Genomic DNA, 72,089 nt, shown 5'->3' with positions numbered 1-72,089 from the left:
GCTCTATAAGTTCCTCTCCCTACTGTCTGGCATTTCATCTAAGGAGTCTCTCACTCCCAGGTCTCTGGTGCATTCTGGGGGGTTTTCCCAACCTCCTATTTTTCTGAGGTTGCCTGTTTACATTCTTTCTGCTGGCCCTCAGGGCTTCAGTCCTTTTCCCTCACCGAATACCAGATCAGGTTCCCCTTCCTCCCCCACTCCCCGCATGCTATCCACTTTCCCTCCCAAGTCCCTCCCTACTTCCCCACATGTGATTGCCTTCTTCTCTCTTCCAAGTGAGACTGAGGCAGCCTCACCTGGACACTTCAGTTTCTTGAGCTTTTTGAGTTCTGTGGACTATATCTTGTGTATTCTGTATTATTATAATTTTTGCCTAATATCCCTTACTAGTGAGTACAAACCATGCATGTCTTTTGGGGTCTGAGTTACCTCACTCAGGATGATATTTTCAAGTTCCATCCATTTGCCTGCAAAACTCAGGATGTCCTCATTCTTAATAGCTGTATAGTATTCCATTGTGTAAATAAACCACATTTTCTGTATCTATTCCTCTGTTGAGGGACATCTGGGTTGTTTCCAGTTTCTATCTATTTTAAATATGGCTGCTATGAGCATAGTGGAACACTTGCCCCTGTGGCTTGGTGGCACATCTTTTGGGTATATTCCCAAGAGTGGTATAGCTGGGTCTTCAGGTAGATCTATTTCCAAATTTTTGAGGAACCTCCAGAATGATTTCCAGAGTGGTTGTACCAGTTTGCAATCCCACCATCAATGGAGGAATGTTCCTCTTTCTCCACATCCTCTCCAACATGTGTTGTCACCTGAGGTTTTGATCTTAGCCATTCTGATTGGTGTAAGGTGGAATCTCAGGGTCCTTTAATTTGCATTTCTCTGATCTCTATGGACTTTGAACATTTCTTTAGGTGTTTCTGAGCCATTCTAGATTCCTCAGTTGTGAAATTTTGGTTTAGTTCTATATCTCATTTTTTTTATCAGGTTGTTTGGTTTTTTAGTGATTAACTTCTTGAGATCTTTTATATATTTTGGACATTCACACTCTATCGGATGTGGGGTTAGTGAAGATTTTTTCCCAATATGTAGGTTGCCAATTTGTCTTATCAACTATGTCCTTTGCCTTACAGAAGCTTTCCAGTTTCATGAGGTCCCATTTCAATTCTTGATCTTAGAGCATGAGCCATTGGAGTTCTGTTTAGGAAATTTCCCCCTGTGCCAATGAGTTCAAGGCGCTTTCCCACTTTCTCTTCTACTAGATTCAGTGTATCTGGTTTTATGTTGAGGTCCTTGATCAACTTGGACTTGAGCTTTGTACAAGGTGACAAAATAGGTCTATTTTCATTTTTCTACATTCAGACAGCCAGTTAGACCAGCATCATTTATTGAAGATGCTTTCTTTTTTGATTATATATTTTTGGCGTCTTTGTCGAAAATCAAGTTACTGAAAGTGTGTTGTTTTATTTCTGGGTCTTCAATCTATTCCACTGATTAACATGTCTGTCTCTTTACCAATACCATGCAGGTTTTATCACTATTGCTCTGTAGTACAGCTTTAGGTCAGGCATGGTGATTCCACCAGAGGTTCTTTTATCCTTGAGAAGAGTTTTTGCTATCCTAGGTGTTTTGTTATTCCAGATGAATTTGCAAATTGCCCTTTCTAACTCAGTGAAGAATTGAGTTGGACTTTTGATGGGGATTACATTGAATCTATAGATTGCCTTTGGTAGGATGGGCAATTTTACTATGTTAATTATTGCCAATTCATGAGCATGGGAGGTCTTTCCATTTTCTGAGATCTTCTTCAATTTCTTTCTTAAGAGACTTGAAGTTGTTGTCATACAGATCTTTCACTTGGTTGGTTAGAGTTACCCCAAGACATTTTATACTATTTGTGACTATCATGAAGAGAATTGTTTCGCTAATTTCTTTCTCACCCTGTTTATCCTTTGTATAAAGGAAGACTATTGATTTATTTGAGTTAATTTTATATCCTGCCACTTAGTTGAAGTTGTTAATCAGCTGGAGAAGTTCTCTGGTAGAATTTTTTTGGGTTGCTTATGTATATTATCATATCATCTGCAAATAGTGATATCTTTATTTCTTCTTTACCAATTTGTATCTGCTTGATCTCTTTTCGTTGTCTTATTTTTCTGGGTAACACTATTTTTCATTTTTTTATTAGATATTTTCATTTATATTTCAAATGCTATCCCGAAAGACCCCAATACCCTCCACCCACCCACCCACTCCTGCTTCCTGGGACTGCCATTTCCCTGTACTGGGGCATATGATACTCACAAGACCAAGGGCCTCTCCTCCCATTGATGGCCGACTAGGCCATCCACTGCTACATATGCAACTAGAGACACAGTTTGGGGGGTGGTACTGGTTAGTTCATATTGTTGATCCTCCTATAGGGTTGCAGACCCCTTTAGCTCCTTGGGTACTTTCTCTAGCTCTTTCATTAAGGGCCCTGTGTTCCATCCAATAGATGACTGTGAGCATCCACTTCTGTATTTTCTAGGCACTGGCATAGCCTCACAAGGGATAGCTATATCAGGGTTCTGTCAGCAAAATCTTGCTGGCATATGAAATAGTGTCTGGGTTTGGTGGTTGTATATGGGATGGATCCCCAGGTAGAGCAGTCTCTGGATGGTCCTTTCTTCTGTCTCAGCTCTGAACTTTGTCTCTGTAACTCATTCCATGGGTATTTTGTTCCCCATTCTAAGATGGAACGAAGTATTCTCACTTTTGTCTTCCTTCTTCTTGCCTTTCATGTGTTTTGCAAATTATATCTTGGATATTCTAAGTTTCTAGGCTAATATCTGCTTATCAGTGAGTGCATATCATGTGTGTTCTTTTGTGATTCAGTTACCTCACTCAGTATGATATCCTCCATTTGCCTAAGAATTTCATAAATTCATTGTTTTTAATTGCTGAGTAGTACTTCTAGGTAACACTTCAAGTACTATATTGAATAGATATGGGGAGAGTGGTCATCCTTTTCTTGTCCCCTATTTCAGTGGTGTTGCTTCAAGTATGTCTCCATTTAATTTGATATTGGTTGTTGGTTTGCAGTAAATTGCTTTTATTATGTTTAGGTATGGGCCTTGAATTCCTGATCTCTCTAATACTTTTAACATGAAGGGGTGTTATATTTTGTGGCTTCATAGAATGAGTTAGGTAGTGTTCCTTCTGTTTCTATTTTATGGAATAGTTTGAGGAAAATTGGTATCAGGTCTTCTTTGAAGGTCTGGTAGAATTCTACACTAAATCCATCTGGCCCTGCGCTTTTTTGGTAGCAAGATTTTTGTTGTTGTTTTTTTCAAGACAGGGTTTCTCTGTATAGTCCTGGCTGTCCTGGAACTCACTTTGTAGACCAGGCTGGCCTCGAACTCAGAAATCCGCCTGCCTCTGCCTCCCGAGTGCTGGGATTAAAGGCGTGTGCACCACGCCCGGCTCGATAGCAAGATTTTTAATGACTTCTTTTCTTTCTTTGTCTGATATGGGCCTGTTTAGATAGTTTACTTGCTCTTGATTTAACTTTGGTATGTGGCATCTGTCTAGAAAATCATCCGTTTCATCTAGATTTTCCAGTTTTGTTGAGTATAGGCTTTTACAGTAGGATCTGATGATATTTTTGAATTTCCTCCATTTCTGTTGTTTTGTCATCCTTTTCAATTCTTATTTTAATTTAGATACTTCCTGGTGGCCCTTTAGTTAGTTTGGCTAGGTGTTTATCTATCTTTTTGATACTTTCAAAGGACCATTTTTTTGGTTTTGTTGATTCTTTGTATTGTTTTCTTTGTTTCTATTTGGTTGATTTGAGCCCTGAATTTGACTATTTCCTGCCTTCTACTCCTCTTGGGTGAGTTAGCTCTTTTTGTTCTAGAGCTTTTAGGTGTGCTGTTAAGTTGTTAGTGAAAGATCTCTCCAGTTTCTTTATCAGGGCACTTCGTGTTATGAACTTTCTTCTCTTAGCACTGTTTTCATTGTGTCCCATAGGTTTCCATATGATGTGTCAACATTTTCATAAAATTCCAGGAAGTCTTTAATTTTTCTTTATTTCTTCCTTGACCAAGTTATCACTGAGTAAAGAGTTGTTCAGTTTCCACTGAACAACTTTCTGTATGTGGGCTTTCTGTAGTTTTTGCTGTATGTGGGCTTTCTGTAGTTTTTGCTGTTATGGAATACCAGCCTTCGTCCATAGTGATCTGATAGGATGCATGGTATTATCTTAATCATTTTTTATCTGTTAAGGGTTGCTTTGTGACCAATTATATGGTCGATTTTGGAGAAGGTACCATGTGGTTCTGAGAAGAAGGTGTATTCTTTTGTTTTAGGGTGAAATGTTCTGTAGATTTCTGTTAAATCCATTTGGTTCATAACCTCTTAGTTTCAATGTGCCTCTGTTTAGTTTCTGTTTCAATGACCTGTCCATTGGTGAGAGTGAGGCGTTGAAATCTCCAACTATTATTGTCTGGGGTTCAATGTGTGCTTTGAGTTTTAGTAAAGTTTCTGTTATAAATTTGGCTGCTCCTGCATTTGGGGCATACATGTTCAGATTTGACAATTTCTCTTGGTGGATTTACCCCTTGATGAATATGAAGTTTCCTACTTCATTATGCGTGATAGCTTTTGGTTGAAAGTTTATTTTATTGGATATTAGGATGGCAACTCCTGCTTGTTTCCTGGGACCATTTGCTTGTAAGACCTTTTTCCATTCTTTTACTCTGAGATAATACATGTCTTTGTTGTTAAGGTATGTTTCCTGTATGCAGCAAAATGCTGGATTTTGTTTGCATATCCAGTCTCTTAGCTTATGTCTTTTTATGGGTGAGTTGATTCCATTAATATTGAGAGATATTAAAGAGAGATGACTGTTGGTTTCTGATAAGTTTGTTTTTGTAGGTGGTTTTATGTGCTTGTGGCTCTCTGCTTTTGGCTTTGTTGTGAGGTGCTTAATATCTTGTCCTTTCTTTGGTGTAGGTACTTTCCTAGTGTTGGGGTTTTCCTTCCAGGATCCTCTGTTGGTCTGGGTTGTTAGATAAAAAATGTTTGAATTTGGTTTTGTCCTGGAATATTTTGGTTTCTCCATCTATGTTGATTGAGCGTTTTGCTACGTATCATAGCTTGGCCTGGCATTTGTGTTCTCTTAGAGTCTGCATAATATCTGACCATGTTCTTCTGTCTTTCATAGTATCTGTTGAGAAGTCTGGTGTAATTCTAATAGGTCTACCTTTGTATGCTAGTTGGCCTTTTTTTCCTTGCAGGTTTTAATATTCTTTCTTTGCTCTGTGCATTTAGTGTTTTGATAATTATGTGAAGAGCAGATTTTCTTTTCTGGTCCCATTTATTTGGTGTTCTATAGGCTTTTTGTACCTTTATGTCCATCTCTTTCTTTAGGTTGGGAATGTTTTCTTCTATAATTTTGTTGAAGATATTTTCAGTTTCTTTGAGCTGGGAATCTTCATTCTCCTCTATTCTGATTATTCTTAGATTTGGCCTTTTAATTTTGTCCTGAATTTCCTGGATGGTTTGGGTTATCAGTTTTTTTTTTGAAAATTTTTTGTCAGTTGTGTCAGTCTCTTTTCTACTGTATCTTCTACACTGGAGATTCTCTCTTCTATCCCTTGTATTCTGTTGGTAATACTTACATCTGTAATTCTTGACCTCCTTCCTAGGTTTTCATTTCCAGGTTTGCCTTCATTTGTGTTGTCTTTATTGTTTCTACCCCCACTTTTAGGCCTTGGATCGATTTATTCAATTCCGACACCTGTTTACCTGTGTTTTCCTATATTTCTTTCAGTGAGTTATTGACATCCTCCTTAAAGGAATCTATTATCTTCGTGAGATAGGGCTTTAGGAAAGAAACCTGATTTTCAGGTGTGTTGGTGTATTCAGGGTTTGCTATGGTGGGAAAACTGTGTTCTGATGATACCCATGCATTTTTGCCTTCTGTTACTTATGGTCTTGTGCTTGCCTTTTGCCATCTGGATATCCCTGGTGTTTTGTTGATCTGGGTGAGTGTATGAAATCTGCCTCTTTTGTCCCTGGGTTGCTTCAGGTCTCCTGGTAGGCCTGTGTCCCTGGCTATATCTGACCACCTTTGGGGCCTTCCAGCTGGGGGCTTTTCACAGGGGCAGAGAAGCTGCTGATCTGTTGCTCTGGCTGCAGTAAATCTCCTGGAAGGCCTTCAGACTGTTGGGTCTTCAGTGGAGCAGTCAAGCTGTTGTCCAACTGTGCTTAGTGCAGCCTATCCTCAACTTCTCTGAGAGCAGTGAATACTCAGCTGCTCTCAGTGCAGATGATCCTCAACTTCTCATCTGCTCTGAGCGCAGTGGGTCCTCTAAGATGGATTGGGATATGGAGTCTTCAAGGGAGCAGGCCAACTAGGGGTCTGTCCCAGCAGCAAAGAACAGGTGTAAGGGATGAGAGGGATAGAAGGAAGGTGAGTGGTATTTGGGAGGGTAGGGGTTTTGGTGTGTGATGGGTCCTGAGTCCACCAGGCTCCCAGCAGCAGCTCTGGTACTCCAGGCAGGGTGTGTGTGTTCTTATCAATTGCTCTGAGTGCAGCAAGTCCTCTAGCAAGTCCTCTAGCATGGTCCTCTAGCATAGAGTCTTCACGGGAGCAGACCAACTAGGGGTACACATGAGCAGCAAGGACCAGCCAGAGTTTGCGAGAATTTTATTGAGTATTTTTGCATCCATATTCATATGGGAAATTGGTCTGAAGTTCTTTTTTGGGTCATTGTGTGGTTTAGGTATAAGTGTAATTGTTGCTTCATAGAACAAAGTTGCAGTGATCCTTCTGTTTCTATTTTGTGGAACAGTTTGAAGAGTATTGGTATTAGGTCTTCTTTGAAGGTCTGATAGAATTCTTCACTAAACCCACCTGGTCTTGGCCTTTTTTTGGTTGGGAGACTTTTAATGACTGCTTCTATTTCTTTAGGTGTTTTCAGACTGTTTCAATGTTTATCTGATCCAGATTTAACTTTGGTACCTGGTATCTGTCTTGAAAACTGTCCATTTCATTCAGATTTTCCAGTTTAGTTGAATATAGGTCTTTGGAGTAGGATCTGATGATTTTTTAAAATTTCTTTGGTTTATATTTTTATGTCTCCCTTTTCATTTCTGATTTTGTTAATTTGGATACTGTCTCTGAGCCCTCTGGCTAAGGGATTATGTATCTTGTTGATTTTCTCAAAGAACATTTTCCTGGTTTTGTTGATTCTTTGTATAGTTCTATTTGTTTCTATTTGGTTGATTTTAGCCATGAGTTTGATTATTTCCTGCTGTCTACTCTTCTTGGGTGAATTTACTTTTTTTGATCTAGAGTTTTTAGGTTTTGCTGTCAAGCTGTTAGTGTATGTATGCTCTTATCCAGTTTCTTTTTGGAGGCACTCAGAGCTATGAGTTTTCCACTTAGCACTGCTTTCATTGCGTCCCATAAGTATGGGTATGCTCTGCCTTCATTTTCATTAAATTCTAAAAAGTTTTTAATTTGTTTATTTTTTTCCTTGGCCAAGGAAAAATTTGTTTTTTTAATTAGGTATTTTCTTCATCTACATTTCCAATGCTATCCCAAAGTCCCCCCTATTCTCCCCCTTACTCCCCTACCCACCCACTCCCACTTCTTGGCCCTGGCATTCCCCTGTACTGAGGCATATAAAGTTTGTAAGACCAATGGGCCTCTCTTTCCAATGATGGCTGACTAGGCCATATTCTGATACATATGCAGCTAGAGACATGAGCTCTGGGGGATACTGGTTAGTTCATATTGTTGTTCCACCTATAGGGTTGCAGACACCTTTAGCTCCTTGGGTACTTTCTCTAGCTCCTCCAATGGGGGCCCTGTGATCCATCCAATAGCTGACTGTGAGCATCCACTTCTGTGTTTGCTACACCCCGGAACAGCCTCACAAGAGACAGCTATATCTGGCCAAGTTATTTTTGAGTAGAGTGTTGTTCAGCTTCCACGTGTATGTGTGTTTTCTATTATTTATGTTGTTATTGAAGATCAGCCTTAGTTTGTGGTGATCTGATAGGGTGCATGGGTTTATTTCAATATTTTTGTATCTGCTGAGACCTGTTTGGTGACTGACTATATGGTCAATTTTGGAGAATGTACCTTGAGGTGCTGAGAAGGAGGTATATCCTTTTGTTTTAGGATGAAGTGTTCTATAGATATCTGTTAAACCCATTTGTTTCATAACTTCTGTTAGTTTCACTGTGTCTATGTTTAGCTTCGGTTTCCAGAATCTATCCATTGATGAGAGTGGGGTGTTGAAGTCTCCCACTATTATTGTGTGAGGTGTAATGTGTGCTTTGAGTTTTAGCAAAGTTTCTTTAATGAATGTGGATGCCCTTGCATTTGGAGCATAGATGTTCCGAATTGAGAGTTCATCTTGGAAGCTTTTACCTTTGATGAGCAAGAAGTATCCCTCCTTATCTTTTTTGAAAACTTTAGGTTGAAAGTCAATTTTATTCGATATTAGAATGGCTACTCCAGCTTGTTTCTTGGGACCATTTGTTTGGACAATTGTTTTCCAGCCATTTACTCTAATACAGTGTCTGTCTTTGTCCCTGAGGTGGGTTTCCTGTATGTAGCAAAAAGTTTGGTCCTGTTTACATAACCAGTCTGTTATTCTGTCTTTTTATTGGGGAATTGATTCCATTGATATTAAAAGATATTAAGGAAAAGTCGTTGTTCCTTCCTGTTATTTTCGTTATTAGAGTTGGAATTCTGTTCATGTGACTATCTTCTTTAGGTTTGTTGAAAAAATTACTTTCTTGCTTTTTCTAGAGCTTATTTTTCCTCATTGTGTTGAATATTTCCCTTTATTATCCTTTGAAGGGCTGGATTTGTGAAAAGATATTGTATAAATTTGGTTTTGTCATGGAATACCTTAGTTTCTCCATCTATGGTAATTGAGAGTTTTGCTGGGTATAGTAGCCTGGGCTGGCATTTGTGTTCTCTTAGGGTCTGTATGACATCTGCCCAGGATCTTCTGGCTTTCATAGTCTCTGGTGAGAAGTCAAATGTAATTCTAATAGGTCTGCCTTTATCTGTTACTTGACCCTTTTCCCTTATTGATTTTAATATTCTTTCTTTGTTTTGTGCATTTGGTATTTTGATTATTATGTGACTGGAGGAATTCCTTTTCTGGTCCAGTCTATTTGGAATTCTGTAGGCTTCTTGTGTGTTCATGGGCATCTTTTTCTTTAGGTTTGGGAAGTTTTCTTCTATAATTTTGTTGAAGATATTTCCTGGTCCTTTAAGTTGAAAATCTTCATTCTCATCTACTCCTATTATCTGTAGGTTTGGTCTTCTCATTGTTTCCTGGATTTCTTGGATGTTTGAGTTAGGATCTTTTTGCATTTTGCATTTTCTTTGATTGTTGTGCCCATGTTCTCTATGGAATCTTCTGCACCTGAGATTCTGTTTCCCATCTCTTGTATTCTGTTGCTGATGCTCACATCTATGGTTCATAATTTCTTTCACAGGGTTTCTATCTCAAGAGTTGTCTCCTTTTGGGTTTTCTTCATTGTTTCTACTTCCATTTTTAGATCTTGGATGGTTTTGTTCAGTTCCATCACCTGTTTTGTTTTGTTTTCCTGTAGTTTTTTAAGGGATTTTTGTGTTCCCTCTTTAAGGTCTTCTACCTGTTTCTCAGTGTTTTCCTGTAATTCTTTAAGGGATTTTTGTGTTTTCTTTTTTAAGGACTTCTAGCTGTTCAGCAGTGTTTTTCTGTAATTCTTTAAGGGCTTCTACCTGTTTAGCAGTATTCTACTGTATGTCTTTAAATGAGTTATTAATGCCCTTCTGAAAATCTTCTACCACCATCATGAGATATGATTTTAAATCTGCGTCTTGCTTTTCGGGTGTGTTGGGGTATCTAGGACTCACTGTGGTGGCTGTACTGGGTTCTGATGATGCCCAGTGTTCTTGGTTTCTGTTAACAAGATTTTTGTTTGCCTTTTACCATCTGGTAATCTCTGGTGTTAATGTTCTAGCTGTCTCTGTCTGGAGCTTGATCCTCCTGTGATTCTGTGAGCCTCTGTCAGCACTCCTGGGAGTCCAACTCTCACCTGAATCACAGTGGTCAAAGCACTCTCTGCAGGCAAGCTCTCCTCTTTCAGGGCAGGTGTCCAGAAGTCAGGAGCTCTGATCCACCTCCTGAGTCCTGGGGTCAGAGCCCTCCCTGTAGGCTGAGTCTCCTCTGGCAAGGAAGGTGCCCAGGGGTCTGGGTCTCAGCTTCACCTCCTGGTTGAGGATGAAGGTCCGATGGGACCCTGTCCAAAAAGCTCTGTTGCTCCTGTCACCCACGTCCTATCCAGTGATAGTGAGGTCCTGGGTCTGCTAGGGGTCCTGCAGAGTAGAGAGTCCTCTGGGGCCCTAGATGGTCTTGGCAGGGTTCACGGGGAAGATGGCAGGGCTGGCCCCGACCAGAACGGATCCCAGCCTCTGGTTGGACAGGGTTTCTTAGTCCCTGTTCCTGCTGGCACAAGACCCTCCTTGACTCTTTGGAGCTGATGTTGTGTTCCAATCACCTGTGATCCTGAGATTCCGGGTGTGCTAGGGGGTCCTGTGGCATGGAGAGTCCTCTGGTGCCCTTGGTGCCCTTGGTGCCCTTGGATGGGTTCAGGTGGAAGATGGCGGGCTGGCCTCGACTGGAATGGATCACTATTTTTTAAATGTTATCCAGAAATAGCTCTAAAACTTTTGGAGAAGTCTGGTGATATGTCACATTAAGGGGTAAGCATGCCACAGTCCCTTATTCTCTCCACAATTAATAGTGGGGGATTTCTATGCTAAGAAGATGCTGTGATCTATGGTTATAGAAATAAGATGCTAGAATTTATTTTAATATATGTCTATTTAATGGAGAAAAAGTATTGGATTTTCCTCTAAAGCCTAAGATCTATCTAGCCACAGGTTGCCCCACCCCCCTCTTATTTAACACTTTTATTAGCATGTGCTTGCAGTTTGTTGACATATTTTTGAAAAAAAAATCAGGTTAACTTTTAGTACAGCTTTTAGTACAAGTTAAAAATGAAGTTCTTAAAGTCTCAACTTGACTGGCTATGAATCACTTTAAAAACTTTTAAAAGTATATTGAGGAAAAAGGCTTTAAAACAAAACAAAACCAAAAAACAAACAAAAACAAAAAGACATTTGTTTCCAAAAAAAAAGACATCTTTAGGTAAATAATAACAATAATAACAATAATAACAATAACAATAATAATAACAATAATAATAATAACAATAATAATAATAATAATAATAATAATAATAATAAAGATCCCATGCTACATAGGTAGTGCAAATAGACCGGGTATATGTGGTTAAGCAGGCACCTAAAGAATTCAGCTCCAATCTTTTTTTTAAAATTTTTATTTATTTATTTTATTAGATATTTTCTTTATATACATTTCAAATGCTATCCCGAAAGTTCCCTATACCCTCCCTCTGCCCTGCTCCCCTATCCACCCACTCCTGCTTCTTGGCCCTGGCATTCCCCTGTACTGGGGCATATAAAGTTTTCAGCTCCAATAAAATTTCATAATCATTTCTTCTTGCTGGATGATCAAACTGGAAGATGGTAGAAGTGGTAAGCCTGTATTTACTCAGCTCTGCCTTGGTCACCCTTGGGAGCTGACAAATTCTCAGCTTGTGCATCAGACAAAAGCAGTGTCTTCACTATTTTGTGTTTCGAAGTTCTCTTGGTACCTGCATCAGTAATTGAATTTTGCCAATACTGACTGTTGACCTTGGGTCTCATTTCATTCATTTTCCTTGTCCTCATCATTGTTATTCTCTCTAGACTGTTCTGGAGGAGGGCCCCTGAGAAATCTTGGTCTGTAATCCCTGTGCGTATTCAGTATCACTGGTCTACCTTGCTCTCCTTACACTGTGGTTATCAGCATCCTCCATCACTTCTACTTGCACAGGAATAATGTGGTCAATGCCCATAGAGCCTCCTTAGATGGGAATCTTCACCTGTAATAGAGCCAGCAGTATTTTTGGGGCCTGGCCTTTGAGAGTGCTTTCTGATCCAATGTTCTTTTGTTCACTCTTACTACTCTGGTAGTTTTGCTGGTAATTTCATGGAGGAGCCCTATGACTTAGCATCTATAATGGTCTGCTGGGTATCTACTGCCTTGAACTGGAACTACTCCAGGACCTGTAACATTTTCTGTCTCTTCACCCTTTTCTCCTTCAGCATCTCCTATACTGTGAGGTAATTCCTGTGATCATTCTTCTTTAGGGCAGACTTGTGGACAGACAAATCTTCCTTGGTGTCATTCCTATTGATGAAACTGTATCTATCCCTTACATTGAACCATTTTACTTTTCCCAAAAAACTTTGTTGTGAACAAGACCTTATCCTTGCAGGAGCGTGCCACTGATGTGAGGCCTATCAGGTTGCCACTACCCACCCAGCTGCCTGTGGAGCCTGACTTGGTGGCAGAGACTCTAAGGGAGATGGTGGTGGAAGCAGAGTGGCTGCTGGACCTCACCAATCATGATTGAGGTAGTGGTGACTAGGACAGGTAACAAGGGCTGGGGCTCATCCCGTGGAGTGATGGTGAATAGGCTGGCAGTGGTGATAAGGCTCTTATAGCACTCTGGTTCTTTACCTCTGAAACAGTCAGATACAGATTTGGTCTCATGAAATAGGTATTACAGCTAACCAGAAAGTGATTGGTTACTCCCCTAACATTGCTGACATGCTTGCACCAGTGAACACATCTTATGAGGCCAATTGTTGCAGTTTGCAGAGTTACAGCTGGGTGAAATTGGTAATTATTTTTCTTCTCTGGTAGCATAAGAAATACCTTCTAGCATCATGAAAACTAGACAGTAAAGGTTAAGCTTTCCGTGAGTACCAGATTGATTTCCTTGTGTTCTGTGACACAATAATTTTTAAATGATGACTTAAAATTTTTGGTATTCAACAGTTTGTGCAGGCCTCATGTGTTTGATAATTGTAGAATTTAGTAAGTCTGTAATTTATAGGATGAGATGAAGGACAGAAATCCATGAGAACATATATAGTAGTTAGGATCAAAAGTCATCAGAAGGCTGCAAAATCAGGAAAAACTAATGCTAATAGGGTCTTTTGGGAAATCCAGATGAAGACAGTAGCTTGCTTCAATGTCCCTGCTTCTGTTTGCGTTCAATCTTGAGCAACTTACTTAACCTCCCCAAACCTGTCTCCTCACTGCATGCAAACTTGCTCTCGCTTTTCCCATGTACATGGATTTTTCCAGATTTCTAGTTTATTTGGATTCTTTTCTCCACATTTAAGGGTGAAAACATCTAAACAAACAAAAAACAAAACAAAACAAAACAAATGACCCAAGAACCACCAACACTACCACCTACAACAACAAAATGAATTAAAGAATCAGATCAATCCCAGTGTCTTTTTTAGGGAATTTAATCATTGTACTCAGATACCAGAATCTTTTTGTATAAATTCTAGTGATTGTATGAAGCTAACCCACTCTAGGAAATTGTGGAGGACTTTAAAAGAGAAGAGTAGTGAGTTGAGCCTCATTCCTGTGTTGGGCAATCAATCCATAAATACTATGCTCTAGAGAGAAACATGAGTGAAGCCAAAAGTATCTCACTTTTTTTTTGATTTTTAATATTTTTATTACATATTTTCCTCAATTACATTTCCAATGCTATCCCAAAAGTCCCCCATAGCGCCCCCCACTTCCCTACCCACCCATTCCCATTCTTTTGGCCCTGGCATTCCCCTATATTGGGGCATATAAAGTTTGCAAGTCCAATGGGCCTCTCTTTCCATTGATGGCCGACTAGGCCATCTTTCGATACATATGCAGCTAGAGACAAGAGCTCCGGGGTTCTGGTTAGTACATCATGTTGTTCCAACAATAGGGTTGCAGATCCCTTTAGCTCCTTGGGTACTTTCTCTAGCTTCTCCATTGGGAGCCCTGTGATACATCCAATAGCTGACTGTGAACATCCACTCCTGTGTTTGCTAGGCCCCGGCATCGTATCACAAGAGACAGCTATATTTGGGTCCTTTCAGCAAAATCTTGCTAGTGTATGCAATGGTGTCAGCGTTTAGAAGCTGATTATGGGATGGATCCCTGGATGCGGCAGTCTCTAAATGGTCCATCCTTTCATCACAGCTACGAACTTTGTCTCTGTAACTCCTTCCCTGGGTGTTTTGTTCCCAATTCTAAGAAGGTGCACAGTGTCCACACTTTGGTCTTCATTCTTCTTGAGTTTCATGCGTTTATCAAATTGTATCTTATATCTTGGGTATCCTAAGTTTTGGGCTAATATCCACTTATCAGTGAATACATATTGTGTGAGTTCTTTTGTGATTGTGTTACTTCACTCAAGATGATGCCCTCCAGGTCCATCCATTTGGCTAGGAATTTCATAAATTCATTCTTTTTAATAGCTGAGTAGTACTCCATTGTGTAAATGTACCATAATTTCTGTATCCATTCCTCTGTTGAAGGACATCTGGGTTCTTTCCAGCTTCTGGCTATTATAAATAGGGCTGCTATGAACATAGTGGAGCATGTGTCCTTTTTACCGGTTGGGACATCTTCTGGATATATGCCCAGGAGAGGTATTGCTGGATCCTCCGGTAGTACTATGTCCAATTTTCTGAGGAACCGCCAGACTGATTTCCAGAGTGGTTGTACAAGCTTGCAATCCCACCAACAATGGAGGAGTGTTCCTCTTTCTCCACATCCTCGCCAGCATCTGCTGTCACCTGAATTTTTGATCTTAGCCATTCTGACTGGTGTGAGGTGGAATCTCAGGGTTGTTTTGATTTGCATTTCCCTGATGATTAAGGATGTTGAACATTTTTTCAGGTGTTTCTCTGCCATTCGGTATTCCTCAGGTGAGAATTCTTTGTTCAGTTCTGAGCCCCATTTTTTAATGGGGTTATTTGACTTTCTGGAGTCCACCTTCTTGAGTTCTTTATATATATTGGATATTAGTCCCTTATCTGATTTAGGATAGGTGAAGATCCTTTCCCAATCTGTTGGTGGTTTTTTTGTCTTATTGATGGTGTCTTTAGCCTTGCAGAAGCTTTGTAGTTTCATGAGGTCCCACTTGTCAATTCTCGATCTTACAGCACAAGCCATTACTGTTCTATTCAGGAATTTTTCCCCTGTGCCCATATCTTCAAGGCTTTTCCCCACTTTCTCCTCTATAAGTTTCAGTGTCTCTGGTTTTATGTGAAGTTCCTTGATCCACTTAGACTTGACCTTAGTACAAGGAGATAGGAATGGATCGATTCGCATTCTTCTACATGTTAACAACCAGTTGTGCCAGCACCATTTGTTGAAAATGCTGTCTTTCTTCCACTGGATGTTTTTAGCTCCCTTGTCGAAGATCAAGTGACCATAGGTGTGTGGGTTCATTTCTGGGTCTTCAATTCTATTCCATTGGTCTATTTGTCTGTCACTATACCAGTACCATGCAGTTTTTATCACAATTGCTCTGCTTTAGGTCCGGCATGGTGATTCCACCAGAGGTTCTTTTATCCTTGAGAAGAGTTTTTGCTATCCTAGGTTTTTTGTTATTCCAGATGAATTTGCAGATTGCACTTTCTAATTCGTTGAAGAATTGATTTGGAATTTTGATGGGGATTGCATTGAATCTGTAGATTGCTTTTGGCAAGATAGCCATTTTTACAATGTTGATCCTGCCAATCCATGAGCATGGGAGATCTTTCCATCTTCTGAGATCTTCTATAATTTCTTTCTTCAGAGACTTGAAGTTTTTATTATACAGATCTTTCACTTCCTTAGTTAGAGTCACGCCAAGATATTTTATATTATTTGTGACTATTGAGAAGGGTGTTGTTTCCCTAATTTCTTTCTCAGCCTGTTTATTCTTTGTGTAGAGAAAGGCCATTGATTTGTTTGTGTTAATTAGTATCTCACTCTTAATTGTGTGGAGACTAAAATGATAGTCTATACTTGTTCCTGTCTCTACTTTGCTGTGAAACTAATACCCTTCTATACACACAATATGTGTAGGTTTATCCAACCTTGCCTTACTGACATTATTCCTCTTCCCCTTTCTTCACATATATCTTCATATTCTTAGAAATCCTCTCAGAAAATGATCTCATACCCTTTGTCCATAATTATGAATATATTCTGGTATATCTATTTATTCTTTGCTGACTTGTCTTCTTCAATGTACTCCTAAATTTCTCTAGGTGATAAGTCCTGGATCTCTGGCTAGATGCCTCACATCTACCAGGGTCTCCAGATCCCATGAAGAGTAGGGATAGAAAGTCAGATTTCCATATTTGAAAGCTGTGTGAGAGCAAGTTCAAAATTGCACCAGTAATGACTCCATCTGTGGATGTTGTTTCAAAACCATTGGAAATAATATTTTTCAGTGTTGAGAGTTGAACCCAGAGCTTCAAACATGTAAGCAGGCATTCTAACACCAGTAACCCCAGTGTACACATCATCTAACATCAGGGGCTTTCATTTCTCCCCACATACAATGTTCTAAAATAGAATACTCTTCACTTAATCAAAGTTGACTGCATCATCTCTATACATTGCAAGTATATACTAGGATAGGATTGTCTCAAACGAAGATTTCATCAGAAATCCAGTCTTCAAGGACCTAGGATAGTACTGAGCACATAAATCTAATATTCATTAGATGCTTCTTTAATATATAACATCTGTGATGTATCAAATTTTGTTTCTAAGAATTAATCATAAAGTATCCCCCATATGCAAATCTGTGTAACCAAGAGAGAAATAAGGCAATAATTGGGGAACTTTTATACCTGTTATGTGACAGTGACTGATTCAGGGGCAGTGGAAGATAGGTTTTTCCCTGTGCAGCATGTACTGACTATTAACAGAATTCAATGAGATGGACAAGTCCAGACATATTTCCAGTGGAGTAGAGCAGGTGATAGTTGTGCCGAGTGGTTTAGTGGTTTGTTCTCTCTTCCCTTTCTCTGTCTCTCTGTCTCTCTCTGTCTCTCTGTCTCTGTCTCTCTCTTCTCTCTACCCCGTGGAAGTTCAGAGAAAAATATGTTAAATCATAAAACAGCACTGTTTGCAATGTTCATATTTGGGCAAGAGAAGGGTAGGACATTTCAGTAGAGAAAATGATAGAACGTGACTCAAATAGTTTCAGGACAACGGATAACAATATACTTTAGATTTACTTCTTGCTCAATGAAATGCAGGTATCTAACATGTTCATCACATAGTGCTCACCAGTCAGAACAGAGTGTTTGACACCGATCATAAAAAATTGTAGTAGAGTGCTTGTCACTCAGTGAGAGCAGTGCTAATAAAGTGCTCCACAAGTGGTTGGAACAATGCTTATAGAATAGCATAAAATGAGGGCAATGGTGATGCAGTGTTTCCAATGAGGTTGAGAAACACTAACCAACTTAGCACAGTGTAATTTCCAGGCTTTGGTGGCTAAAGAGATGTGTCAACAGTGAAAGTACTTGCTGCTTTTTCGAAGGACCTAAGTTGGGTTCTCAGTACCCACATTGGGCAACTCAAAACCATCCCTAACTCCATCTCCAGGGGATACAATGCCTTCTTCTGACCTCTTCAGGTACCTAAATCTAGGTATCATGCACTTGGCCAGGCAACCATATGCATACCTCTAAAAGAAAATACAAATGAATCTCACCAAAACCGCCAGACAGACACACAGAGAGACAGACAGACAGACAGACAGACAGACAGACAGACAGACAGACAGAAAAGGGACTTCAGAGGGTGTTTGTCACAGAGTAAGAATACTGACACTAACTTTTCACTGTGGGAAATTTTTCTTTCATTTGATATTTAGGATACCGGAGTTGTTGTTTCCATGATTCTGAATGATCATCAAATTCTTCTCACCAGCTTTTCTCTGTTTGGGGATGAGACATGAAGAGTGAAGAAAAAGAATTGTCTGAAAATCCCTACCACTTATCATGCAGTCATCAACTCATCCTCCTCCCAGAAAAGCCTCAAATCCTGTGTTCCAAGCAAATCCTTTACACATGTCATAGTGACTGCCTAATCTGGCCTTTATATGGCCTGCACATTGATAGATGACCTGAGGCTTGGGAAGGTGGAGGACTACAGGTAGGAAGGACCCTAATATAAAGGACAAGAGTAGAGCACGTGTGGGATGTTTCATTAAGCCTGAATGTTGTACCTCAAAGGATTAGATTATGTTAATTATTTGGGGAACAAAGGACTATACCATAGCAAAGATGCTCCTTATGAAGGATGTAGCAAAGGTGTCAAGGGTTCACTTACAGGTTAGTAATTTTCTTCCTCATCACTGCTCACATCAAAAATTAGGGCATGCTTTCTTTTCTGAAATCTTTCTTTTTTTCTGGAACTCTCATGACTCCGCTTGGGTCCTGGTGTGAGGAACAGTTTCAAAGTGAGAATTAGTTCTGGAGAGAAGAGTGCATGCCCATTTTACCAGATGAGCAGAAAACTGACCCCATTCACAGGGCTATAGCCCTTCTATATGCTCTAGTCTGATGTCTTTTGGATCAAAAAGCTTTAATCAATGTGGAGAATTGCAGGCTGGTCTCCAGTCAAGCTGAGGTCTGAACCCCGATGGTCATAATTCACCTACATGACAAGGTAGGCATTCCCTTGTGCTCCTGGAACTCTGGCCCGGGCCTAAGGTACCAAGGTACCACCTCCCACAGCCCCCACAAGAGAAGCATGGTCAGCAGTCACTTAAGCAATGGCCCAAGCTTCTGATCTTCTTCTTCTTCTTCTTCTTCTTTTTTTTTGGTTTTGGTTTTTTCAAGACAGGGTTTCTCTGTGTAGCCCTGGCTGTCCTGGAACTCACTCTGTAGACCAGGCTAGCCTTGAACTCAGAAATCTGCCTGCCTCTGCCTCCCAAGTGCTGGGATTAAAGGTGTGCGCCACCACTGCCTGGCCAAGCTTCTGATCTTCAGGCTAAACTCCTCCCCAGTTACCTAGCAACAGTGAAGCCCATAAAACGGGGTGCTCAGCCCGCACATCGCTCTCATATTCCTTTGTCCTCTCACCTCTCTCTTCTCTCACTTCTCTTTCCTCTTCCCTTTCTTTCTCTTTGTCGTTCTCTCTCCTCTCTCCTCTCTCCCTCTCCTACCTTCTCTCTTTCCCCTGCATTTCTATAATAAAGCTCTAAAACCATGGAGTCTCTGCTCTGCTCCTTCAAGTTCCACTGTGCACTCTGGTCAGTGTTGGGAACTTCTTCCCTCTCTCCTACAACCCTGGTGGCTTTAGCAAAGTTGCTCGGGTGTGTGTGTGTGTGTGTGTGTGTGTGTGTGTGTCCCCAGGCAGGGCTTCCCCTTGACCACCCCCCGAAGAGTGGAATAGAGGAATTTCCACCCAGGGATGAGTGGATAGGGTAGATAGCAGCCCTCCCATGCCTGACTGACCAGAGAACAGGGAAACTCTGGTGGGGCATGGGCATCTTTTCTTTCAGTTCTTCCCTAGGGCCCCCTGGACTCCCCTTCCCCTTTTATTTTGTTCCCAACAAATCAATACTGCCCAAAGGCCAGTTATGAACATCTGCCCTTCCATTGTCAGGTTCAGGTAATTTTCCATCTCACTCCTCACTAGAACATCCTCCTGTTTGTATTTCATAGTTCAGGTTTTCATATAGAGATAATTATGTGAGCAACTATCAGGTTGTGAGAAAATTTGGATTCAGTGGAATGATTGGAAGAGTTTATCAACAGTGACTCTTTAATTGCATCCTTTGGGCTAAGGATTTGAAACTCAGAACATTTAGAAGACTTGCCTTGTGCCACATGGCTTATACATGAAGTCATGACCAAAGCTTTATCATGAAATCTTATTCTACCCTAGAAGATAGTGCTGGCAGCTTTTTATATCCTGTATTTGTGCAGAGCCCATGCCACATACCCAGACCACACTACAGAACAAAACCAGAAAAGCTAGTTGGTGTTTCCCTATTGATCTCTCTCACCTGTTGCCATCTCTCTTGCTTGGGTATGCAGGCATCTCTGAGCCCTTCCTGAGCCATGTGCACCTGGCACTCTCTTTCTGCAATTTCTTTTCCATGATGTCTCCTTCTGGATCTTTCAGATATTAAGGGAATATGTAAAATGTATCAGTGGCACTTCTTCAGTGCAAAACACCTAATGAGTTTTTCTAAAGTTCTTTTAAGCACACAAAAGTAATTTGGACATTTCTAAAGATGTATATATTATGAAAACATTCACTCTCCATTACTCTCTCTTGAGTGTCTTCCACTGACATTGATGCCCTACCACATCAGAACCACTTTGATCTCTTTAATGTTGGAAAACCTAATGAATTTAATTAGGGTTACTCATCAGAAATGTCCGGTAAAATTTACCAGTAGCAAGAGACAAGAATAAATAATATATATCTCACTACTCATGCAAATCATTAACAGTACACAACTCTTTTGTCTCTATTAGAAACTGTTAAATTTTCTATAAATTGTTTGGAACAATGGAGCCTGGCCTGCATCTCTTTCCATGTCAGAGTGTTGATGTTCAGGCCTCCTTCATGTATTTTATTAATGTGCTTCCTCCTCACATCTGGGAGGTTATTTCATTGTTGTGCCTAAATACAGAGAAATACAGAAGCTTAGAATGAACTAAATAAATCACATTTCTCAGAACTAAAATGTTCTTTATCCCTTTTCCCAGATAAATATTAAGGAAAAGTTAAATGATGTTCACATAACTGGCAGTGTGGAGTAGTAATAAAGTTGAATGCTTTCTTTTATGATACTTTTAAAATTTAATTCTTAACAGTTTCCTTGCTGGCCACCAACTCACATATCCATTAAAACCCTCTAGAAAATATTAATTTCTGCAACAGTCAAAGCTTTCACACCACACACAGGTGCCTCTGAGGGTTCTACTTGGCTGGGACCATGAATCAGAGAGTTAAAATGTGTGGAGAATATTTTGAAGGAGAGCACAGTGGGTGGTGTTTACAATGAAATCCCTATCATCTCCAGTCATTTCAGAGACCCATTCATAGAGACCAGCTCTTGCTTCCTTCTTGGAAATATAGGTGTTAGAAGGGAACCATGAGGCTCATTTGTGGGAGAATACCCAAAGAAGGCCTCCTATGAATCTTATACACCAATTAAGACATGAATTCATTTCAATAGTCTGTGCTTGGCTATGAATTATAAACTCAGTGGAACTGCTGCTCAGGCCAATGCTTTAGCATGTTTAGGCACAAGAGCCTCATCTTTAATATAAGCAATAAATCAATGATACTTATTATTATTTGAAGAAATCAATTGTGATAACTTTTTAAGGTTCCAAGAAGTTAACTGGTATTAGCTCATTAAAATAATATTAGAAAACAGTGTGATTCAGATCACTGTCCATGGTATTGAACATTGAAGCCAGGACATTGATTACAACTAGGCAAGTACTCTACAACTGGGGAATGATGCAGAGCCTGCAAGTAATGTGACAACTGAAGATGTTTACTTATCAGAATCATTATCATACTATAGATGCTACATCAAGCATTGTGAAGAAGAGAGCAGCAAGTCTGTAGAGGTTTTCTTAATGGTCGAATGCTTACCTGTCATGTGTCAAGCTCTGTGACTTTTTCTCTGCATCACAAAGTATAAATTAAGGAAGGAAGAAACAACAAAGGAGGAAGACAGTAATAAGGAGAAAGAATAGAAAATAAAAAAAACTACAGAGGAAAGAGAAGAAAACAAAGAGGTGAACAGAGGATGGATGTGGGAGTTGAGCATTTCACATCTTCCATCCTCACCAATGTGAATATAAACTGAGGTACCAATGTGGTCAAGTCCTAGAGAAATAGGAGATACTCACCTTTAGGCCTTTTGTGTGTGCCATGCCAAATGTCCACTTAGAATGTTCACCTATAAGAGGGTGACAAGTTAGAAGGTGTTGCTTGTTAGCCAATATTTCTCAAGATCAGGCCCATGAATGCTGGAATGGATGGTTACATCCATCTCATAGAGGAGAAGTGGAGCATGGCTTCTCCTTCTCTTTACTAATGTACTATTCTATATCGAATTAGAGATGTAAAATAATGAAGATAATTTCACTTGAAATGCGTGAATCTTCAGTTGTTAAGTGTGAGAAAGGACTGAAACTAGGTGGCTTAAATTACTGATCATTCTGTTATATAACATGACTAGTGGTCAGGTTTGGAAGAGGTTTCCTACTTGAAGTTGAAAAGGACAGTGAAAAATATAAGCAAAACCCATTGGCAATCAGACTTTGTAAACACTACTTATATGAAACAACTGTCAAAATAAAATGTCTCTAACTCCTTTAAATATGTGAGGAAGGGAGGGTGTTTTAGCCTAGTGCTACTGGTTTCTACACAGTGGAATAAATCTCCTTTAGTATCAAAACTTGTGCATAAATACCACACCTGGACCTTGAGGTAACTTACAGTGCTATACAAAATTGTATATCTGGGCTGCTTTCCTGAGGAGTATAGTTCTGTTGGGACACAGGACATTCTGACTCTCTTTGGAAGTTTTGTATTAGAGCCGAAGAGCAAATGAATATATCTTATCTTCTGTCTCATTATTATACATATTCTTCATATGTTCAAAGATAAAGACTCTTGATCCATTCACATTTTTATCCTGTGCAAAGTCTATTCCCTGACATGCAAATGAGCTAGATTTCCCTCTCCCCTCCCCTCCCCTCCTCTCCCCTCTCATCCCTGTTTCTTCCCTCCCCTCCCCTCCCCTTCCCATTTCTCCCCTTTCCTCTTTCTCTCTTTGTGTAGTGTGTCTGTCCTTATTTAGGAGAGGATATAAGACAATGTTCTTCCAACTGAATATGTCACATATTTGTTATCCATATGTAACTATCCATAATAGTACACATTCTTTTTTAATATCTTAGAATTTGATCTGTTAATATCATCTTGTGATTTTCTGAATAAACTCTTTTTCCAGTCAGCTCTGACCTGGGGAAGGGAGGCAGAGTCTGTGACCTTTCTAAGCATTAAAAGGAAAAAGCAATCCTCCACAGCCTTTCCTTGCCCACTCACCTTCACTTTCATGATCAAGACCTTCATCAGATTCCTTCAATAGGAATTCTGTGATCTGATCCTTTCCACGCATGAAAACTGGTTTGTTGACTGTGACCCCTAGAAGAAATGAAAGTTTTGTATTTTTTTTTAATTTAGCAGAGGAAAAAAATGGAGAAATGCAGGGATGGTGCTGGGATTCAGCACAGACAGTAAGGCTCAGTAGGCCTAAGACCTTCAGGAGAGGAAACTGTAGGCTGCAGTCCTGAGCCCTGTGGCAGCTGCTCTCTGTTATCACCTCTGCAAGTATTGGAAAAGAGCAGGGTACTCAGTGAGTGCTTCTATCTTTCTTCCATGAAGAAAATGAACATATGGGAGAGGAACATAGGAGCCTGGGGGGCACCTGGGCTTGTACAAACAAACAGACAAACAAACAACAAACAAAAAAGCAAACAAACACTTCCTTTTACCTAGGCCTGTCATTCTGATGTAGTTTCTTTTCATAAACACGTAGGCACTTTTCTGCCATTTGGTCAGATTTTCCCATTCTTCTTCAGAGAAGTATTTGGAAATATCCTGGAAGGACTACAAAAGAAAATAAATAGAAGCGTTGACAGCTACTTTGCTAGACATGTGTAAAATTTAGCTCAGACTTCCTTCTTTGTAACAGAAACTTGGTCACCTAAAATGTCAAGATAGTCTATCCTGAGCAAAGTGTAGGCCACATGAGATATAAGACATAGCAATAGCTTCTTCCCCAAAATACCAGAGGTGGTCAATATTGGGTACTTGTTCTCCTGCATTTGTACATGTCCAAAAGTCACCAAATGAACAATGTTACAGATCACAATGTTCACATCATCAGGACTGCAGTAGAAGGACATGCTGAAATTGTGTTTGTCTGTCTGTCTGTCTGTTTCTGCCTCTCTGTCTCTCTGTTTCTGTCTTGGTCTCTCTCTGTGTATGAGAGAGAGTTCTTGAAATTTTTATTAATTAATTAATGTTTTACATTCCATATTTTATTCCCACCCACCCTCAGACTGTTCCACATCCCATATCTCCTCCCCACCCACCTGTCTCCATGTGGCTGTCCCCACGTCCCACACCACCTGACCTCTAAACTCCCCAGGGCCTCCAGTCTCTTGAGAGTTAAGTGCATCATCTCTGAATGAACACAGACCTGTATGTCCTATGGAGACACTGTTTCTTGTACCTTATGACTCTGCTCCAACTTCATATATTGGCCCATGGTTGTTAAGCTGCCTCTGCCCAATCCCCACCATGACTCCTTACCTTGGACATCTTCTCTGGTTTAAAAATATCTCTAGGGCTCTTTGTATAGGAACTGTCTGTATTCATGACTCTGGGGAATGTGTCATGTCAAAGACCATGAACTGGCTTCCACCAAGCACAAAAACAAATGTCCTGTAGAAGAAGATAGTGTGGAGGGATAGTTGCACTCATAACTTGGAAGGATTGGGTTCCTCTTATCTCTGATTCCTCTTATCTCTGGGATAATATATACTAGAAATCTCTGGGAGAAGTAGTTGTTAGAAATAGGAAAGATTCCATCAGCATGTAGAAGTGACCCTTAGTACCTGAGAATGGCTGAGTTATTGTCCCGACTAGTTCCCCTGAAGTGTATCTGAAACTGAATAGAAAAGAGACTGGAGACCCCAGGGAGTTTAGAGGTCAGGTGGGGTGGGGGGTGGGGACATCCATGTGGAGACAGGGGGTGGGGAGAAGGTATGGCATGTGGAACAGTCAGAGGGTGGATGGGGGGATAAAATATGGAGTGTAAAAAGTAAATTAATTAACAGAATGCAACAGAAAATGCAACAGAAAAAAATGAAAGAGAAGGCTGTTGAATTTGGCAGGTATAGACACAACATATTCTCATCCATTTGTGGAATGTGAAAACTGATTTCATAGAAGATAAAAAGAAAGAGTTGTCACTGGAGGTGGCTAATAGGAAGTTCAGTAGAGGAAGGTAGAATAATAAGTACCAAATACAGTTACAATAATCGATTGGTTACTTATCAATCAATGTGCATAGTGGGTGGGTATATTTTAGTGGATAGGGACTTTGTGCTATAGTGTATGTGGATTTGAGAGGACAACTTTGAGGAGTCCTGTTTTTTCGTACCACCCACAAAAAAAAATAAAACATGATGTTTTCATTTTCCAGGATTTTTTTGAGCTTAACTACAGATACAGTAAACCATTCAAATGCCTTTCTATGTAGTCCTTCCTCTTTGTCCAAATCTGCTAAGTTTTGTCAAATCCAAACTGCAAGGTTAGAGTGAAATATCAGTAACTTCCAAGCTTGTCTTGTAGGTCATGTATCTGATAAGCTTTAAAAGAACAAAGTACATAAAGATGAAACCACAGGGTTTTGTTTGTTTGCTTGGTTTAGTTTTGATTCATTTTGAGAAAAAATGTAAGTGCCAGAAAAGATAAGACCTAGATTATAAGTAGGACTCTTCTGCGTACTCTGTAAAATGAATGGGAGCAAGCCTCATGCATAGAATTATAACTTTTTTCTGCACTGAGTGTGCCTACCTAGCTCTCTAGCCTAATGTTCAACTTTTCAAAATCATGAAATAAGGAGTTTCCCATTGGATAAGATTCACTGAGAATCATTCTTCTTTTACATGTCTTTACTTGTGATCTGGGGACTCAGTTCACATTGCCAGTCATGCCCAGCAATCCCCTTTTCCAAATTGGTCAATTTCTATTGTTTCACAGTACAACTGGGAGCTATAGATTATAATAACTTATGGAGAATTTAGTAAAGAAGCAGAAGAAATGCCAGGTCTAGTACTCCAGGTATGCAATTGAGATGACTTGATGGATGGGGAAGAATCAAGATATATTCCAGGCCTGCACTGGCTATAGCTTATGGTCAGAGTCAGTATAGACTTTGTAGATAGAGCCCATTCAAAATAACAGTTTAAAGGAGTCTGCAGATGCAGCTTAATAATAGAGTCCTGGCCTATTGTATGTGCAAGGCCCTGCCTCCATTCCCCATTAGTGGAGACAGAAACTGAGGGTAGAAATGAAAAATATTTAAGTATGGTTTATGCAAATACATGCATATCTTGAACAATTACACTGCCTTCCAATTGTGTTAGTTCTATTATTAAATCCATTTAAGATCAATTGTAGATAAAAATCAAAAGAAATCTTTCCTTTGAAACCAAGCTTGTTGGCACCCACATGAAATCCTAGCATAAAATGCTTCAGTAGGAGGGTTGAGAACTGAAGGCCATCCTAGGCTACATTTATTTTTTTAAAGTGTCATTGAAAAGCAATGCAAACAAAAATAACAATATTGGGCCTGGTGAAGTGTCTATTCAGTATGGGGGGACAGTAAAATGCATTCATTTCTCAAAAAGCAGAGAAAGTGAATTAATTTCACAAAACACTTTCCCCTTTATTAAATGAAGTGTTTTACTTCTACCAGAAATGTATTCTTTTACTTAACTTTCTGTAGTAGCATCTAAAAAAGCTGACTTTCATTATGATGTATTCATAAGTGAATATCACTGTACTTTTCTCATGTTTCACCTGCAATTATCCTTTGCTATGGCCTCCTCCATCTCTGGGTGCTATCTTTCATTTATGCTATCATTCTTTCATCTATCCTTTTGTGTTTTAGGTACATACTTTAAAATATAGATGGTTCACCATGTGAAAAAACAGTCTTAGGTATTTATCTTCCCTTTTTGATCATTACAGTCATTGCTTCAAGTTAACTCCCAATTTTGTTCTTTATCAGAAAAATTTTTATGTATTATGTAGAAAATAAAAATTCTATGCAACACAAGAAATTGCTCATATTTCTGGATACATACTGAAACTTCAATTCATGTATATTCCTCATTAGGTATGTTTATGATGCTAAGAAAACCCTGGTCCTGAGTATGGTTCTTTAGAATCCCACTCCATATACAGTGTGTGTGTGTGTGTGTGTGTGTGTGTGTGTGTGTGTGTGTGTGTGTATGTGTATGTGTGTGTATTCGTGTGTATACCTATAGTCAAATTTTCTAGTAAAGTAGATCTCATTACCACAGGTCCAATGGGAGACTGATGGTTATTAATTGACAAATGAAACAAATATATGGCTCTATTCTGCAAAAGAGAGGAAAGTGGAAGGTATGCTAACTTGAGTGGTTTGAGGGGTTCATTACTGTGCTAATTTTGAAAGTAATGTGGTGAAGAGAGCTATGATCTCTGGTTCCACAGAACCAGTTATCATCCATGCTAAAGGAATATGGGGTGTTTCAAGATCTGGTGGTCCCCCAAACTGAAGTCATTAGAAAAGAATTTAAGAGTACATATTAAGCAGTCTCTGAGACCATAAAGACTGCAGTTTTATCACAGAGGAGGTGGTGAAATAGTCCCTCAGACAGGCTATTTGGTGGTTCCTCTGATTGAGGAACACTCTAGAAATTTGGTTGATAATGAATTCTGTGGAGCTAAGAATACTGTTCCCCTCAGAAATAGTGTTATAGGAGTCTGTTACATAAGATGGTTGTTGTTTCTGGGATCCATGGGGGAGCCACCCAGTCAGAGTTTACCTCAGAGCTCATTTTTAAGGATTTACAATTGTTAATGTAAGAAAAATGACACAAGTCCTTTACATAGGATTATAGGTGTTTACATGTTCACTTCACAGGGTGTCTCTCAGAAAGAACCTACCTCAAACACAAAGAAGAGGGGGTGTTTCTTCAGAAAGAGATCAAGCGTCTTGATTCAGCTGCCCCTCAACAATTTGTAAACTAGAATAGTCAGTGCTCTTGAATGTCTCAGAAAAATGGGTGGAGCAAATGAGGTAAGAATGGGGTACATTAGCACAGACTTCAGAGGCAGAGAGTACTTCATAATGAGGGTGTGGTCCCTGGATGTTTCTATCTAAATTATGATATTTTATCTCCCTGGCACTGGCTCTACCATGGTCACTGAGCTATTTAAATGGATGTTCCTAAACTTGTCCACATTTTAACCTTTGTCTACATCCCATCATTCCACCTTTTCGTGTATAGCACTGAATCTAAAGATATGATCTATATGCTGAAGGTCCAAATTGCAAATCCTTCCCTTTTCTTCTATAGGTGGTTTAGCCTGACATCTCTCTTCAATAACCTTACGAGCTTTCAATAATTTATAAAGGAAATACTAATGTCTTCACATGCTCCTGTATATATGTTTTTCTAAGAACTTGAATTGTATGGCAATTTCCAATAATATTTGATAAATAGTAGTAAAGAACATGCATGTAATTATGTGCTACTTGGTTGGTTTCTATATAACTGTGGCAAGAAAGTCTCCCATACCATATTCATATGTGAAAACAATGATCCTACTATGTCCTCTAAGATTTCCTTCTATAAATCTGGGCTACCAGTGTTGTGTTTCTCAGACTGACACTCTCCACTATTCTGGCAGGAAGAGATTCCATGACCCTTGAGCCTCACAATAAGCCTCCCTTTTCATCATCTGTTTGATTTTTCTTTATTTTTAAAGTTCATTTCTTTTTTCCTTAAAATATTATGTATTTATTCACTTTACATCCTGATCAATGACCCCTCCCTCCATTCCTTCCAGTCCCACTCTCACAGCCCTCCCTCATTTCTCTCTCCCTTCTCCTCCTACAACTCATCCTAGATCATTATGTCTCAGCAGGACTAAGCATATCCTCTCCCACAAAGGCCAGACAAGGCAGCCCAGCTAGAGGAAAGAGATCTAAAGAAGTCATCAGAGTCAGAGATAGATTGTTAGTGGATTCATGTGAAGAACAAGCTGCACACCAGTTACAAATGTATATGGGGTCTAGGTCCAGTCCATGCTCTTTGGTTGGTGGTTCAATCTCTGTGAGCACCCAATGGTCCAAGTTAGTTGACTCTGTAGATCTTCTTGTGCTGTCCTTGACCTCTTTGGCTCCCGCAATCCTTCCTGAGACACTTCCACAAGACTCCTTGAGCTCTTCCTGTTGTTTGGCTGTTGGTCTCTGCATCTGTTTCCATCACCTGCTGGATGAAGCCTCTCAGGAAATAATTATGCTAGGCCTCTGTCTATTGGCATAGCAGAGTATCATTAGTAGTGTCAGGGGTTAGCTTTTGTTATAGCATGGGTCTCAAAGTGGGCCAATCATTAGATGGCCATGCCTTCAACCTCTGCTCCAACCTTATCCATGCACATCTTGTAGGCAGAAAAAATTTGGGGTCACAGGTTTTCTGAGTGGGTTGGCGTCTTCTTGCTTCCATTGGAAGTCCTACCTGGATACAGGAAGTAGTCACTTCAGGCCCAATGCTAAGAGTCTCAGTGAGGGTCATCCTTATATCCTTAAAGGAGTCTCCCACATCACAGGCCTCCAGCTTGTCCCTAGTTGCCCACCCCCAACTGATTTACCTTATCACCCCCAGTCCTCTTACACCTACCTGCTCTCTCAATACCTGATCCATATCCCTGTTCCCATACTACCCCCTCTCCCACTCATTTACCTTCCTCCATCAACTTCTGCTCTCTATTTTAACTCCCCTTCTGACTGAGATTCAAATATCTGCCTTTGGGCCCTCCTGATTACTTAGTTTATTTGGGTCTGGATTGTACCATGGTTATTCTGTACTTTATGGTTAATATCCACTTATAAATGTAAGTACGTGCCATGCATGTCTTTCTGGGTCTGTATTAACTAACTCAGGATGATCTCTTTTAGTTCCATACATTTGCCTGAATATTTAATGATGTCTTTGTTTTTGATAGCTGAATAGTATATTATTATATAGATTTATCACATTTTCTGTATCCATTCTTCAGTTGAGGGACATCTAGATTGTTTCCAGTTTCTGGCTATTATAAATAAAGCTGCTATGAACATAGTTGAGCAAATGAACTTGTAGTAGAGTGGGGTATCTTTTGGGTACATTCCCAGGAGTGTTATATCTGGGTCTTGGGAGTAGAACTATTCCCAATTTTCTGAGAAACCACCAGATTGCTTTCCACAGTGGTTGTACAAGTCGGCACATCCAGCAGCAGTGAAGGAGTGCTCTCTTTGCTCCAAATCCTCACTGACATCCTCACTTGAGTATTTGATAATAGCCATTCTGATAGATGTAAGATGGAATCACAGAATCATTTTGATTTGCATTTCCTGATGCCAAAGACATTCAACATTTAAGTGTTTCTCAGCCATTTTAGATTTTTCTGTTGAGAGTTCTCTTTTTAGGTCTTGGTTATTTGTATTATTAATGTCTTAATTCTTGAGTTCTTTATATAATCTCTATATTTGTTCTCTGTCAGATGTAAGGTTAGCGAAGATCTTTTCCCATTCTATAGGCTGCTGTTTTGTCCTATTGATGGTGTGCTTAGCTGTGCAAAAGCTTTTTGGTTTCATGAGATTCCATTTAATAATTATTTATCTTAGTGTCTGAGCTATTGGCGTTTTGTTCAGAAATTTGCCTCCTGTGACAGTGTGCTCAAGGCCACTTTCTCTTCTACTAAATTTAGTGCGTCTGGTTTGATTTTGAGGTCTTGAATTCACTTGGACCTGAGTTTTGTGAATGATGATAAGTATGGATCTATTTGCATACCTCTGCATGCATGCATTCAGTTAGAACAGCACTATTTGTTGAAGATGCATTATTTTTCCACTGTATGCTTTGGGCTTTGTTGTCAAAAATCATTTGTACATCAGTGTATGAGCTTATTTCTAGGCTTTCATTTCTATTCCATTGATTAACCTGTCTGTTTTTATGCCAATAACATGTGGTTATTTTTTATTATTATTGCTTTTTAGTACAGTTTGAAATTAGGAATGGTGATTTCTCCAGAAATTTTTTTGTTGTTTAGGATTGTTTTAGCTACTTAGAATTTTTTTCCATACAAAATTGAGAATTGTTTTCTCAAGCTCCATAAAGAATTGTACTGGAATTTTTGTGGGAATTGCATTGAGTCTGTAGATTCATTTGGGTAAGACAGGTATTTTTACTATGTTACTCCTGCTGGTGAAATCTTTCCACTTTCTGGTATCTTCTAAAATTTCTTTCTTCAGAGACTTAAAGTTCTTGTGATACAGGACTTTCACTTGCTTGGTTACAGTTACACAAAGATATTTTATACTATTTTTGGCTATTGTAAAGGGAGGTATTTTGCTTATTTCTTTCTGAGTCCATTTATCATTTATGTAAAAGAGAGCTACTGAAGTTTTTGAGCTAATTTTATATCCAGCCATGTCACTGAAGATTTTTATTAGCTGTAGGAGTACTCTGGTAGAATTTTTGGGATCACTTATGTATATAATCATGAATAGCAATATGTTGACTTTGTCCTTTTCATTTTGTATCCACTTGATCTCCTTCTTTTAAAACTTTTATCCTTTGTATTTTTATTGGATATATTATGTATTTATATTTCAAATGTTATCCCCTTTCCTGCATCCCACCCTGCCAGAAACTCTGTATTTCATCCCTGCTCTCTCTGCTTCTATGAGGGTGCTTGCTCACCAACACACCCACTCTTGCCTCACTGATCTGGCATTACCGTACACTGGGGAATTGAGCTTTCACAGGACCAAGGGCCTCTGCTCTTTCTGATTCCAGACAATGCCATCCTATGCTACATATATGGCTGGAGCCATGGATCCTTCCATGTGCACGTTTAGGTTGGTGGTTTAGTCCCTTGGAGCTCTGGGAGGTGCTGGTTGGTTTATGTTGTTGTTCTTCCTATGGGGTTGCAAGCCCCTTCAGCTCCTTCAGTCCTTTCTCTAACTGCTCCATTGGGGTCACCATGCTCAGTCCAGTGGTTGCTTGTGAGCATCCACCTCTGTATTTGTCAGGCTTTGGCAGAGCTTCTAAGTAGACAGCTATGAGGAGAACAATGGCTTCCCTTTGGTTCTGGCCTGAAAGGGTCAGAGCAGTTAATTGGGGGAAAGTTCAGGGGCTGTTCCTCCTGGAAGGGAGGGATGTCCTAACATAACTTTCTGTGGGCCAGAGATTTTCCTTGTTCCTAGTCAAGAGTTAATATTTATCTGGAGAGGAGGATGTCCTTGGGTCTGCTGATAAACAGTTCCTCCTTCTGAAGAATGTTCTTGTTATGAGAAAATGACTCCAAAAATGATAATATTGTGTGCCAGGTGTAACTAAGTAAAAATGTTATTTTTTGAGCAAAAATAGCAAAGTCATACCCCATGTTTATAAGCTGAAGAAATCAGTAAAGCTTTGCTACTTGCCACCAGAGCAGTAGTCTGTCTGTCTCTTTAAGGCGTTCGCGAAGCTGGTCTTCGTCACAGCTATAGCAGGCTTCTGTAAGCAAGCACTTCTTGGCATCCACAATAGTGTATGTGTTTAAAGTCTGTATATGGGATGGATTTGCAGGTGGAGCAGTCTATGGAGGGCCTTTTCTTTAGTCTTTGCTACACACTTTGTCCCCATATTCCCTTTAGACAAGAGAAATTCAGGGTTAAAAGGTTGCATATGAGTGGTTGGCTTATTCCCCTATCCAGGGCCCTTGCCTAACCTCTGGATATGGTCTCTACAGGTTCACCTTCCCCTTGGTTGTCCATTTCAGCTAATCTCATACAAGGAGCTGGTGCTGGTGCAACTGGCGGTTAGTATGCAGAAAAATGCAAATCGATCCATTCTTATTTCCTTGTACAAAGCTGAAGTCCAAGTGGATCAAGGACCTCCATATAAGACCAAATACACTGAAACTAATAGAAAAGAAAGTGGTGGTGGGGGGGAGCATCGAAGACATGGGAACAGGAAAAAATTTCCGGAACAGAACAACAATGGCTTATGCTCTAAGATCAATAATAGACAAATGGGACCTCACATAGCTGCAAAACTTTGTAAGGCAAAGGACACTATCAATAGAACAAAATGTCAACCGACAGACTGGGAAAAGATCTTTGCCTATCGTATATCCAATAGAGGGCTATTATCCAGCATATAGAAAGAACTCAATAAGTTAGACTACAGAGAACCAAATAACCCTACTAAAAATGGGGTACAGAGCTAAACAGAATTCTCAACTGAGGAATATTGAATGGGCAAGAAGCACCTAACGAAATGTCCAACATCCTTAGTCATCAGGGAAATGCAAATCAAAACAACCCTGAGATTTCACCTCACACCAGTCAGAATGGCTAAGATGAAAATCTGAGGTGACAGCAGATTGTGGGAAGGATATGGGGAAAGAGGAACACTCCTTCATTGCTGGTGGAATAGCAAGCTGGTACAACTACTCTGGAAATAAATCTGTCAGTTCCTCAAAAAATTGGACATAGTACTACCTGAGGACCCAGCTATACCACTCCTGGGTGTACACTCAAAAGATGCTCCAACATATAGCAGGAACACATGCTCCACTGTTTTGTACCATCCATATTTATAATAACCAGAAGCAGGAAAGAACCCAGATATCCTTCAACAGAGGAATGGATACAGAAAAAGAGGTACATTTTCACAATGGAGTACTACTTAGCTATTAAAAACAATGATTTCATGAACTTTTTAGGCAAATGAATGGACCTAGAAAATATCATCCTGAGTGAGGTAACTCAGTCACAAAAGAACACACAAGGTATGCACTCACTGATAAGTGTATTTTAGTCCCAAAGCTTGGAATACCCAAGATACAATTCACAGACCACATGACACTCAAGAAAAAGGAAGACCAAAGTGTGGATACTTTTGACATTCTTAAAAGGGAGAAACAAAATACCCAGGGGAGGAGATACAGAGACAAAGTGTGGAGCAGAGACTGAAGGAAAGGACATACAGAGACTGCCTCACCTGGGGATCCATCTCACATACTTTCACCAAACCCAGACACTATTGTAGATGCCAACAAGTGCTTTCTTACAGGAGTCTGATATAGCTGTCTCCTGAGAGACTCTGCCAATGCCTGACAAATACAGAGGTGGATGCTTTTGGCCATCAATTGGATGGAGCACAGGGTCCCCAATGAAGGAGCTAGAGAAAGGACCCAAGGAGCTGAAGGGGTTTTCATCCCTATAGGAGGAACAACAACATGAACTAATTAGTACCCACAGAGCTCCCAGGGATTAAATCACCAACCAAAGAGTACACATGGAGGTACCCATGGCTCCAGCCACACATGTAGCAGAGGATGGCCTTGTCAGTCGTCAATGGGAGGAGAGGTCCTTGGTCCTGTGAAGACTCAATGCCTCAGTCTTCCAATGCCATGGCAGGGAGGTGAGAGTGAGTGTGTTGTTGAGCATGGGGAGGCTGGAGGAGATAGGGGCATTTTGGAGGGGAAACCAGGAAAGGTGATGACATTTGAAATGTAAATAAAAAAATCTAATAAGAAAAAAATACATAAAAAAGAATGGATCAATTTACATACTTCTTCATGTTGACTGTAAGTTAAAACAGCACCATTTGTTGAAAATGCTGTTCTAACTGTTTGAGGTGGAATCTCAGGTTTGTTTTAATTTGCAGTTCGCTGATGATTAAGGATGCTGAACATTTCTTTAGGTGCTTCTTGTCCATTCAATATACCTCAGTTGAGAATTCTTTGTTTAGCTCTACACCCCATTTTTATTAGGGTTATTTGTTTCTCTGTTGTCTAACTTTTTGAGTTTTTTTTTGTATATATTGGATATTGGCCCTCTATTAGATGCAGGATTTGTAAAGATATTTTCCAATCTCTTGGTTGACATTTTATCCTATTGACAGTGTTCTGTGCCACCTTCTTGAGTTCTTTATATATATATTGGCCATTAGTCCCCTATCTGATTTAGGGTAGGTAAAGATCCTTTCCCAATCTGTTGGTGGCCTTTTTGTCTTATTAACGGTGTCTTTTGTCTTACAGAAGCTTTGCAGTATTATGAAGTCCCATTTGTCAATTCTTGAACTTACAGCACAAGCCATTGCTTTTCTGTTCAGGAATTTTTCCCCTGTGCCCATATCTTCAAGGCTATTCCCCACTTTCTCCTCTATAAGTTTCACTGTCTCTGATTTTATGTGGAGTTCCTTGATCCACTTAGATTTGACCTTAGTACAAGGAGATAGAAATGGATCAATTCGCATTCTTCTACATGATAACCACCAGTTGTGCCAGCACCATTTGTTGAAAATGTTGTCTTTTTTCCACTGGATGGTTTTAGCTCCCTTGTCAAAGATCAAGTGACCATAGGTGTGTGGGTTCATTTCTGGGTCTTCAATTCTATTCCATTGGTCTACTTGTCTGTCGATATGCCAGTACCATGCAGTTTTTATCACAATTGCTCTGTAGTACAGCTTTAAGTTGGGCATGGTGATTCCACCAGAGGTTCTTTTATCATTGAGAAGATTTTTTTGCTATCCTAGGTTTTTTGTTATTCCAGATGAATTTGCAGATTGCCCTTTCTAATTCATTGAAGAATTGATTTGGAATTTTGATGAGGATTGCATTGAATCTGTAGATCACTTTCAGCAAGATAACCATTTTTATTATATTGATCCTGCCAATCCATGAGCATGGGAGATCTTTCCATCTTCTGAGATCTTCTTTAATTTTTCTTCAGAGACTTGAAGTTCTTATCATACAGATCTTTCACTTCCTAAGTTAGAGTCATGCCAAGGTATTTTATATTATTTGTAACTATTGAGAAGGGTGTTGTTTCCCTAATTTCTTTCTCATCCTGTTTATCCTTTGTGTACAGAAAGGCCACTGAATTGTTTGAGTTAATTTTATATCAAGCTACTTCACTGAAGCTGTTTATCAGGTTTAGGAGTTCTCTGGTGGAATTTTTAGGGTCACTTATATATACTATCATATCATCTGAAAAAAGTGATATTTTGACTTCTTCTTTTCCAATTTGTATCCCCTTGATCTCCTTTTGTTGTCGAATTGCTCTGGCTAGGACTTCAAGTACAATGTTGAATAGGTAGGGAGAAAGTGGGCAGCCTTGTCTAGTATCTGATTTGAGTGGGATTGATTCCAACTTCTCACCATTTACTTTGATGTTGGCCTCTTGATGAGGTCAGGTCAGCTGCTGCTCCAAGGTCCAACAGAGGCACTAAAGGGGTGCTCATAGATGTCTTAGGAGTGGCTGGCAGTTGCATTCCCTTCTGCTGACTGAGAAAGTCCCGAGATATTTGACCTCTTCTCTAGTCAGTGACCCACATATATGTCTGTGATAGTTCTGATCATTCCTGGTGGACTTTTTTCCCCCAGACTTGGTTTCATTTTTTTTTTGAGAGGGCCTCACTGTGTAACTATAGCTGTCCTGAGCCTTACTGTATAGATCACATTGTCCATTAATTGCCTGCTTCTGCATCTTGATTTCTTGGAGGGCCAATTGTGGCCCATCAAATTTGGAAATCTTTTGTGATGGGGGATGTAGTAAGATACGAGGCATAAACTTAAAAATGGAGTCCCTATTATCACAGATTCAAATATAATGGGCTCCCTATAGCCATACAACCTGTGGAGGTCCAGTTTCTCCAGCCAGAGAAAGACCAAAGGTTCTCCACAAGGTTTGAGACAATTAGGTCACAGACATATCACTGGAGACAGGATACAATTCCTCCTTAGGGAGGCCACACTTACCTGATGAGCAAACATCAAATATGAGCTTGGTCTCGAAAAACCCAAATTTCTCCTCACCTGATGGTAGCAGACCACCTTTCGCTGTCTCTGAACCCTGTCCCATACTGCCTGGATGCCAAGTGCTGCTTCAGTTCTTCCTGATACCAGATGTTGTCCAATGGAAGGTAGCCGAGCTCTCAGAGCTGAGGGTCTACAGACAGTGCTGAGAAGCTGGGCCCTCCTGCACAGATCTCTCAGGAACTGGTGTCTGAATGTGGCCAGAGCCTCTGGGGAGAAGTAAGATTCTTGAGAAGATTGACTTTTTTTCCTTCAGGGAGAGGGCAGTTAGAAAGAGTAGAAAAGACCAGGGGTCCCGATGGTGATCAGCTTGTTGCAGTGATGAACCAGCTATTTTTTGTCTTTCTTGGGAAATCAAGTTCCACTCCTTGATTGAGAACTCGGAGATCATAGCCCCCAATCCCAATCCCAGCTCAGATGGACAGTGTGGCAAGACTGAGGGGAGCCCCGCCCAAGGCTCTGGTGTGTTTCTGGGAGTCATTGTGACAAGAGAAGGGTTTCCATGGTGCTCATTGTGACCTACCAGTGCAGGGATGGAGAAACTGGTCGTGAGCTCTGTACTTGGGATGGTGGTTTAGGAGAAATTGTACATAGTTAAGGGAACTGAAAAAGGACAGAGAATCTCTGTGTAATGGGCAGGGACTGCCTTTCTGTAGGAATCCACCACAGAGCACTAATTTCTTTTGTTTCTTATGTCTGCTTCTAAGAGTAAAACACTGAAACTGCTTAGTGTTTCTTTCAGGCATCATCAAGCAGATTCAACCCTTAGCTTGCTGCTCAAGCAAACGTGTATGTCAGTGTGAATTGCTAAGTAATCATTTAAATTTGATGACTGCATTCATTTAGTGTGTGTGTGTGTGTGTGTGTGTGTGTGTGTGTGTGTGTGTGTGTGTGTGAAGAACCCATATAGACCAGGCCAGCCTCAAACACCCTTTCTCACCAGGATGCCCTTGAGATTCTGATCCCCCACATCCCAAATGCCAGAATTAGAGGTCTGGCCTACCATGCCTGTGTTATGTGGTGCTGGGGATCCAAGCAAGGACTTCCTGCATTATCATAGACATCAGTGTATCAAAGGAACTGCAGTCCCTGCCTCCAAATGACTTTGTAGGTATAGAAATCAAGGGTTTCTGCACAAGAGTGTATACATGAATACCACTGTACTTAGCCTATTCCACAGGCTGCAGGGTCCTTGCTTGATCTCCTTTGACCTCCCCCTTAATCCCTTCCCTTAGGAAAACAGAACCTTTGAAGAAGCAGGCATCATATATGAGGGGCAACATTACATTGCAACAACTGATTGCAGCAGCATTAAGGTGTTATGCTCATTTTCTCCTTACCATTTCTGCTTAGCATCAGGAAGTGGAGCATGGAGGACTGTGTCATGCTGCATCCAGTGGAGGATAGAACAGGCCCTAGAAACTCCGTGCACAGCTAGTGAGGTTAGGTCTTAAGTGTTGTGCTGTGCTGTCATCTGCTGTTGACTCCCAGCTCCACATCTGCATCTCCATCTTGGTGATGGTCCTCAGTTTCTAGTCTCCTCCCAGACTACTCTCATCTGACAATCTCAGGGACCCTGGACACTATGCATCCACTTGAACTCACGTTCACCAAATATTTGTGAACGTGCATCTTCTCTATTCTTGGTAATTTTTGAAAGCCTCTATCATCTCCCAAACTGTCCCCACAGCCTTAAAATCCTTCACTGTTCCCACAATCCTTTAGACAACCTGAATGTTACCAAAACCTACCAATTTTTCTTACCCACTGATGCTCCTCTTCCCCTGTTTCACTCATCTTTGGGCAGGGAGTGACACACAGGGAAGGCAGCTGCTATGCAGAGACCCATTCTCAAACTCATTGCTACTTGAACAGAGCATGTTATCATGTGTGGTGTGTGTATTTGAATGGGTATATATATATATATATATATATATATATATATATATATATATATATATGAAATCAACGTTTTCTACAGTAGACTAGGAGATCCATGTGCACAGTATCCTGGAATCCCCAGAGAACAGCAGTGATTGGGATGTTGAATTAACGTTATCCCATTTGAAAAACAGATGTTGATAGGCTGTAGCTTAGTGTGGAGTTAGGAAAACAGAATCCATTTTCACAGTGTCTATGAAGGTGACCAAAACTGGAAGAAGGACAGAGGGGGAAGGATGTAACACCTTAGTGGAGTGGTCTGAGAGGGAAACGTTGCCTTATCTCCACTGGACTAAGATAGGACACCATCTCAGCAGGAGCTCTGTGCAAGAGGTTTACCACTCTGCTCCAGCAGCTTGTGTGCCTGTTCAGTGAGATTCCCAGGAAGGAGAGAACCATCTGTCTGACAGGTTCTGGAGACACAAGGAGCCCCCATCCATTTCATTCATATCCTCAGGATACAACACATTTGCTCATGGCAGCAAATGCCTCTGTTCCCAATGGTGGACATTTAAAAAGCTTGTCTGTGACATGTTCACTCACAATCTGTCATTTTCAAACCACTTACACAAACCATCTACTTGTGGAGAGGAACATAGAATAAAAATAAGGAGGTGATGCTGATCCTGTGTTAGCACTGAAGCTCGTTTCCCTGGTCACGAGTAACCCAGAACTTCATGTGTACCAGCATCCTCCTCCTCAGGCCCACTGTCTGTCTTGGGGCCTGAGGATATAATGGCCACCCAGGAACTACTATGAATTCTAAAGGAAAGAAAAAAAGCATCAAATCCTCACTTGGCTTCTGAACACAATCACAGGTAAGGTTGAAAGTCTGGCATCTTGGTATTATTGCCTGTCTGTCTCTCAATCAATGCATCTCTGTGTATGTCTCCCTTCCTTTGTTTCAGACACCTGCCTCCCTCGGTTTACCTAGGATAGCCATTCAGTGACAGCCTGTCTAAAAGGCCCATGCCTACCTAACCCTATCTTTGCTCCCATTGAGGCTGCAGGCCCAGATGAAGTCATTGTCCTCAACCTCTATGTGTATACAATACAGCCTTGTATTCTAGGAAGAGGAGAGCCTCACAGCACAAACACTCATCCACACACTCGAGGTCAGTGATCCACAAGGCTGTACATCTCACAGGAGCCAGGTCATGTCCAATACCTAATGATGTCTGCATAGAACTGTCTCTTGCAGTTTCAGACCTGAGCAAGACAATCTGAGATTCAGGTCCGGCCAGGATGTCTCACATATGGTTAGACCTGGGCTGCTTTCCCCAGTTATTCAGCTCTGTAAACTTAAAGTTTAAGGCAGGACAATGACCCCATGGCCAAGAAACCTTTATATCTTTCTCTTCCCAATATGACGTGGATCTCTCTCTGTCTCTCTGTCTCTCTGTCTCTCTGTTTCTCTCTCTCTCTCTGTGTCTCTCTGTCTCTCTGTGTGTGTCTCTCTGTCTCTCTGTGTGTCTGTCTCTCTCTTTCATCTCTTTAAGTGGTACTGGGCTGTGTAGCTGAGCCTAGAAGTGGTTGTTTCTGTAGTGTTTACTCTAAGCTCTGATGGCAGCAGGGATGGTTATATCTCTATGCCTCCCATCCAAAGCTACAGGATGAAGACTGGAGTCCATTCTCAAAGTATCAATTAGTTCTAACATATGGACCACCAGGTAGCTACCTACCCAGTATGTCCTCTCAAACACCCCATTGTTAAATGTACCCCACACCTGCCACAATCCAAAGTTCTTTGGACTAGTTAGGCCAGGAGAATATTTCTTGGATTTGGACATTCACATGACTTTTTTTTCTCAAAAGCTTGTGACATACAAGAAAACAAGTAGTTTGATTGCAGGCTTTCTTTTCCTTGTGTGTCCCCTTGACTCATTCTTTAACTCTCTTCTCCAGCCCTGGAATACCACACAAGCTGCAACCTTCCTTCCTCCTGGGAGGATCCCAGAGATCATTACCTCCTAGTCTCCCTCACCCTACTGGTGGATGTGTCTCAACCTCCAACTCCAGCAGGCTCTGCTAAAACATAAGTGGCACTTACTAGAAAACCCAGTATTGAATGAACTGCTCACAGACCTTTTCCACTCTGTTCCTAAGACGTGAGACTGAATCTTCCAGGATCATAGCCAGCTCTGCTACAGAACACAGGTTCTAGTCTCCCCTGATCTTCAGAACCCTATCTGTTGCTGATCTCACCATACATTGCCCCTTAACCTCCTTCCCCACTTGCTGCTTTGTCCCAAACCTCAACTCTAGCAGTCACTTCATGATAAACCAAAGGCAGCAACAAGAAGGCCCACAACTCTACTACTGATCTTAAGATCCAACCCCACCAGTCCCTTCCCCTGCTCTGTAGCAGGAAACGTGATGCATCTGCTTTCCCTATCTAATCCCATGCCCAGTAGATCATAGATACATTCATTCCCCTACTTTCCCTTCCCCAACTCTTCTCTATACCCCAGCCTCCAGACAAAGAAGGCATCTCCTGTAAACATACCAGATGAACAGATTAAGGAAATAAGCAACACACAGCCACCACATTTGCTGAAAATCCAGAGAGAAAACTGAAAGCAAAGAACAAAACACCCAATCAATTACAAGAAAAGCAGATAGCATCCTCAACAATTTCAATTTTCCCAATGCCAGCCTGTGGATCGGGTCCAGTGTCCGATCAGGGCTAAGGCCTGTGGGCTAGGCAAAAGCAGATAGTTTGACTGTGTGCACCACCACAAAAACCCCAGGTGAACGTCGGGCTGTGAGAAGACACAGGAACCAGGGATGGGAAGGGTACAGTCTGAAGTCCCCACGGACATGTCAGAGTTGGTCTCAGACTCTCCGGCACCACAGACGCCTCTGGGTACCAGGGCATGCTGGTTCTGGGGTCACTGGGCTGGAAGGAGATCAGAGGCATCAGGTTCTCAGTATTGGACATCACAGACACCCTGGATGTTGGGGAAGACCTGAGAATGAAGTGGAAGGGTACTGGTGGGCCCTGAACAGTGCCCTAAGGGAAAGGGACAGGGAGGAGAGAGCTCCAGCTGGGTCCTGTGGGGAGGAGAGTCTTTGGCTTGGTTGGCGGTGGGTTGGTTTGGTGGCAGCTGTAGCTGGAGGGCAGGAAGGCCACCAGGCAGGAGGTTTGATGAGGCTCTTTAAGGGAAGGCCTGCTTCATTGCTTCGGCAGGGCAGGTCCCGATGAGAAGAGACGATCCATGGTTTTAAGGCATTTATTGTAGAAAGGCAGGGATATGGAGAAAGCAGAGAAGCAGAGGCTGGCCATGGCCACGTGGGGAGGAAAGGAAGGAAAATCAGAGAGATGGGGAGCAAGGGACCAAGGGAGAAAGAGTAAGAGTATGAGAATAAGAGAGGGAGCCGGGGCAAACAATCCCTTTCATAGTGGGCCAGGCCTACCTAGCTGACTAGGGAGTGGGTGTAACTGTGGATGTGGAGTTCAGACAGAATACCAGGAATTTGGATCATTGCCTACGTGATTGATGGCCACACATCTCTCTGCTTGGGGTGGAGGAGCTGTGGGAGGCTGTAGCTGCAACAGGAGCCAGGGTCCCAGGAGGAATGGATGATCACCTGCCATCACTTAGGGTCACCAGGTTCAAGGCCTGTGCTCAACAGAGACCAGGCTGTCTATGCCCAGCTCACCGTAGACACCAGCCAGATGTGGAGACACCAGGGTAAAGACATAATGAACAACACCGAATGTGGTATGTCTCCATTTGAGCCCAACTATCCTATCACAGCAGGCCCTGATATCCCAAAGACCTGAAGCACAAGAAAATACCTTAAAACTGCCTTTATTGATGTGATAGGAGTCCTTGAAGAGGCAATGCAAAAATCCCTTTACAAATCTAGGAAAATATAAACAGTGGAAGAAAATGTTTAGAACTGCTTAATACCTAAACTAGGAAATAGAATCAGTGAAGAAAACCCAAACTGAGGAAAGTGTGAACATGAAAAATGTAGGAATTGAAACACCAAGCTTCATTAACAGGATATAAGAAATAGAAGAGAGAACTTCTGGTGTCAAAGACACACTAGCAAATGTGTACATCAGTCAAAGAAAATGTTAAATCTAAAAACAAAGCTCCTGACATGAAAGAATCCAGGAAATCTGAGACACTATGAAGACATCAAACCTGTCAATAATGGGTAAAGAGGAAGAAGAAGAAAGCCAGGGCAAAGGCCCAGAAACTTTTTTCCACAAAATAGAAGAAAATTTCCTTAAGCTAAAAATGGTAAGGCCTATAATCCACCAGAACATAATAACCTAGGGAAATAACAATGGTTTAGACATGAAACTTTTTAAAAGATATTTTCTTTATTTTCATTTCAAATTTTATCCTCTTTCCTACTTCCCCTCTGAAAATCCCCTCTCCCTTGTCTACTCCCCCTGGTCCCCAACCCACCCACTCCCATTCCTGGTCCTAGCAGTCCTGTACACTGGGGCATTAGAGCCTTCATAGGATCAAGGGCTTCTCCTCCATTGATGACCCACTAGCTCATCCTCTTCTACATATATAGCTAGAGCAAGTTCCATGACATGTTTTCTATGATGATGATATAGTTCCAAGGAGCTCTGGGGTTCTAGATAGTTAATATTGAAGTTCACACCCCTTCAGCTTCCTGGATACTTTCTTTGGCTCCTTCATTGGGGACCTTGAGCTCCGTCCAATGGATGACAGTGAGTATCCACTTCTGTATTTGCCAGGCACTGGCAGAGCCTCTAAGGAGACAGCTATATCAGGCTCCTGGCAGCATCTTCTTGGCATCTGCCAAGGTTCTGGGTTGGTGGTGTTTATGGAATGGATCCCCAAGCGAGGCAGCCTCTGATTGGTTGTTTCTTCAGGCTCTGCTCTGAACTTTGTCTCTATAACTCCTTCCATGAGTATTTTGTTCCTCATTCTAAGAATGAACGAAGTGTCCTCACTTTCTTCTTCCTTCTTCTTGAGTTTCATGTGTTTTGCAAATTGTACCTTGGATATTCTAAGTTTCTGGGCTACTATCCACTTATCAGTGAGTGCATATCATGTGTGTTCTTTTGGGATTCGGTTACCTCACACAGGATGATATACTCCAGATCCATCCATTTAGCTAAGAATTTCATGAATTCATTGTTTTTAATAGTGGAGTAATATTCCATTGTGTAAATGTACCACATTTTTTGTATCCATTCTTCTGTTTAGTCACATCTGGGTTCTTTCCAGCTTCTGGCTGTTATAAATAAGGATGATATGAACATAGTGAAGCATGTGTCCCTATTACATGTTGGAGCATATTCCAGGTATATGGCTAGGAAGGTAATGCTGGATCATCTGGTAGTACTATGTCCAATATTCTGAGGAACCACCAAACTGATTTCCAGATTGATTGTACCAGCTTGCAATCCCACTAGCAATGGAGGAGTGTTCCTCTTTCTCCACATCCTCACCAGCATCTTGTTGTCACCTGAATTTTTGATCTTAGCCATTCTGACTGGTGAGCAGTGGAATCTCAGGGTTGTTTTGATTTGCATTTCCCTGATAATTAAGGATATTGAACATTTTTTCAGGTGCTTCTCAGCCATTTTGTATTCCTCAGATGAGAATTTTTGTTTAGCTCTGTACTCCATTTTTTAATAGACTTATTTGATTTTCTGGAGTTCAACGTCAAGAGTTCTTTATATATATTGGATATTATTCCCCTATCTGATTTATGATTGGTAAATGTCCTCTCCCAATCTTTTGGTGGCCTTTTTGTCTTATTGAGAGTGTCTTTTGCCTTACAAAAGCTTTGCAGTTTTATGACGTCCCATTTGTCGATTATCAATCTTACAGCACAAGTCATTGCTGTTCTGTTCAGGAATTTTTCCTCTGTGCCCTTATCCTCTAGGCTTTCCCCAACTTTCTCCTCTATAAGTTTCAGTGTCTCTGGTTTTATGTGGAGTTCCTTGATCCACTTAGACTAGAATTTTGTACAAGGAGATAAGAATGGATCAATTCACATTCTTCTACACGATAACAGCCAGTTGTGCCAGAACCATTTGTTGAAAATGCTGTCTTTTTTCCACTAAATGGTTTTAGCTCCCTTGTCAAAGATCAAGTGACCATAGATGTGTGGGTTCATTTCTGGGTCTTCAGTTCTATTCCATTGACCTACCTGTCTGTCACTATACCAGTACCATGCAGTTTTTTTTTTTTTTTAAATCACAATTGTTCTGTAGTATAGCTTGAGGTCAGGCATGGTGATTCCACTGGAGGCTCTTTTATTGTTGAGAAGAGTTTTTGCTATCTTTGGTTTTTTGTTTTTCCAGATGAGTTTGCAAATTGCCCTTTCTAACTCTGTGAAGAATTGAGTTGGAATTTTGATAGGGATTGTATTGAATCTATAGATTGCTTTCGGCAAGATAACCATTTTCATTATATTAATCCTGCCAATCGCTGAGCATGGGAAATCTTTCCATCTTCTGAGATCTTCTTCGATTTCTTTCTTCAGAGACTTGAAGTGGCTATCATACAGATCTTTTACTTCCTTAGTTAGAGTCACAGCCAGGTACTTTATATTATGTGTGACTATTGTGAAGGGGGCTTTTTCCCCTAATTTCTTTCTCAGCCTGTTTATCCTTAGTGTAGAGAAAGGCCACTGATTTGTTTGAGTTAATTTTGTATTCACCTACTTTACTGAAGGTGTTTATCAGGATTAGGAGTTCTCTGGTGAAATTTTTTGGGTCACTTATATATACCAACATATCATCTGCAAATAGTGATTGATATTTTGACTTCTTCCTTTCCAATTTGTAGCCCCTTGACCTATTTTTGTTTCTAATTGCTGTGAAAAGGATTTCATGTAGTATATTGAATAGGTAGGGAGAAAGTGGGCAGCCTTGTCTAGTCCCTGATTTTAGAGGGATTGCTTCCAGCTTCTCTCCATTTAGTTTGATGTTGGCTACTGGTTTCCTGTATATTGCTTTTATTATGTTTAGGTATGGGCCTTAAATTCCTCATCTTTCCAAGACTTTTATGATGAATGGGTGTTGGAGTTGTCAAATGCTTTCTCAGCATCTAACGTGGTGATCATGTGGTTTTTGTCTTTGAGTTTATTTATATACTGGGTTACGTTGATGGATTTCCGTATATTAAACCATCCCTGCATCCCTGGAATGAAACCTACTTGGTCAGGATGGATGATTGTTTTGATGTGTTCTTGGATTTGGTTAGCGAGAATTTTATTGAGTATTTTTGCATCGATATTATTAAGGAAAATTGGTTGGAAGTTCTCTTTCTTTGTTGGGTCCTTATGTGGTTTAGGTATCAGAGTAATTGTGGCTTCATAGAATGAATTAGGTAGAGTACCATCTTTTTCTATTTTGTGGAATAGTTTGAGGAGAGTTGGAATTAGGTCTTCTTTGAAGGTCTGATAGAACTCTGGACTAAACCCATCTGGTCCTGGACTTTTTTTGGTTGGGAGACTGTTAATTACTACTTCTATTTCTTTAGGGGTTATTTCTTTAGGGGTTCAGGTCATTAATCTGACCCTGATTTAAACTTTGTAACTGGTATCTGTCTGGAAACTTGTCCATTTCATCTAGGTTTTCCAGTTTTGCTGAGTATAGACTTTTGTAGTAGGATCTGATGATGTTTTGGATTTCTTCATGTTCTGTTCTTATGTGTCCCTTTTCATTTCTGATTTTGTTAAGTAGGATAGTGTCCTTGTGCCTTCTTGTTAGTCTGGCTAAGGTTTTATCTAACTTGTTGATTTTTTAAAAGAACCAGCTCCTGGTTTGTTTGATTATTTGTTTAGTTCTTTTTGTTTCTACTTGGTTGGTTTCAGTCCTTTGTTTGATTATTTCCTGCAGTCTACTCCTCTTGGGTGACTTGGCTTGGGTGAAGTTGCTATTTTATGCTCTCTCTAGTTTTTTTTTTCATTTTTTCTTTTTTGAAGGCACTCAGAGCTATGAGTTTTCCACTCCTTTCATTGTGTCCCATAAGTTTGGGTATGTTATGGCTTCATTTTCATTAAAGTTTTTAATTTCTTTATTTTTTCTTTGACTAAGGTATCATTGAGTAGAGTGTTGTTCAGCTTCCATGTGAATGTTGGCTTTCTATTATTTATGTTGGTATTGAAGATCAGCCTTAGTCTGTGGTGATCTGATAGGATGCATGGGATAATTTCAATGTTCCCAATTCTAAGAAGGGGCAAAATGTACACACTTGGCTCTTCCTTCTTCTTGAGTTTGATGTGTTTTGCAAATTGTATCTTGGGTGTTCTAAGTTTCTGGGCTATTATCCGCTTATCAGTGAGTGCATATCATGTGAGTTCTTCTGTGATTCGGCTACCTCACTCAGGATGATACCCTCCAGATCCACCCATTTGCATAGGAATTTCATAAGTTCATTGTTTTTAATAACTGAGTAGTACTCCATTGTCTAAATATACCAAATTTTCTGTATCCCTTCCTCTGTTGAGGGACATATGGGTTCTTTCCAGATTCTGGCTATTATAAATAAGGCTGCTATGAACATAGTGGAGCATGTGTTCTATTATCAGTTGAAAAATCTTCTGGCTATATGCCCAGGAGAGGTATTGCTGGATCCTCCGGTAGTATTATGTCCAATTTTCTGAGGAACTGTCAGACTGATTTCCAGAGTGGTTGTACAAGCTTGCAATCCCACCAGCAATGAAGGAGTGTTCCTCTTTCTCCACATCCTCCCCAGCATCTGCTGTCACCTGAATTTTTGATCTTAGCCATTCTGACTGGTGTGAGGTGGAATCTCAGGGTTGTTTTGATTTGCATTTTCCTGATGATTAAGGATGCTGAACATTTTTTCAGCTGCTTCTCAGCTATTTGGTATTCCTCAGTTAAGAATTCTTTGTTTAGCTCTGATTCCCATTTTTTAATAGGGTTATTTGTATTTCTGGAGTGCAGCTTCTTGAGCTTTTTGTATATATTGGATATTAGTCCCCTATCAGATTTAGGATTGGTAAAAATCCGTTCCCAATCTCTTGGTGGTATTTTTGTCTTATTCATGGTGTCTTTTGCCTTACAGAACCTTTGCAATTTTATGAGGTTCCATTTGTCAATTCTTGATTTTACAGCACAAGCCATTGCTGTTCTGTTTAAGAAAATTTCCCCTGTGCCCATATCTTCGAGGCTTTCCCCCACTTTCTCCTCTATTAATTTCAGTGTCTCTGGTCTTACATAGTGGTCTTTGATCCACTTAAACTTGAGCTTTGTAAAAGGAGATAAGAATGGATCAATTTGCATTCTTTTACATGATAACCACCAGTTGTGCCAGCACCATTTGTTGAAAATGCTGTCTTTTTTCCACTGAATGGTTTTAACTCCCTTGTCAAAGATCAAGTGACCATAGGTGTGTGGGTTCATTTCTGGGTCTTCAATTCTATTCCATTGGTCTACTTGTCTGTCACTATACCAGTACCATGCAGTTTTTTTTTTTATCACAATTGCTCTGTAGTACAGCTTTAGGTAAGGCATGGTGATTCCCCCAGAGGTTCTTTTATCCTTGAGAATAGTTTTTGCTATCCTAGGTTTTTTGTTATTCCAGATGAATTTGCAGATTGCCCTTTCTAACTCGTTGAAGAATTGAGTTGGAATTTTGATGGAGATTGCATTGAATCTGTAGATTGCTTTTGGCAAGATAGCCATTTTTCAATGTTGATCCTGCCAATCCATGAGCATGGGATTTCTTTCCATCTTCTGAGATCTTCTTTAATTTCTTTCTTCAGAGACTTGAAGTTCTTATCATATATATCTTTCACTTCCTTAGTTAGAGTCACTCCAAGGTATTTTATATTATTTGTCACTATTGAGAAGGGTGTTGTTTCCCTAATTTCTTTCTCAGGCTGTTTATTCTTTGTGTAGAGAAAGGCTATTCACTTGAGTTAATTTTATATCCAGCTACTTCATCGAAGCTGTTTATCAGGTTTAGGTGTTCTCTGGTGGAATTTTTAGCGTCACTTATATATACTATCTTATCATCTGCAAAAAGTGATATTTTGACTTATTCCTTTCCAATTTGTATCCCCTTGACCTCCTTTTGTTGTCAAATTGCTCTGGCTAGGACTTTCAATAAAGTCCTGTATTGAATAAGTAGGGAGAAAGTGGGTAGCCTTGTCTACCTGATTTTAGTGGGATTGCTTCTAGCTTCTCCCCATTTACGTTGATGTTGGCTACTGGTTTTCTGTAGATTGCTTTTATTATGTTTAGGTATGGGCCTTGAATTCCTGATCTTTCCATGACTTTTATCATGAAGGGGTGTTGGATTTTGTCAAATGCTTTCTCTGCATCTAACAAGATGAACATGTGGTTTTTGTCTTTGAGTTTGTTTATATTTGTGGAGTACGTTGATGGATTTCCATATATTAAACCATCCCTGCATCCCTGGGATGAAGCCTACTTGGTCATGATGGATGATCATTTTGATATGTCCTTGAATTCGGTTTGTGAGGATTTTTTTTGAGTATTTTTTGCATCAATATTCATAAGGGAAATTGGTCTGAAATTTTCTATCTTTGTTGTGTCTTTATGAGGTTTAGGTATCAGAGTAGTTGTTTCTTCATAGAATGAATTGGGTAGAGTACCTTCTGTTTCTATATTGTGGAATAGTTTGAGAAGAACTGAAATTAAATCTTCTTTTAAGGTCTGAAAAACTCTGCACTAACACCATCTGGTCCTGTTTTTTTTTTTTTTTTTTTTTTTTTTTTGGTTGGGAGACTATTAATGACTATTTCTATTTCTTTAGGGGATATAAGACTGTTTAGATAATTAATCTGATCCTGATTTAACTTTGGTACCAGGTATCTGGCTAGAAATTTGTCCATTTCATCCAGGTTTTCCAGTTTTGTTGATCCTTTTGTAGAAGGATCTGATGGTGTTTTGGATTTCTTCAGGATCTGTTGTTATGTCTCCCTTTTCAATTCTGATTTTGTTAATTAGGATGCTTTCCCTGTGCCCTCTATTGAGTCTGGCTAAGGGTTTATCTATCTTGTTGATTTATCTTGGATATTCTATGTTGAAACAATATCTATTTACAAATCCAACCCTACAGATAAAACTATAATGACAAATCCAAACCAAGGAGGATAACCACACTCAGGAAAATACAGGATATAAGTAATTCCATACTAGCAAAACTAAAGGAAGCACACACACACACACAGACACACAAAACACACACACACACACACTAACATCACCATTGTAAATATACCAGGAAATAATAATCACTGGTCCTTAATATCTTTCAACATCAGTAGACTCAGTTCCCCAATAAAAAGACACATGCTAACAGAATGGATGTGAAAACAGGATCCGTCATTCTGCTGTTCACAAGGAACACACCTCAGCAATAAAGAGAGATAGTACCTAAGGGTAAGGGACTGGAAAAAGTTTTCCAAGCAAACAGACCAAAGAGACAAGCTGGAGTAGCCATTCTAATATCTAAGAAAATACTATCAACCAAACTTAATCAAAAGAGAAAGGGAAGGACACTTCATGCTCATGAAAGGAAAATTCTATCAAGATGATATCTCAATTCTGAACATCTATCCCTCAAACACAAGGGCACCCACATCTGTAAAAGAAACACTGCTAAAGCTTAAATCTCACATTGAACACTGCACATTAATGAGACTTCAACACCTCTTACCAATAGACAGACCATTTAGACCAAAATAAAAATAGAGAGATAATGAAACTAGCAGGCATTTGAATCAAATGGATCTAATAGACACCTGTAGAATATTTCACCCAAACACAAAAATAGGCCTTCTTCTCAGCACCTGATGGGTGCTTCTCCAAAATTGACTATATAGTTGGTCACAAAGCAAGAATCAACAGGTACAATAAAAATTAAAATAACATGGTGTATCTTATCAGACCATCATGAATCAAATCTGGACTTCACCAACAACAGAAACACCAGAAAGCCTACAGAATGATGGAAATTGAACAACTCTCTTTTCAATGATCTGTGGAATAAGGAAGAAATAAAGAAATATATTGAATGCTTTGTGCAATTCAGTGAAAATGACAGCAAGGCATACCCAAATTTATGGGACACAGTGAAAGCAGTGCTAAGAGGAAATGTTCATAACACTAAATGCCTCCATAAAGAAATTAGAAAGTCCTCCCCAAATATAGCTGTCTCTTGTGAGACTATGCCGGGGCCTAGCAAACACAGAAGTGGATGGATCACACGGCCCCCAATGGAGGAGCTAGAGAAATTACCCAAGGAGCTAAAGGAAACTGCAACCCTATAGGTGGAACAACAATAGGAACTAACCAGTACCCCGGAGCTCTTGTCTCTAGCTGCATATGTATCAAAAGATGGCCTAGTCGGCCATCACTGCAAAGAGAGGCCCATTGGACTTGCAAACTTTATATGCCCCAGTACAGGGGAACCCCAGGGCCAAAAAGGGGGAGTGGGTGGGTAGGGGATTGGGGGGGTGGGTAAGGGGGACTTTTGGGATAGCATTGAAAATGTAAACGAGGAAAATACCTAATAAAAAATAAATTAAAAAAAAAGAAATTAGAAAGTCCTCATATGAACAATTTAAAAGTATACCGGAAAGCTCTAGAGAAAAGAAGCAAGCACACTAAAGAGGAGTAGAATTCAGGAAATAATGAAAATCAGGGCTGAAATCAATCAGTTAGAAACAAAGAAAACAATACAAAGAATCCATGAAACCAAGAGCTGGTACTTTGTGAAGAATCCTAAGAGTGTACTCCACAAAACTGGAAAATCTTAATGAATTGGATGATTTTCTAGGCTAATATCCCTTACCAAATATAAATCAAGATTAGATAAACTACTTAAACAGTCCTAAAAGCCATAAAGAAATAGATGCAGTCAATAAAAGTATCTCTTATGCCCAAATTGTTAGAACCAGATGGTTTTCGTGCAGAATTCTACCAAACATTCAAAGAAGAGCTTATACCAACACTCCTCAACACTCCTCAACTATTCCACAACAAAGAAACAGAAGGAACACTGCCAAACTCATTCTATGAAGCCACAGTTGCTCTGATACCTAAACCACACAAAGACTCAACAAAGAAAAAGAACTTCAGACTGATTTCTCTTATGAACATTGATGCAAAAATACTCAATAAAATCCTCACATGTGGGCATCCACCCCAGCAAGGTGGTTATCACTAGGCTAAAGCTGAACACATAGGAAACAGAAGGGCAAATACAAGGAAGAAACAATGGAGAAGATGCAGGAATAGAGACATCTCATGCACAGTTTTCATTAAAGACAGCTTTAATGCACCTCACAAACTGAATCCAGGAACATATGAAATACTCCATCCTTCATGATCATCTAGGATGTGGAGCAACGGAAACACTTCTTCACTACAGGTGGGATTGCAAAATTGTACAATTACTTTGGAAATCAATTTGGCAGCTTCTCAGAAAACTGGGAATATTTTTACCTCAAGACCCAGCTATACTACTCTTGGGTATAGACCCAAAGGATGTTCCACAATCCAACAAAGGTACTTGCTCAACTATGTTCATAGCAGCTTTACTTGTTTTTTTTTTTTCTTTTTTTTTTTTTATATTTTTATTACATATTTTCCTCAATTACATTTCCAATACTATCCCAAAAGTCCCCCATAGCGCCCCCCACTTCCCTACCCACCCATTCCCATTCTTTTGGCCCTGGCATTCCCCTATATTGGGGCATATAAAGTTTGCAAGTCCAATGGGCCTCTCTTTCCATTGGTGGCCGACTAGGCCATCTTTCGATACATATGCAGCTAGAGACAAGAGCTCCGGGGTTCTGGTTAGTACATCATGTTGTTCCAACAATAGGGTTGCAGATCCCTTTAGCTCCTTGGGTACTTTCTCTAGCTTCTCCATTGGGAGCCCTGTGATACATCCAATAGCTGACTGTGAACATCCACTCCTGTGTTTGCTAGGCCCCGGCATCGTCTCACAAGAGACAGCTATATTTGGGTCCTTTCAGCAAAATCTTGCTAGTGTATGCAATGGTGTCAGCGTTTAGAAGCTGATTATGGGATGGATCCCTGGATACGGCAGTCTCTAAATGGTCCATCCTTTCATCACAGCTACGAACTTTGTCTCTGTAACTCCTTCCCTGGGTGTTTTGTTCCCAATTCTAAGAAGGTGCACAGTGTCCACACTTTGGTCTTCATTCTTCTTGAGTTTCATGCGTTTATCAAATTGTATCTTATATCTTGGGTATCCTAAGTTTTGGGCTAATATCCACTTATCAATGAATATATATTGTGTGAGTTCTTTTGTGATTGTGTTACTTCACTCAAGATGATGCCCTCCAGGTCCATCCATTTGGCTAGGAATTTCATAAATTCATTCTTTTTAATAGCTGAGTAGTACTCCATTGTGTAAATGTACCATAATTTCTGTATCCATTCCTCTGTTGAGGGACATCTGGGTTCTTTCCAGCTTCTGGCTATTATAAATAGGGCTGCTATGAACATAGTGGAGCATGTGTCCTTTTTACCGGTTGGGACATCTTCTGGATATATGCCCAGGAGAGGTATTGCTGGATCCTCCGGTAGTACTATGTCCAATTTTCTGAGAAACCGCCAGACTGATTTCCAGAGTGGTTGTACAAGCTTGCAATCCCACCAACAATGGAGGAGTGTTCCTCTTTCTCCACATCCTCGCCAGCATCTGCTGTCACCTGAATTTTTGATCTTAGCCATTCTGACTGGTGTGAGGTGGAATCTCAGGGTTGTTTTGATTTGCATTTCCCTGATGATTAAGGATGTTGAACATTTTTTCAGGTGTTTCTCTGCCATTCGGTATTCCTCAGGTGAGAATTCTTTGTTCAGTTCTGAGCCCCATTTTTTAATGGGGTTATTTGACTTTCTGGAGTCCACCTTCTTGAGTTCTTTATGTATATTGGATATTAGTCCCTTATCTGATTTAGGATATGTGAAGATCCTTTCCCAATCTGTTGGTGGTTTTTTTGTCTTATTGATGGTGTCTTTAGCCTTGCAGAAGCTTTGTAGTTTCATGAGGTCCCACTTGTCAATTCTCGATCTTACAGCACAAGCCATTACTGTTCTATTCAGGAATTTTTCCCCTGTGCCCATATCTTCAAGGCTTTTCCCCACTTTCTCCTCTATAAGTTTCAGGGTCTCTGGTTTTATGTGAAGTTCCTTGATCCACTTAGACTTGACCTTAGTACAAGGAGATAGGAATGGATCGATTCGCATTCTTCTACATGTTAACAACCAGTTGTGCCAGCACCATTTGTTGAAAATGCTGTCTTTCTTCCACTGGATGTTTTTAGCTCCCTTGTCGAAGATCAAGTGACCATAGGTGTGTGGGTTCATTCCTGGGTCTTCAATTCTATTCCATTGGTCTATTTGTCTGTCACTATACCAGTACCATGCAGTTTTTATCACAATTGCTCTGTAGTAGAGCTTTAGGTCCAGCATGGTGATTCCACCAGAGGTTCTTTTATCCTTGAGAAGAGTTTTTGCTATCCTAGGTTTTTTGTTATTCCAGATGAATTTGCACATTGCACTTTCTAATTCGTTGAAGAATTGATTTGGAATTTTGATGGGGATTGCATTGAATCTGTAGATTGCTTTTGGCAAGATAGCCATTTTTACAATGTTGATCCTGCCAATCCATGAGCATGGGAGATCTTTCCATCTTCTGAGATCTTCTATAATTTCTTTCTTCAGAGACTTGAAGTTTTTATTATACAGATCTTTCACTTCCTTAGTTAGAGTCACGCCAAGATATTTTATATTATTTGTGACTATTGAGAAGGGTGTTGTTTCCCTAATTTCTTTCTCAGCCTGTTTATTCTTTGTGTAGAGAAAGGCCATTGATTTGTTTGAGTTAATTTTATATCCAGCTACTTCACCGAAGCTGTTTATCAGGCTTAGGAGTTCTCTGGTGGAATTTTTAGGGTCACTTATATATACTATCATATCATCTGCAAAAAGTGATATTTTGACTTCATCTTTTCCAATTTGTATCCCTTTGATCTCCTTTTGTTGTCGAATTGCTCTGGCTAGGACTTCAAGTACAATGTTGAATAGGTATGGAGAAAGTGGACAGCCTTGTCTAGTCCCTGATTTTAGAGGGATTGCTTCAAGCTTCTCACCATTTACTTTGATGTTGGCTACTGGTTTGCTGTAGATTGCTTTTATCATGTTTAGGTATGGGCCTTGAATTCCTGATCTTTCCAAGACTTTTATCATGAATGGGTGTTGGATCTTGTCAAATGCTTTTTCCGCATCTAAGGAGATGACCAAGTGGTTTTTGTCTTTGAGTTTGTTTATATACTGGATTACGTTGATGGATTTCCATATATTGAACCATCCCTGCATCCCTGGGATGAAACCTACTTGGTCAGGATGGATGATTGTTTTGATGTGTTCTTGGATTCGGTTAGCAAGAACTTTATTGAGGATTTTTGCATCAATATTCATAAGGGATATTGGTCTGAAGTTTTCTATCTTTGTTGGGTCTTTTTGTGGTTTAGGTATCAGAGTAATTGTGGCTTCATAGAATGAGTTGGGTAGAGTACCTTCTGTTTCTATTTTGTGGAATAGTTTGTGAAGAACTGGGATTAGATCTTCTTTGAAGGTCTGATAGAACTCTGCACTAAACCCATCTGGTCCTGGGCTTTTTTTGGTTGGGAAACTATTAATGACTGCTTCTATTTCTTTGGGGGATATAGGGCTGTTTAGATCATTAACCTGATCTTGATTCAACTTTGGTACCTGGTATCTGTCTAGGAACTTCTCCATTTCATCCAGGTTCTCCAGTTTTGTTGAGTATAGCCTTTGGTAGAAGGATCTGATGGTGTTTTGGATGTCTTCAGGATCTGTTGTTATGTCTCCTTTTTCATTTCTGATTTTGTTAATTAGGATGCTTTCCCTGTGCCCTCTAGTGAGTCTGGCTAAGGGTTTATCTATCTTGTTGATTTTCTCAAAGAACCAGCTCCTTGATTGGTTGATTCTTTGAATAGTTTTTCTTGTTTCCACTTGGTTGATTTCACCCCTGAGTTTGATTATTTCCTGCCGTCTACTCCTCTTGGGTGAATTTGCTTCCTTTTGTTCTAGTGCTTTTAGGTGTGTTGTCAAGCTGCTAATGTGTGCTCTCTCTAGTTTCCTTTCGGAGGCACTCAGAGCTATGAGTTTTCCTCTTAGAAATGCTTTCATTGCGTCCCATAAGTTTGGGTATGTTGTGGCTTCATTTTCATTGAACTCTAAAAAGTCCTTAATTTCTTTCTTTATTCCTTCCTTGACCAAGGTATCATTGAGAAGAGTGTTGTTCAGTTTCCACGTGAAGGTTGGCTTTCTATTATTTATTTTGTTATTGAAGATCAGCCTTAGTCCATGGTGATCTGATAGGATGCATGGGACAATTTCAATATTTTTATATCTGTTGAGGCCTGCTTTGTGACCAATTATGTGGTCAATTTTGGAGAAGGTACCATGAGGTGCTGAGAAGAAGGTATATCCTTTTGTTTTAGGATAGAATGTTCTGTAGATATCTGCCAGATCCATTTGATTCATAATTTCTCTTAGTTTCACTGTGTCCCTGTTTAGTTTCTGTTTCCATGATCTGTCCATTGGTGAAAGTGGTGTGTTGAAGTCTCCCACTATTATTGTATGAGGTGCAATGTGTGCTTTGAGCTTTACTAAAGTTTCTTTAATGAATGTGGCTGCCTTTGTATTTGGAGCATAGATATTCAGGATTGATAGTTCCTCTTGGAGGATTTTACCTTTGATGAGTATGAAGTGTCCCTCCCTGTCTTTTTTAATGACTTTGGGTTGGAAGTCAATCTTATCAGATATTAGAATGGCAACTCCAGCTTGTTTCTTCATGCCATTTGCTTGGAAAATTGTTTTCCAGCCTTTCATTCTGAGGTAGTGTCTATCCTTTTCTCTGAGATGAGTTTCCTGTAAGCAGCAAAATGTTGGGTCTTGTTTTTGTAGCCAGTTTGTTAGTCTATGTCTTTTTATCGGGGAGTTGAGTCCATTGATATTAAGAGATATTAAGGAAAAGTAATTGTTGTTTCCTGTTATTTTTGTTGTTAAAGTTGGCAGTTTGTTCTTGTGGCTGTCTTCTTTTAGGTTTGTTGAGGGATTACCTTCTTGTTGTTTCTAGGGCGTGGTTCCTGTCCTTGTATTGGTTTTTTTCTGTTATTATCCTTTGAAGGGCTGGATTCGTGGAGAGATAATGTGTGAATTTGGTTTTGTCGTGGAATACTTTGGTTTCTCCATCTATGTTAATTGAGAGTTTGGCTGGGTATAGTAGCCTGGGCTGGAATTTGTGTTCTTTTAGTGTCTGTATAACATCCGTCCAGGATCTTCTGGCTTTCATAGTCTCTGGTGAAAAATCTGGTGTAATTCTGATAGGCTTGCCTTTATATGTTACTTGGCCTTTTTCTCTTACTGCTTTTAGTATTCTATCTTTATTTAGAGCATTTTTTGCTCTGATTATTATGTGTCGGGAGGTATTTCTTTTCTGGTCCAGTCTATTTGGAGTTCTGTAGGCTTCTTGTATGTTCATGGGCATCTCTTTCTTTAGATTTGGGAAGTTTTCTTCTATAATTTTGTTGAAGATGTTTGCTGGTCCTTTGAGTTGAAAATCTTCATTCTCATCCACTCCTATTATCCGTAGGTTTGGTCTTCTCATTGCGTCCTGTATTTCTTGGATGTTTTGAGTTAGGATCTTTTTGCATTTTACATTTTCCTTGATTGTTGTGCCGATGTTCTCTATGGAATCTTCTGCACCTGAGATTCTCTCTTCCATCTCTTGTATTCTGTTGCTGATGCTCGTATCTATGGTTCCAGATTTCTTTCCTAGGGTTTCTATCTCCAGTGTTGCCTCATTTTGGGTTTTCTTTATTGTGTCTACTTCCCTTTTTAGGTCTAGTATGGTTTTGTTCATTTCCATCATCTGTTTGGATGTGTTTTCCTGTTTTTCTGTAAGGACTTCTACCTGTTTGATTATGTTATCGTGTTTTTCTTTAAGGATTTGTAACTCTTTAGCAGTGTTCTCCTGCAATTCTTTAAGGGATTTTTGTGCTTTCTCTTTATTGTCTTCTGCCTGTTTAGCAGTGTTCTCCTGCATTTCTTTAAGTGTGTTATTAAAGTCCTTCTTGAAGTTCTCTATCATCATCAGGAGATATGCTTTTAAATCCGTGTCTAGCTTTTCTGGTGTGTTGGGGTGCCCTGGACTGGGTGAAGTGGGGGTGCTGGGTTCTGATGATGGTGAGTGGTCTTGGTTTCTGTTAGTAAGATTATTACGTTTACCTTTCGCCATCTGGTAATCTCTGGGGTTAGTTGTTATCGTTGTCACTGTTTAAAGATTGGAGCAGAAGCTGTGTTCCACTCACCAGCAGTCTCTAAATCCTGCGGCGGGGGTCGTGGGTAGCTGACGGTACCCTGGTGCTGGTCCAGCCGGAAGAGGCCTGTGGTCCTACACAGGCCGTTTTTCTGCTTCCCTAACTAATGCAGTCTCTGGTCCCGCGTGCAATTGGATTGGAGCAGAAGCTGTGTTCCACTCTCCAGAAGTCTTAAGATCCTGTGGTGGGTGTTGTGGGTAGCTGGTGAGTGTCAGCCGACCCTGCGCCCCAGCTGCCCCGGTGCTTTTCTGACCGGAAGAGGGTTGTGGCCCTATGTAGGCCGGATTTCTCTCTCCCCAACCAGAGCAGTCTCAGGTCCCGCGTGATTGGACTGGAGCAGAAGCTGTGTTCCACTCACCAGCAGTCCCAAAATCCTGCGGCGGGGGTCGTGGGTAGCTGGCGGGTGTCAGGCAACCCTGCGCTCCCGCTACCCCGGCGTTGATCTGGCCGGATGAGGCCTGTGGCCCTACTCAGGCCGGTTTCTGCTTCCCTAACTAATGCAGTCTCAGGTCCCGCGCAATTGGATTGGAGCTGAAGCTGTGTTCCACTCACCAGCAGTCCCAAAATCCTGCGGCGGGGTTCGTGGGTAGCTGGCGGGTGTCAGGCAACCCTGCGCTCCCGCTACCCCGGTGCTGATCCAGCCGGATGAGGCCTGTGGTCCTACTCAGGCCGGTTTCTGCTTCCCTAACTAATGCAGTCTCAGGTCCCGCGCAATTGGATTGGAGCAGAAGCTGTGCTCCACTCACCAGAAGTCTTAAGATCCTGTGGCGGGTGTTGTGAGTAGCTGGCAAGTGTCAGCAGACCCTGCGCCCCAGCTGCCCTGGTGCTTTTCTGACCGGAAGAGGCAGCTTTACTTGTAATAGTCAGAAACTGGAAACAACCCAGATGTCCCTCACCTGAAGAAAGGATAAAGAACATGTGGTACATCTGCACAATGGAATACTATTTGGCCGTTAAAAACAAAGACATCATGAATTTTGCAGGCAAATGGATGGATCTTGAGAATATCCTCATGAGAGAGGTAACCCATTCTCCAAAGGATATTTGTGGTATGTACACACTTATAAGTAGATATGAGCCAAAAATTACAGGATACCTATGCTACACTCCACAGACCCAAAGAAGCTAAACAAGAAGGAAGGCACAATCAAGGAAGCTTTAATCTCACTTAGAAGGGGGAATAAAATAGTCAGAAGAGGCAGGTGGAAGAGGAGATGGAAAGGGGAATGGCAGGGTTCAGGATCAGCTGTGGAGAGAGATAGGAGAGGTGGCTAGATGGCCACAAGAATGAATGGACACATGCAGGGGTGGAGATGTGGGGGGGGCGTCTCTGGAAGGAGATAGAGACTTGGCGTAAGGGAGGTACATAAGAATCAATGGGGGTGTCCTTAGCTGTGACTCAGCATTTGGGATGTGGTACCTGAGGAGGCCACCTGTTGTACCCAGGCATGTTCCCCACAGGAGTGATAGGAACATGAACACTCCCACCCCACAAAACTTTGGGCCCAAAATGTGTCCTGTGTATAAGAAATGCAGGAAGGAGTAGGGCATGGAAGAGACACTGAGGGAATGGCCATCCAATAACAAACTCAACTTGAGACCCATCCCATGGACAAATGCCAATCCTTGACACTATTACTGATACTTGGTTATGCTTGCAGACAGGAGTCTAACGTGGATGTCCTCAGAGAGGCTCTATGCAGCAGCTGACTCAGCCAGATGCAGACCACCACAGGCAGTGGTTAGAGCTTGGGGCTCCTTATGTTAGAATTGGAAGAATGATTGTGGCCCCTAAGGCAGTAGGAACTCCACAAGAAGACCAACAGTTCAACTCACCTGGACTCTTGGGAGTCTGAGGAAATGAATTACCAACCAAAGAATATACATGGACTGGACATGGGCCTCCCCACACATATGTAGAAGATGTGCAGCTTGTTCATTATGTGGGTCCAAAGCAACTGGAGAAGTGGCAGGGGAAATATTCCAAGAACTGTTTCCTGTCTGTAGCATGTGTTTTTCTAGCTTGGCTGCCTTGTTTGTCCTCAGTGGGATAGGATGTGCCTAGCCTCACTGAGACTTGATGTGTCAGGGTAGAGTTATATCAAGGGGAAGAGGGAAGGACATGGTGGAAGGATTGTGGGAGGGGGTGATCAGATGGGGTGGAGCGAGTGGGATGTGAATTGAATAAGTAATACAACTAAATAATTAGTTTTAGAAACAGAAAGAGAAGAAAATAGAGAAAGAAAATCAGGGACACAAACAACATACACAATGGATGAACCTGAAGAAGGCTGCACTGCCACTTTATTGTTCTTAGCTATTATACTCTCTCAGAATAAATGACCACATGGTTTTCTAAGCATAATTACATTCTATAAGGTCATAGTAAGTTTAAGGCAATAGATCATGTCACAGATTGATAAGGCTTAAGAGTTACAGCAGGATTGTTTACATTTCGTTCCATTAAGATTAAGACCTGACCAAACATTAATTATCTATTTTCTAGCCCCCAGTAGGTTTATTACACATTTGAAGCAATAGGTTCTTCTTTTTTTTTCTTTTTTGATTTTTCTGTTTGGGGTATTTTTATTGCAGTAACTGTTTATTGTGTATGTATTGTCATTCTGTTACAGCATTCACAGCTTCTCTCCCTTTCTGCTTCCCTTCCTCCCTCTTCTCTCCTACCCTCCCTCTATCCCTTCTCTTTTCCTCCCTTCTTCTTTCTTTTGTTATTAGATATTTTCTTTTATTTTCATTTCACATATTTTGCCCTTCCCTAGTCTCACCTCTGAAAATCCCCTATCCTCTCCCCTCTTCACCTGCTCCCAAACACACCCACTCCTGCTTTCTAGCCCTGGTATTCTCCTATACTGGGCCACAGAACCTTCACAAGACCAAGGGCCTCTCCTCCCACTCATGAATGACTAGGCCATCCTCTTCTACATATGCAGCTAGAGCCACAAGCCCCTACATGGGTGTTCTTTGATTGGTGGTTTAGTCCCAGGGAGCTCTGGGGGTACTGGTTAGTTCATATTGTTGTTCCTCCTATGGGGCTGCAAACCGAGTTAGCTCCTTGGGTATTTTGTCTAGCTCCTTCTTTGGGTACTTTGTCTAGCTCTGTCTAATGGATGACTGTGAGCATCCACTTCTGTACTAGTCAGGCACTGGTAGAGCCTCTCAGAAGTCAGCTATATCAGCCTCCTGTCAGCAAGCTCTTGATAGATTCTGTAATAGTGTCTGGGTTTGGTGGTTGTTTATGGATGGATCCCCAGGTGGGGCAGTTTCTGGATGGTCATTCCTTCAGTCTGTGCTCCACACTTTGTCTCTGTAATTCCTTCCATGAGTTTTTTGTTCCCCCTTCTAAGAAGGATCGAAATATTCACACTTTGGTCTTCCTTCTTTTTGAGTTTCATGTGTTTTGCAAATTGTATCTTGGGTATTGTGAGCTTCTGGGCTAATATCCACTTATCAGTGAGTGCATATCAAGTGAGTTCTTTTGTGATTGGGTTACCTCACTTAGAATGATATCCTCCATATCCATCCATTTGTCTAAGAATTTCATGAAATTTTAAGAATTTTCCAGAAATTTCAAGAATTTCATGAATCAGTAGGTTTTAATTTGATTACATTTCCACAGAGTATAGGTGACAGTGTCTATTAGTCACATACATTTCCTTATAGAAGTGGCTGCTGCCATCTCCTTCCTCCTCCTTCCTTCCCAGGGGATGCAATGATTCATCTCATAAATGCCTAACCCAACCACATTCAACACCTTCAGGTGGTCCACTTAGTGTTCAGCTTCACATTTCCAAAGATAAACTTACATTCCATCTTGCTTTTTCTGTTTGGGGCATTTTGTAGTTAAGTAACTGTTTCTATTTTCTTTCTTTCTTTTTTGTGCACATCACTCCTTTATTTTATTGATCTGGAAAGAGGCTTAGTTGTTATACCCAAATGAGTTCTGAGCCTACAAGGTAGGGTCAAACAGCTGGGAAATGATTCAGACAGTGTAAGAAAAAACCTGGACATGATCCAGGGGTACTTCACCTCTAAAACAAGGCAAAGAGATCAAAACACAGCAAGAGGTACAGGAGTCTATCCCATTGATATGAGGAATGGCTTATTTTCTTGTGACCACACAGGAGTGTTTCAATTGCCACTATCAACCTCAGAGTTGCTTTTGTGTATATACATATATACATATTTTGTATATATATATGCCAGCTGTACTCAGGCCTGCATTTTACCAGCTGCTGAAGTGGTTCTCAAAGTTCCAGGCACTCTCGCCATGCTGGATCAGCACCAGCTTGTTATCAGCCATGGTGATGGGCCGAGGATCAAGTAGCTGTTTCTTATTTGTGCATTGTGATCATGTTAAAGTATTCATAGACAACATACATCATAAGCTAAGATTCTTTTTATGAAGCAATAATTTTAATGTCATAAATTAGCATGTTTTTTTCAAGAGACAAATAATCTGCCTTATGTTTTATTATTTTGAAGTCCTGTAAAGATAGACTAGCCCATCATTTATTTTCTGTCCTTGTACCTACAACAAATTGTTCATTCCCAGTTTATGACCTTTAAGTACCAGATAGTGCTCTCATTACTAACCTAGAAGGAATGTTTTCCTAGATTATAAATTTGTTCCAAGGCTTTTTTCTTTTGTGAGAGCAATTAATCTATGATACATGAAGGTTTACAGAGCTCTATTCGCAGCTTTATTTCCATAGTGTGCTTGAGATTACTTGTATCAATTTTGGAATTCTATAAAAGAATTATCAGCAATTATGAAATCATCAATTCATCTACACAGCATTACTACATGTAAGTAATCTTGATATTGATTCTGCTGGAGATCAGCACATTATGGTAGTCTGATGCTCAGGGATCATTAGGTTATATAACAGTGGCAGGAAAGGCATACCAGCATCAAGAGGCAGTCTTGGCATGAAGACTTTGGGGACCCTGAATCTCAGAGCACACCCAACAAAGCCATGCAAAGGGTTGGGTCATCTCCAGAAAACTCACTTTTGTGCCATTGCCTTTCCTAGATGACTTATGACAGACTTGAAATGCTGAACATATAAAGGGGCCTCTCTTATCTCAAGCAAGGCCTGAAGCTGAGATGTGACAAGTTGGACTCGACCCCCTGATGGTGTTATTAAAGCCAAGGGGAAGGACCTTACATTGTTATTAGCATAGTGGCTGTCATTGAATCAGTTAAGGTGGAGCTGGTAATCAGCATGTAGCATCAATATGGCCAAGAGTTCACCCAGATACACTGAACCATGAAAAGAACAGGTTTTGGTGATTTCTGATGCCACCAGGGGCTTGGAAGACAAGTTTAATTTAGTTTTGGAAGAGTTAGTAAACCCTCATGCAACCTGGGTGAGGGACTCAGACTTAAGTTGTCTTTAATAGAGGTTAGTAATCAAGGGCAATGAGGATAGGACCTTGCTCCAAGGGTGGTGGTTCTCTATTCTCCCAGAACACATAGAACAACCCGAGTATAATTATTGTGGACTATGGTCTAGTCAAGAAGGCCTTGAGCCACCCGGAATACTATAACATCTAGGGCCAGGTCAAAGACAAGCTGGGGGTTTTATAAGCTTGATTTCTAGGGGGAATAAATTGTCCAAAAGTGGTGTGAAAATAGGCAAAGTAGATTAGGCCCTGTGCACCCAATCGATGACTGCCACAAGGGGCTGAAGCAGAGCCCCTGTGGGGAATCTTTTGTTTGTGAAGATCAGGTATGGACCAAAGGTTGGGATCATAAAAGTGCAGGATCACATTATTAATTGCCTCATATACTGTATTTAGGCTCTCCTTTGCTTTCTCTGTAATTTTTTTCTCATCAGTAGGGGCTGTAACCCATCATCCTGTCAGGAAAAGAGGTAGGTGAGGTGTGCTCATGGGTGGCATGGAGGGTCGAACTCAGGTGAGGTTTGCCAGCTAGAAACATCTGAAAGGAGGCTCATGTATCTGTCATGGGGAAATTCATAGGGTGTTTAGTGGCCAAGAAAAAGGAATGGTTGTTGGGTCTGGATCTTATCACCTGTGACTGCTAGCTCTGTAGCAGAGAGCCTGGGTCAGTTGTTGCATGAAGGTTTTTAAGCAACTTGGGTCAGAGCAGCCTATTAAAATGTCACCCATGTAATGAGCAACATAGCACTTAGGGGTGAGATGTTTGATAGAGGTCAAAATGAACATCTGGCAAATAGAGGGGCAGTTTTTCATGCCCTGCACCAGCACCTTCCATTGGATTCACTGGGCATGCCTAGTATTATTTACTGCTGGTACTGAGAAGGCAATGGTAGCTTAGAGCTATTGGGAGTGGCCAAGCAATGACTGGCCCAAGACACAAGAGGGAGTCCACGACCAACAATACCTAGATGGTCAGGATCCAGAAGCGTCATGGCTCAAAGAACTAAGGGAGAACCAAACAGGACTTTGGCCAAAAAAAAAAAAAAAAAAAAAGTTTATGAAATAATTCTTGATATTTGGCTGTATTTATAGATCACTGCCTTGCCTAAGCATTAGAGAGGCTTCCCATAGCAGCTGATGGGATCATATACAGAGATCAACAGCCAAGTATTTAGTGGAGCTCAGGGAATTGAGTGAAAGATGAAGAATCACTGTAGGAACCAGAGGAGTCAAGGACACCAGGATAGTACAGCTCATTCCTCTATAGAAATGGATTAGTGGAAATATATTGTTTAAATTTGGTTTTGTCATGGAATATCTTGGTTTCTCCATCTATGGTGATTGAGAATTTTGCTGGATATAGTAGCCTGGGCTGACATTTGTGTTCTCTTAGGGTCTGCATGACATCTGTCCAAGATCTTCTGGCTTTACATTCTTTTTTTTTTTTTTAATTTTTTTTAATTAGGTATTTTCCTCGTTTACATTTTCAATGCTATCCCAAAAGTCCCCCATACCCACCCCCCAATCCCCTACCCACCCACTCCCCCTTTTTGGCCCTGGGGTTCCCCTGTACTGGGGCATATAAAGTTTGCAAGTCCAATGGGCCTCTCTTTGCAGTGATGGCCGACTAGGCCATCTTTTGATACATATGCAGCTAGAGACAAGAGCTCCGGGGTACTGGTTAGTTCCTATTGTTGTTCCACCTATAGGGTTGCAGTTCCCTTTAGCTCCTTGGGTAATTTCTCTAGCTCCTCCATTGGGGGCCGTGTGATCCATCCAATAGCTGACTGTGATCATCCACTTCTGTGTTTGCTAGGCCCCGGCATAGTCTCACAAGAGACATCTATATCTGGGTCCTTTCCGCAAAATCTTGCTAGTGTATGCAATAGTGTCAGCGTTTGGAAGCTGATTATGGGATGGATCCCTGCATATGGCAATCACTAGATGGTCCATCCTTTCGTCACAGTTCCAAATTTTGTCTCTGTAACTCCTTCCATGGGTGTTTTGTTGAGAAGTCTGGTATACATCTGATAGGTCTTCCTTCATAATGTTACTTGACTTTTTCCCTCACCACTTTTAATATCCTTTCTGTATTCTGTGCATGTACTACTTTATTTATTAAGTGATGGGAGGAATTTTCTGGCCCAATTATTTGGTGTTCTGTATGTAGGCTTCTTGTGTGTTTATGACCATATCTTTCTTTAGGTTACGGAAGATTTATTCTACAATTTTGCTGAAGGTATTTCCTGGTCCTTTGCATTGGGAATCTTCTTTCTTTTCTATTACTTATTCTTAGGTTTGGTCTTTTCATTGTGTCCTGAATTTCCTTGATGTTTTGGGTTAGGAAGGTTTGCACTTTGTATTTTCTTTCTTTTTTCTTTTTTTTTTAATTAGGTAGTTTCCTCAATTACATTTCCGATGCTATCCAAAAAGTCCCCAATACGCTCCCCCCCCAGTCCCCCACCCCCCCCCTTGGCCCTGGCATTCCCATGTACTGGGGCATATAAAGTTGGCAAGTCCAATGGGCCTCTCTTTCCAGTGATGGCCTACTAGGCCATGTTTTGATACAAATGCAGCTAGAGACAAGAGCTCTGGGGTACTGGTTAGTTCATAATAATGATCCACCTATGGGGTTGCAGTTCCCTTTAGCTCCTTGGGTACTTTGTCTAGCTCCTCCATTGGGGGCCCTGTGATCCATCCAATATCTGACTGTGAGCATCCACTTCTGTGTTTGCTAGGCCCCGGCATTGTCTCACAAGAGACAGCTATATCTGGGTCCTTTCAGCAAAATCTTGCTAGTGTATGCAATGGTGTCAGCGTTTGGAAGCTGATTATGGGATGGATCCCTGGATATGGCAGTCTTTAGATGGTCCATCCTTTCTTCACAGCTCCAAACTTTATCTCTGTAACTCTTTCCATGGGTGTTTTGTTCCCAATTCCAAGAAGGGGCACAGTGTCCACACTTTGGTCTTCGTTCTTTTTGAGTTTCATGCGTTTAACAAATTGTATCTTATATCTTGGGTATCCTAAGTTTTTGGGCTAATATCCACTTATCAGTGAGTACATATTGTGTAAGTTCCTTTGTGAATATGTTACCTCACTCAGAATGATGCCCTCCAGATCCATCCATTTGCCTAGGAATTTCATAAATTCATTCCTTTTAATAGCTGAGTAGTACTCCATTGTGTAAATGTACCACATTTTCTGTATCCATTCCTCAGTTGAGGGGCATCTGGGTTCTTTCCAGCTTCTGGCTATTATAAATAAGGCTGCTATGAACATAGTGGAGCATGTGTCCTTCTTACCGGTGGGAACATCTTCTGGATATATGCCCAGGAGAGGTATTGCTGGATCCTCTGGTAGTATTATGTCCAATTTTCTGAGGAACCGCCAAACTGATTTCCAGAGTGGTTGTACCAGCTTGCAATCCCACCAACAATGAAGGAGTGTTCCTCTTTCTCCACATCCTCGCCAGCATCTGCTGTCACCTGAATTTTTGATCTTAGCCATTCTGACTGGTGTGAGGTGGAATCTCAGGGTTGTTTTGATTTGTATTTCCCTGATGATTAAGGATGTTGAACATTTTTTCAGGTGCTTCTCTGCCATTCGGTATTCCTCAGGTGAGAATTCTTTGTTCAGTTCTGAGCCCCATTTTTTAACGGGGTTATTTGATTTTCTGGAGTCCACCTCCTTGAGTTCCTTATATATATTGGATATTAGTCCCCTATCTGATTTAGGATAGGTAAAGATCCTTTCCCAAACTGTTGGTGGTCTTTTTGTCTTATTGACGGTGTCTTTTGCCTTGCAGAAGCTTTGCAACTTTATGAGGTCCCATTTATCGATTCTCGATCTTACAGCGCAAGCCTTTGCTGTTCTATTCAGGAATTTTCCCCCTGTACCCCTATCTTCGAGGCTTTTCCCTACTTTCTCCTCTATAAGTTTCAGTGTCTCTGGTTTTATGTGGAGTTCCTTAATCCACTTAGATTTGACCTTGGTACAAGGAGATAGGAATGGATTAATTCGCATTCTTCTACATGATAACCGCCAGTTGTGCCAGCACCATTTGTTGAAAATGCTGTCTTTTTTCCACTGGATGGTTTTTGCTACCCTGTCAAAGATCAAGTGACCATAGGTATGTGGGTTGATCTCAGGGTCTTCAATTCTGTTCCATTGGTCTACTTGTCTGTCGTTATACCAGTACCATGCAGTTTTTATCACAATTGCTCTGTAGTCAGCTTTAGGTCAGGCATGGTGATTCCTCCAGAGGTTCTTTTATCCTTGAGAAGAGTTTTTGCTATCCTAAGTTTTTTGTTGTTCCAGATGAATTTGCAGATTGCCCTTTCCAATTCGTTGAAGAATTGAGTTGGAATTTTGATGGGGATTGCATTGAATCTGTAGATTGCTTTTGGCAAGATAGCCATTTTTACAATGTTGATCCTGGCAATCCATGAGCATGGGAGGTTTTCCCATCTTCTGAGATCTTTTTTAATTTCTTTCTTCAGGAACTTGAAGTTCTTGTCATACAGATCTTTCACTTCCTTAGTTAGAGTCACGCCAAGGTATTTTATATTGTTTGTGACTATTGAGAAGGGTGTTGTTTCCCTAATTTCCTTCTCTGCTTGTTTATCCTTTGTGTACAGAAAGGCCATTGACTTGCTTGAGTTAATTTTATATCCAGCTACTTCACCGAAGCTATTTATCAGGCTTAGCAGTTCTCTGGTGGAATTTTTAGGGTCACTTATGTATACTATCATATCATCTGCAAAAAGCGATATTTTGACTTCTTCTTTTCCGATTTGTATCCCCTTGATCTCCTTTTGTTGTCTAATTGCTCTGGCTAGGACTTCAAGTACAATGTTGAATAGGTAGGGAGAGAGTGGGCAGCCTGGTCTAGTCCCTGATTTTAGTGGGATTGCTTCCAGCTTCTCACCATTTACTTTGATGTTGGCTACTGGTTTGCTGTATATTGCTTTTATCATGGTTAGGTATGGGCCTTGAATTCCTGATCTTTCCAAGACTTTTATCATGAATGGGTGTTGGATTTTCTCAAATGCTTTTTCAGCATCTAACGAGATGATCATGTGGTTTTTGTTTTTGAGTTTGTTTATATAATGGATTACATTGATGGATTTTTGTATATTGAACCATCCTTGCATCCCTGGGATGAATCCTACTTGGTCAGGATGGATGATTGTTTTGATGTGTTCTTGAATTCGGTTAGCGAGAACTTTATTGAGGATTTTTGCATCAATATTCATAAGGGAAATTGGTCTGAAGTCCTCTATTTTTGTTGGGTCTTTATGTGGTTTAGGTATCAGAGTAATTGTGGCTTCATAGATGAGTTGGGTAGAGTACCTTCTGATTCTATTTTGTGGAATAGTTTGTGAAGAACTGGGATTAGTTCTTCTTTGAATGTTTGAGAGAACTCTGCAATAAACCCATCTGGTCCTGGGCTTTTCTTGGTTGGGAGACTATTAATGACTGCTACTATTTCTTTAGGGGATATGGGACTGTTTAGATCATTAACCTGATCTTGATTTAACTTTGATACCTGGTATCTGGCTAGAAACTTCTCCATTTCATCCAGGTTCTCCAGTTTTGTTGAATATAGCCTTTTGTAGAATGATCTGATGGTGTTTTGGATTTCTTCAGGGTCTGTTGTTATGTCTCCCTTTTCATTTCTGATTTTGTTTTTTTTTGATTTTTAATATTTTTATTACATATTTTCCTCAATTACATTTCCAATGCTATCCCAAAAGTCCCCCATAGCGCCCCCCACTTCCCTACCCACCCATTCCCATTCTTTTGGCCCTGGCATTCCCGTATATTGGGGCATATAAAGTTTGCAAGTCCAATGGGCCTCTCTTTCCATTGGTGGCCCACTAGGCCATCTTTCGATACATATGCAGCTAGAGACAAGAGCTCCGGGGTTCTGGTTAGTACATCATGTTGTTCCAACAATAGGGTTGCAGATCCCTTTAGCTCCTTGGGTACTTTCTCTAGCTTCTCCATTGGGAGCCCTGTGATACATCCAATAGCTGACTGTGAACATCCACTCCTGTGTTTGCTAGGCCCCGGCATCGTCTCACAAGAGACAGCTATATTTGGGTCCTTTCAGCAAAATCTTGCTAGTGTATGCAATGGTGTCAGCGTTTAGAAGCTGATTATGGGATGGATCCCTGGATACGGCAGTCTCTAAATGGTCCATCCTTTCATCACAGCTACGAACTTTGTCTCTGTAACTCCTTCCCTGGGTGTTTTGTTCCCAATTCTAAGAAGGTGCACAGTGTCCACACTTTGGTCTTCATTCTTCTTGAGTTTCATGCGTTTAGCAAATTGTATCTTATATCTTGGGTATCCTAAGTTTTGGGCTAATATCCACTTATCAGTGAATACATATTGTGTGAGTTCTTTTGTGATTGTGTTACTTCACTCAAGATGATGCCCTCCAGGTCCATCCATTTGGCTAGGAATTTCATAAATTCATTCTTTTTAATAGCTGAGTAGTACTCCATTGTGTAAATGTACCATAATTTCTGTATCCATTCCTCTGTTGAGGGACATCTGGATTCTTTCCAGCTTCTGGCTATTATAAATACGGCTGCTATGAACATAGTGGAGCATGTGTCGTTTTTACCGGTTGGGACATCTTCTGGATATATGCCCAGGAGAGGTATTGCTGGATCCTCCGGTAGTACTATGTCCAATTTTCTGAGGAACCGCCAGACTGATTTCCAGAGTGGTTGTACAAGCTTGCAATCCCACCAACAATGGAGGAGTGTTCCTCTTTCTCCACATCCTCGCCAGCATCTGCTGTCACCTGAATTTTTGATCTTAGCCATTCTGGCTGGTGTGAGGTGGAACCTCAGGGTTGTTTTGATTTGCATTTCCCTGATGATTAAGGATGTTGAACATTTTTTCAGGTGCTTCTCTGCCATTCGGTATTCCTCAGGTGAGAATTCTTTGTTCAGTTCTGAGACCCATTTTTTAATGGGGTTATTTGACTTTCTGGAGTCCACCTTCTTGAGTTCTTTATATATATTGGATATTAGTCCCTTATCTGATTTAGGATAGGTGAAGATCCTTTCCCAATCTGTTGGTGGTTTTTTTGTCTTATTGATGGTGTCTTTAGCCTTGCAGAAGCTTTGTAGTTTCATGAGGTCCCACTTGTCAATTCTCGATCTTACAGCACAAGCCATTACTGTTCTATTCAGGAATTTTTCCCCTGTGCCCATATCTTCAAGGCTTTTCCCCACTTTCTCCTCTATAAGTTTCAGTGTCTCTGGTTTTATGTGAAGTTCCTTGATCCACTTAGACTTGACCTTAGTACAAGGAGATAGGAATGGATCGATTTGCATTCTTCTACATTTTAACAACCAGTTGTGCCAGCACCATTTGTTGAAAATGCTGTCTTTCTTCCACTGGATGTTTTTAGCTCCCTTGTCGAAGATCAAGTGACCGGAGGTGTGTGGGTTCATTTCTGGGTCTTCAATTCTATTCCATTGGTCTATTTGTCTGTCACTATACCAGTACCATGCAGTTTTTATCACAATTTCTCTGTAGTAGAGCTTTAGGTCCGGCATGGTGATTCCAGCAGAGGTTCTTTTATCCTTGAGAAGAGTTTTTGCTATCCTAGGTTTTTTGTTATTCCAGATGAATTTGCAGATTGCCCTTTCTAACTCGTTGAAGAATTGAGTTGGAATTTTGATGGAGATTGCATTGAATCTGTAGATTGCTTTTGACAAGATAGCCATTTTTACAATGTTGATCCTGCCAATCCATGAGCATGGGAGATTTTTCCATCTTCTGAGATCTTCTATAATTTCTTTCTTCAGAGACTTGAAGTTTTTATCATACAGATCTTTCACTTCCTTAGTTAGAGTCACGCCAAGATATTTTATATTATTTGTGACTATTGAGAAGGGTGTTGTTTCCCTAATTTCTTTCTCAGCCTGTTTATTCTTTGTGTAGAGAAAGGCCATTGATTTGTTTGAGTTAATTTTATATCCAGCTACTTCACTGAAGCTGTTTATCAGGCTTAGGAGTTCTCTGGTGGAATTTTTAGGGTCACTTATATATACTATCATATCATCTGCAAAAAGTGATATTTTGACTTCATCTTTTCCAATTTGTATCCCTTTGATCTCCTTTTGTTGTCAAATTGCTCTGGCTAGGACTTCAAGTACAATGTTGAATAGGTATAGAGAAAGTGGACAGCCTTGTCTAGTCCCTGATTTTAGAGGGATTGCTTCAAGCTTCTCACCATTTACTTTGATGTTGGCTACTGGTTTGCTGTAGATTGCTTTTATCATGTTTAGGTATGGGCCTTGAATTCCTGATCTTTCCAAGACTTTTATCATGAATGTTTGTTGGATCTTGTCAAGTGCTTTTTCCACATCTAACGAGATGACCATGTGGTTTTTGTCTTTGAGTTTGTTTATATACTGGATTACGTTGATGGATTTCCGTATATTGAACCATCCCTGCATCCCTGGGATGAAACCTACTTGGTCAGGATGGATGATTGTTTTGATGTGTTCTTGGATTCAGTTAGCAAGAACTTTATTGAGGATTTTTGCATCAATATTCATAAGGGATATTGGTCTGAAGTTTTCTATCTTTGTTGGGTCTTTA

At 40.6% G+C, this 72,089-nt stretch overlaps 1 protein-coding gene and 1 pseudogene across 1 annotated transcript; both read right to left on the bottom strand.

Moving 5' to 3' along the window:
- Positions 1 to 11,756: 11,756 nt before the first annotated feature.
- LOC147004835 (B box-binding protein pseudogene) lies at positions 11,757 to 16,175 on the bottom strand (annotated as a pseudogene).
- A 1,685-nt stretch (positions 16,176 to 17,860) lies between these two features.
- On the bottom strand, positions 17,861 to 24,467 carry LOC110287353 (protein SSX1-like). Its single transcript, XM_021153999.2, has 7 exons — positions 24,369 to 24,467; positions 23,546 to 23,660; positions 23,097 to 23,195; positions 21,893 to 21,942; positions 20,020 to 20,131; positions 18,336 to 18,442; positions 17,861 to 17,940 (listed from the first exon to the last, which is right to left on the bottom strand). Exons 1-6 carry the CDS (start codon positions 24,432 to 24,434, stop codon positions 18,339 to 18,341), a joined length of 546 nt encoding a protein of 181 aa, XP_021009658.1. The 5' UTR covers positions 24,435 to 24,467; the 3' UTR covers positions 17,861 to 17,940; positions 18,336 to 18,338.
- Positions 24,468 to 72,089: the final 47,622 nt, after the last annotated feature.

The sequence above is a fragment of the Mus caroli genome, unplaced genomic scaffold (assembly GCF_978045245.1).
Source record: "Mus caroli unplaced genomic scaffold, Mus_caroli_1 scaffold_5, whole genome shotgun sequence".
Classification (NCBI taxonomy): domain Eukaryota; kingdom Metazoa; phylum Chordata; class Mammalia; order Rodentia; family Muridae; genus Mus; species Mus caroli.
The sequence above is the reverse complement of the archived record's forward strand: the minus strand, read 5'-3'. Positions and strand labels throughout refer to the sequence as shown.

Coding starts and splice junctions, on each gene's coding strand:
- LOC110287353 (XM_021153999.2), bottom strand. CDS start 24,434: ATGAATACAGACAGTTCCTATACAAAGAGCCCTAGAGATATTTTTAAA. Junction 23,661..24,368: donor AACCAGAGAAGATGTCCAAG/GTAAGGAGTCAT, acceptor TTTCTTTTGTAG/TCCTTCCAGGATATTTCCAA. Junction 18,443..20,019: donor AGCAAGAGAGATGGCAACAG/GTGAGAGAGATC, acceptor TCCTCACACCAG/GACCCAAGCGGAGTCATGAG.